Source organism: Magnolia sinica, chromosome 19 (genome assembly GCF_029962835.1).
Source record: "Magnolia sinica isolate HGM2019 chromosome 19, MsV1, whole genome shotgun sequence".
Classification (NCBI taxonomy): Eukaryota; Viridiplantae; Streptophyta; class Magnoliopsida; order Magnoliales; family Magnoliaceae; genus Magnolia; species Magnolia sinica.
The window spans coordinates 49,940,044-50,012,132 of NC_080591.1; the positions used below are offsets into that span (position 1 = coordinate 49,940,044).

Consider the following 72,089-nt stretch of genomic DNA (forward strand, 5'->3'; position numbering starts at 1 on the left):
CTCTTGTGAGATATCACAACTGAAGATGGGAGATCTTAGACAAATAGAAGATGGATTGTATCGAAGAAGTAGCTCCTATTAGATCATGAATTCATTGAGTTCATAGGCTTATACATTTATTTCTAAACAAGAGGAGAAGGGAAAAAGTGGGGGGCCAGAACAGTGGCTACAACCCTTTCTGATCAAAATTATAAGATAGGGGTCTATAGCTTATCCATATTCCAATAAGGTGTCATGTGGAGTCTTTTACAAACGACACCTTATTTGGGTGTTGCAAGGTAGCCGGAGTCTTTTACAAATCTACATGGACAGACTGATGGGGGATGGTTTGGTTTGAATATGGGAATGACTTGACAATTTTGCTTCACACATGGTGTTTATAGCGGTCATGGTGCCCTGCTATATCATGTGGGCCCTGCTATAAATGGTAAGTAAGCCTTGCATCTATGGTCCCATGAGACACCAAACCAACTCCATAAACAAGTGAATTACTAATATAAATGAATAAATTGCTATTTTGATCATTTAATTAATCTAGGATCCTGACAATCTCTCAGTCTATGCATGAAGAATCTGTGACATTTTCAGCTGGAATTTTCAATGCCAATAAAACTCTTATAATTATACCTCTGCTCACAGCTCTACAGGTGGGTCTATGAACTCCCACATTGGAAGTCTTTTGCTACTCTAGCAGATTATGCTCATCCATTACATGTATGATGCTTCTTTAGACCATGTATATGCGAAATTTAAATCATACCATCAAAATAGTGGGGCACCCTCAGATGATCAAACATTGTCTGCTTTTTTTATTTTCATCTTGGGTTTCATGGTTCCAAGAAAAAGCCAAAGATTCTCTTCTCTTGAATTTCCACCTGTTTTTCTTTATTTTGTAATCTTGGTTTCCAATTTCTGAGTCCAGATTGCTAGTATTTCAATCTCATTTGGAGAAAAATCATTTCAGAAAATCTGTCTTTAGATTCTTGTTGAGTTGGGTTTCTTCAATAACCTCTACTACTGAAAGAATGATTGGAGATTTCCCTGCAGGAAGCAGCTTTTAGCTGCTTTGAGATTATTATTTCTATTTTTTTTTTTTTACGTTATTTTAGTGTGTCAGACCAGAACATTTTAAAATGGGTTGGCTTTAATATTGTATAGAAAGAAAAAAAAAAGGCCTTTATATTGAGTTGAGTTTCTTCATCAGGATCTAGTCTTGGCAGATGGTGGGGGAGATTTCATCAAAAGAAGCAGCTGCCAGGTGTATTGAGATGTTCTTTGGGGCGGTCGATGAGGATTTTGAAATGAGTTCTTCTTAGATATTTCTCACTTGTTGAGTTTTTCGGTTGTTGTTTGATTTCCAAGAGAGAGGAGACATGGAATGAAAATACATGAAGCAAGAATATGTGTTTCATTGATTTGTAGCTTATTTTCTCAGCGTTAATGGTGGAAAGCGGCCAGCATATAGCTGATCCCACATGATATAGCAGGGCCCACATGCAAAACAATCAGAATGTGACTGTTTGCTTATTTGGTTTTCCATATTTGATCTATATGTATTTAATTTACCTATTTTTTGACCAAATGACAGGTAATTATTGGAATTTGTTACAGTGCAGATTATATTTTGTGAACATCAGGTAGCATCCTTTTACCGTCTTCTCCTACAAATTGTATCACTCTTGATATGTTGACTTTGATAAGCATATGTTGGTTCATCACTTCTTACAGAGGTGTGGCCTTCTTAAGATTTGTACATGATTGAATTTTTTAATAAGGTCATCAAATGAGCTGAGAGAAAAGATGGTCGGCATGGATATATAATATATTTAGCAAGATGGGACCCACACGGTAAGGTAACACTTATCCGCTCCTTACGTGCTGGCCACTTGCATTGAGTGATTGTTTTTTGACAGATCCACTCCTTCCATCCGATTTGAGAGCTCATTTTATAACATGCTACAAAAAATAAGGCAAAAAATAATAATAATAATAAATCAGATAGGCCACATGGCAAGGAAATTTTGGGAAAATAAATGGCTTCCGTTAGAAACTTCCTTGGGTTCTTTATGTGCCTCGAAAGGTAGTCGTCGAACAAAATTTCTCCAGATCAGAGTGAGCTCTGTCCACCACCTCACACCGGCAAAGTTTAGGACAAAATTTCAGAAGTGCCCAATTTAGGACAAAATTTCTTAGACATGGCTATCATGTTCTGATATAGCTGATCCTACATGCGGCCTTCTCCATGTGCACCATTCCATGCAAATGATTGTGCCAACCTTGGAAGTGTGTGTGGGACATCTGAACAGTGCATACAATCACTCTCACCCGGTCACTCATGTTAACTCCTGTATGTTGAATGTGTTAGTATTTTTAAACTGTCCATTCTTTTGGTATGGGGTTGGCTCCCTGATGGATAGACCACTCTTATATTTTTTCCAAATGGTCAAAGTCACCTCATGCACTGCTCGGATGCCCTGTGCACTTGCCTGACCATTGTGTGAAGGTTTGCATGGGGCTATCAAATATCTGAGAAGAATACAGTGTTGCTTTTCATTAATTCCATATTTGCCATAACTGGTCGGATAGTTAGAATAACAAGTTTCTTGAAAAGAAAGAGAGAGTAAGAGAAGGTGGGTAGATGTAGCATTGTTGACCTTTGACCTATGTCAGTGTGATGTTATACCAAACAAATAGTTATACCATTGCGTGTGCATGTGTGTGTTTGTGTGCGCACGCGTATCCTCAGATTTTTGCGTTTTATGTTTATGAGAAATTCGCACATGAGAGTGTAGGTTTTTAGCTGGCGATGGATTCATCAGATGACGAAGAGATAAAGAGGATACTTGTCTTTCAAACGGTTGCAGCTTGTGTACAGGCTGTGGGGGAATATTGTCAGTCGTACCTGTTCAAACAGCCAGCGTGTCATGGGGATGATGGGCGAGCGAGATTCATCTATTCTATCATTCGGGCTAGCGATAGAGATTGTGTAGACCAGCTTAGGATGGATTGACATACATTCTTTGAACTATGTATGCTGCTACACGAGAAGACGCGGCTCCGTGATACTCGTAATGTTTGTCTTGAAGAACTAGTAATTATTTTTCTTCATACGTTGGGGCACAATGTTCGCAACCGGGTCATAGGTCACAAATTTATCCAATCAGGTGAGACCGTCAGCCGGCACTTTCATCGTGTGCTAAAGGCAATTGTATCACTCTACCCTGATTTAGTTATACCAGCGAGAACAGAGACGCCATCAGAGATTTAAAACAATAAAAATTGGTCTGCCTACTTTCAGGTAATTTTTCCCATGGGTTTTTTTCCAAACTGTAATTTTCACATCCCCGATATATACGGTCCTCTTATGATAATTGGTTCTTCTAATTTAGGATTGCGTTGGCGCAATCGACGGTACACACATTCCAGCGCATGTTGTGGCGGTTGATCAGGCAAGCTTTCGTAACCGCAAAGGGGTCCTCTCCTAGAATGTACTGGCAGCTTGTTTATTTGATATGAAATTTACATATGTACTAGCCGATTGGGAGGGTTCTGCTTCGGATGCGAGGGTATTACACAACGTATTGGCCCAATCAGATGATCCCTTGCTTGTCCCAAACAGTAGGAAATCTGTTAAAACATTATCGATCCAAATCCTTACTCGAAGCAACCATTCATTTTCTCACAATTATAGAACAATGATTGGAATGTGTAGGAAAATATTATGTTGTTGATGCTGAATATGCTTATTCTCCTAGTTTTATGGCTCCATACTGGGGTATTCGATATCATTTACAAGAATACCGAACCGGGAGAGCGCCTGCTAACTCAAAGGAGCTGTTTAATTACCAACATGCACAATTGCGTAATGCAATCGAGCGTTGTTTTCGAATTTTGAAAGGTAGATTTCCCATCTTAAAGAGTGCTACGCAGTACAAATTTCATACACAAATCTAGATCATGATAGCCTGTTGTGTCCTACACAACTACATACGTACCGTGAACGTGTCTACACAGGACATCGATTTCTGTGATATATTTGCTTCCGATTTGGAAGGTATCCCAACGCTGAACAAGGTTTCAACTACTGATGACCAACAATGGTTGCTTCCGGTAACTCGGGGGAGAAAAAGATGTTTGGAATCGACTACGAGATGACATAGCGGCCAGAATGTGGGCAGATGCGCTGCAGAATAGTAGGAGTAAATAGTCGATATTTGCTTGTTAATATTCCTTTCATTATTTGGTGATACTATATTTCAAGTTTACTTGTATTCGATGCGACGGATTTATAATCACCTAGTTACACACTGGCAGCTATGGTGGTAACCTATAATGCCCGATTGCTTTCAGATTGTGTTATCTATGTTAATATGTATTTCATTTTCACGATTATGGTTGACATTGGTAAACAATCATTCACAATTCATATTCAGGTGAAATGATAAACTCTGTCTTTAATGACACATCGACTGTAACGCCCTGAAATTCGGGGGTCAAGCATAACTCAGCTCCCGAGTTCCAAAACATCACTTATGCAACATATTTAATGATGGATGTATGTTGTCTGTATTAGTGTATAAAACATGGAATAGATTAAGCCAAATAGCAAATATAATTCAGGGATAAGTGGAGAAAGCAAGCGGAAGACTTATAGAATTATATGTGTACAAGCGCAAATCCCTAAAGTACATATACATACCAGGTCGTAATGAAAGTGTTACTATCAAAATTACAAGTATCAAAATTACATCATTTAATTCCCAAAAGAAATCCCAACATCCCGCGCAACAGAACGAGGCTCACTAGAACTCGTCTGAAAACTGCATAAAAGAGAAAGCAACCTCATCATCATCCATCTCCCGCTCTGCCTCAGAGGTCGCCTCAACATCTGCAACATCAGCAGCTAAGACAGAGTCTGGTGGGTATTTAACACCGCCCCAGAACGTGGGAGTGAGTGATCAACTCAGTGGAACAATAAAGCACAGGTTAACATGTTATCAGTTCAATCAAGCAGTAATGATAAAGCAGAACAATTAAACATGTCCTAAGTACTCTTGTTAATGCAAGGATGTATGCAGAATGATGCGTGCCCTCACGCGTACACCCTCAGCGTCTTCATCTTACGTTACGCATGACATTGCCTCAAAGTGCGCCACGTCTACAAAGCACATGTAAATGCGGTGCATGAATATGATTACCAAGTTATTATTAGTCTTATTCATACAACAGGATTGGAAAGCTAAGGTACCTTCCTCATATCACCATCCAAACGGTGATCCATTCTAGGGTCGTCAGTCCTAGGCAATCTCATACGATCATATGTTTTGAGGTCGTTGCAAAGGGCTCGTCACCAATCAATGCACGCCTATCATACCATCGTTACTACACTAAGGCTCGTCACCTCAATGCGGTATCCAGCTATGCTCAAGGTCACTACAAAGGGCTTGTCACCAATCAATGTAGGCCGACAGCACGAATATAGTGTCCTATACCACCATAATCGGCTCACGAGTTTAGTTGCTCACTGGTCACTACGGGGAGGCTCGTCACCCCAGCGTAGGCCGACAGCTCGACCACGATGTCCCATACCACCATGTCCGGCTCATGAGTCTTAGCGGATCAAGGTACCATGGTTAATAGGATTTCATCGGTAAGTTGGGTACCCTAGATTCAAACAGTAGCGTCCATACATGATGAACATACATCGGACAATCGGGTTACTTGACGAACTCGACTAGCACGAGTGCACGTTGGGTTGAACGACATAGAGTGCGCAAACACTCCGTGTGGCCAAACCACTGCTGACAACTCTAATACGACTCGGGTTCGTCTAATCACGTCCTACGTGGTGAAAGCAACCTCAGCCACGAACTTAAAGCCGATTACCGATTTCCTGAACTAATGCATAGTCCCACACACTTTACACTACAACAGATATTCGTATTGAATGTAGAACAGTAATGGAGCAACAACTCAAATCATGCGGTATATAAGCATTTGAAGAATATCAACTTAACATAAATGTAAGCATAAGTAATGCTTGAAATTAAACAACAAGGAATGTAACTAGCATGAAGGAAATCATACACATCAATAGGAGTGTTGAGAATCACTTCTCAACGACCGCAAATAGTATAATATATTATACTTTAGATCATTCAGGCATTTCTACAAACACTTAGAATACATAGTTCAACATACATGACGTATGTTGAAATACACACATTTGGACAATTCCTTTTACCAAGGAGTTGTCACACATACATCTAGTATACATACATGACAAATAATCATGGTAAACACATGTGCATATTTTATATGCATACGGTACTTCATACATACACATAGAATACACAAATCTCAATATAACACATGTATATCAGGAACGCAAAGTAAACATAACATTTGGCATGTGAAATCTCATCCATAACAAGAATAAATCATTCACTGGCATTGAAAGCCTTGAAAACCATAACCTATACACTTAAAGTCCGGACCTTAAGCCAGAAAAGAACACCGAACTGATTTCAGACGATAAGTCTTCGTCAACGGCGACAGGATAACCTAAAACAAGAATAGAAATGAGCTACAACAACACAAAGACTATTCTAAGCTCTAACACATATTAGGGTTAAGTTAACTTACCCAAAGATGAACTCAGAATCGCCGGAATAACGATTCTAAAGTGAAGGTTAAAGGATGAAGAAGAACAGGAAAGAATCTAAGATGATTCACCAACTTCTCTCTTACTTTCTCTCTTTTCCTTTCTCTTTCTAAGCTAGGGTTAGGAAATTCGTATGGAAAAGAGAGCTAGGGTTTTAAGGTCTATAAATAGGCCTAATATTGATGAAAATAACCCCAGGGCCAAGGTATACTTAGGGTATAACCAAAACTGGCCTCTCACGATCCAACGAAGCACTTCCGGTGGGCCTATTACCACGAAAGGTCGGACTTAAGCTCACTGACCATGGATCTAAGTCAAGCTGAGTTTTCGTACCGACCAGATCTTCAGATCAGCTGTGGCGGACCACACTCAATTCAACGGTCACTGAATCTCAATCAGGTCCACAAGCACAAGGACATGCCTGGGCCACCTTCCCTGATCAGAGGGTGAAATTGGGTCAGAATCCAATGGTCAAATTGCTTAAAATCGTCGCGCAAGTGACACGACTCAGATTTCACAAAATCCTATTAAATTTTCAACCGTTCTTACACTCTTCACTCCAGACTCAAACAAATCAACCCAGAACATCACATGGACTTGATTTTCGAGGTGATGGTCAAGCCCAACATGGTGACCGCAACAGCCTAAGATCATCGCTATCGGGCTTTCGACGCGCGGTCCAGGTCCGATTCAGAACTTAAAAAAAATTCCAAGAGCAACTGGCTTTAGCGATGAATCCCAGATTTCAGAGTAACATAGCGCTAACTATTCTACAGGTTTTGAGTCATGCAGATACAATTTAAAGTGATTGATGCAAATTTCACAAGCAATCAAGTATAGTGCTAATTACCCCAAAAAGCTACTAAGGAAAGATTAGCACAAAATTTTCAAGGTCATTACATCGACACAGACTCAATCACCGGTAAAAACACCACCGGTGCCCACTCGATGTTCTCCATGTGCCAAAAAGGTACAATCTCTAGCGGAACCTTCATGCGGAGCAACGAAGATCAAATGGACACTTGTTATGGATCAGGTCCTATTCGACACATTCATCGAATAGGTCAAACTAGGGCGTAGAGTTGATAATGATTTCAAGCGGGAGGATACTAGATTGTTGTAGAAGAAGTTACGAAGCATACTGATGTGGCCGTCGGATGGCAAAACGTGTCAAATCGGTTGAGATATTACAAGAGAGAGTACAATGCTGTGAAGGACATGCTGGCGGCTAGTGGGTTTGGTTGGGACAATGAGAGAATGGTGGTCATTGCTCCCGATGAAGTCTGGGATCAATATCTGAGGGTAAGTTTTACTGCTTTTCAGTTAGCAAATCCTGCTATATGTATGTATTTTTATCCCTTAAATACCACGGTGTTATTCCTCTGGCAATCTCACCCACGTGCTGAGAGGTTGCGCGGGAAACACATCGAAAGAATGGATGACCTTGCGATCATATGTGGAACTGACCAAGCCACGGGTCACTACGTGCAAGGTAGTTGGAGTATGGCCGCATCAGCATCATCTTCTCGTCTTCAGCGAGATCTTAATAAAGCATGGAGAGAGGTTGAGGATGACGTGGATGATACGATTGACTTATCAGAGGATTATGTAACTGACTCCACAGGGACCATTCCCTTACCATCAGACAGTGTGGCTTGCTGGGACAATTATTTCGGAAAGGCTAGGGAACCGTCCAGACCTGTTATAGATTTTCCTATTCGTCAGGTTACTGCTGTATTTGTTGAAGTGGACATCCATCACGCGACCACCTCCTCTATCCGACAGACGACACAACCAAGCACGGTTGTGGTGAGGAGCGTAACGTCGACTGACGATCTTGGGCTATCGAACAGCGAGAAACTCATGGCCCTTTTGGTTGGCGTGTTGGTTGTTTTCTTTTCGTTGCTTATAATTCTTAAATTTTAGAAATTGTTGGCGTTGTACTATTGGGGATCGCACATTATGTTTTTTTTCACTTTTGCCTTTTTTTTAAAACATTGTTGGCTTACTCAGTACGCTACCGTACTGAGTTAACTCTATTTAGACTCATCACCAGATTTTTTGCATGTTAATTTTTGGATGGAAAACATCAAATAGGCGAACCGATGGGATAATGATCTGCATCGTTGGAATTTTGATCATGTGGACCATAACTTAGTCAACAACACGGAATAATGATCGCCATCGCTGAAACCATTAATCAAGACTATTCTGATAATTATTTTTCTGCCAAATGGTCATAGGATAAAATTACCATGTATAAAGGAAAAAAAAAAATTCATATCCTACTTCGTATTTTACTTCCACGGACCACCTGAAATTTTCAATGGTATCCGTTCATTTCCATTTTAACCTCCTAAAATAAAGTAGATAAAAATTTCGGCTCGACCACACCGTAGGAAACAGTGGTCACTGACCATTAAAAACTCTGTGGCCAACGACACACAGAAGAAAAATGGATCAGGCTAATACATCCACGTCTGTATGAACTTAGCAACAAGTTGGATGACAAATAAACATTATACCAATTTCCACTTGGTTGGTGTTCAATGACTATTTCCTGTGGTGTGGTGCACCAGAGATTTGGAGTTGCTTCACATTTGGACCCATGCTATAAAATGATCTGGCAAAACCGATGGACGTTGGTGATATACAATCCGTACATGGAGGTTGGCCCCATGTTAATGGTTTTTCAGCAAATTATTTGTCACAAAACCTGAAATGAACTGCTACAAAGGATGGACGGAGTGGATACAATGCATGCATCTTGGTGGACCCCACGTAGGGATGTCGTACAGAATCCCCCGCAGGGATAAAAAGTGACAAGGGTCATCAAACATCTGGATGCTCTTTGCCAATTCCAAACACCTATTACGGTGTATTATCCTGGAATGAATGGGATTGAAGCCTAATCCCATGCCCATCCAAACAGGATGGGTTGTTGTCATCCCTGGATTACCCTGACCGTCCAAACATGCACAGGTAATGGGCATGGGATTAAGCAAGTCAATGGGATTAAGGACAATCCACTGACAATTCTTAAAGAGCCTTGGGATGTTTGCAATCCATCTAAAGCCATGGCAATCCCTTTCAATCCACCCGTCCAAACGTGCCCTTATAGAATTGTAAAATACTTATCTGGATATTCTCCTTTGATGCAGCCCGGTAGAACCAATTCGAAGTAGAAGTTCAATGTAGATGTTCAATGTTCACACTCACTTATGAAATGGTTCTAAGTTCTAAATGAGTTTTTAGATTAAATCACTTTGGGCTAGCTTGATTTGATTTTGATTCCCAGAAATGGGAAAACTTCAAACCTTTCTTCAAATAAGATTGGAATGTAGAATACAACATCAAATGCAAAAAAAGCTAATTAAAGGGAATATTAAATGAACACTAAATAACTTAAGAATATCACTAACTTATTTCTCAGAGCGGTGTCTTGATTTTGCTTGAATTGAATATGAAACTCTGAAAATCGTGTTATATTTATAAGTGCAGAAACTACTCATTTGACTGGCCCAGAGATTCGCTCGACTGGTCGAAGGACCAACAAATTTTTGAAAATTTGGGCGCGATAAGATAAGGTCATTCCACGACTGGTCGAAGGGCCTGTATGACCGGTCGAGTGGCCTCCATGACCGGTCGAGACCTGCTCACGACTGGTCGTGTGGGACCCAATTTAGTTGTGGACTTTTAGTCGAGCCTTCTCGACTGGTCAAGCACTGTTCACTCGATTGATCAAGTAGTCTCCAGGACTGGTCGAAGCAATAATAGAAAATTCTGAAAATTAGTAACAAACCTAGAACTGGTCGAGGATTTTCTTGGACTGGTCGAGCCAGTACTAGGACTAGTCGAACATATTTTAAGACTAGTCAAGAAACAGTCTATATACTTATGAAGTGACCCAATTAAAGTATGCAATCAACAATGACCTAACCTGTGGTCAATCTAGGGTCATTCATACCTTATAAGCGATGTTTGAACATTGAAATATCTTTTACTTTGGTTGATAGTTGATCTTTGATATTCACGAAGCTTGATAACTTGACGTACTTTGAATCTTGAACGTGAAATACTTTTAAAGCTTGAACTTGTGACACTTTGAAGCTTGAATTTGTAGCTTGAACTTAAAGTACTTGAGTTGTATTTCACTTTGAGCTTTAAGTACCAAAGTAAAGTATATTGTCTTGACTTAGATGAAGCTTTGAAAGCTTGAACTATCAGTTGATGTTGTACTTGAACTCTTATACTTGTGATGTTTGAATCTTGAAATGAATCATCTTGAACTTGTACTTGAATATTAAAATGGAACTTCTTGAACTTGAAGACGAACTAAATAAGATACAGATTCCAAGAGGTTTTGGCACTATAAAATTTGACAATCATAGGAGGTAGAAAACATAGCACTTAAAATTTCAGGGACACTCACATCACTGTAGAACCCACCCCAAGCCTACTCACTCCCACTACATTAGATTGGTGCGCATAAAGGTCCATTACCACACACACACACACACACACACACACACACACACACACACACGAGCGCGCACGCGCGCGCACATGCACACCTTTGAACACATGTCATTTGTGTCTAATCTGAACGGTCTATGTGATGTGAAATCCCATGAAATCCCAAGGGACAAATTTTCACCCTGATCTAAAATTCTAGTGGCCCATAGTAAAGAGAAATACAAATCAATGGAGAAAATTGTTTTCATTCTTCATGACCCACCAAAGTTTTGGATCAAAGTACAAATTAGGCCCAAGAGGTTTCATGAGGTGTTGTTTCTCATGGACCGTTCAGATTTTGGAGTCACATAACATACGATGAATTCTCAAAAAAGTTTACACGAGTTCCATAAGAACCGGTGCGCGCATTCAACTATATATATATATATATATATATATATGAAAAGGTTCTATGCGGTCGAGCTCATGGGAACTTTCCATGAGGTCGAACTGTGTGGGCCCCATCGTGATGTGTGTCGAACATCTACATTATGCATTTGATGGGTCCCCTTTAAATTATGGGATATCCCAAGAATCAATCGTATACGGAACTCGGGTGGGCCATACCATCCAAAATCATGTGAAGATATTCCTAAAACATATAAAAGCACTTGGTGGGGCCCACCCGAAATTTGGATGCATCTGAAACTTGGTCTGACCCCTCATCCAAGTGGGACACATAATGGATGAGCTGGACTTGTGAACCACATCTTAATGGGCCCAAGAAATGATTATGAATGTTTTAATGGAGGGTAACCCCTCTCAACTTTTGTATGTGGTGTGGCCCACACAAGTCAAGGATTGACTTGATTTTTAAATCCTAGGCCCACCATGGAATGGTGCATCTGACTGATGGTATAGATGTTCGACACGCATCACGATGGGGCCCACACAACTCAACCTCATGGGAAGTTCGATCGCATGGAGCCTTTTCCATTATGTGTGTGTGTGTGTGTGTGTGTGTGTGTGTGTGTGTGAATTGATACTAAAAGGTCAAACTCATGGGAACTTCCCATGAGGTCCAGCTGTGTGGGCCCACTGTGATATGTGTCCAACATCAACACTGTGCATTTGATGGGTCCCCTTGAGGTTATGGGATATTCTAAAAATCAGCCGTATATGGAATTCAAGTGGGCCATACCATCTAAAACCATATAAAGACATACCTAAAACATATAAAAGTACTTGATGGAGCCCACCTGAATTTAGGATGCGGCACCCCTCATCCAAGTGGGACACACAAAATGGATGGGTTGGATTTGTGAACCACATCTTGGTGGGCCAAATAAATGATTACGAATGTTTAATGGGAGGGTAACTCCTCTCAACTGTTGTATGTGGTGTGGCCCACCCAAGTTATGGATTGACTTGATTTTCAAGTCCTTCGCCCACCATAGAATGGTGCACTTGGTTGATGGGGTAGATGTTCGACATACATCAAAGTGGGGCTCACATAGCTCGACCTTTTATATATATATATATATATATATGGGAAATGGTATTATAAGGCCGACCTCGTGTGAACTTTCTATGAGGTCAAGCTGTGTGGACCCCACAGTAACGTGTGTCAGACATCAACACCATGCATTTGATAGGTCCCCTTTAGGATATGGGATATCCCAAAAATCAGCCCAAACTTAGGTGGGCCATTCCATCTAAACCCATGTGAATACATGCATAAAACATATAAAAGCACTTGATGGGCCCACTTGAGTTTTGGATGCAGCTGAAACTAGGTTTGGCTCTTCATCCAAGTGGTACACACAATAGATGGGCTAGATTTGTGAACCACATATCAGTGGGCCCAATAAAGTTCATAAAGGTTTTAACGGACGAGTAACCCCTCTCAACTATTGTATGTGGTGTGGCCCACCTAAGTCATGGACTGACCTAACTTTTAAGCCCATCGCCCACCATGGAATGATGCATCTGACTGATAGAGTAGATGTTCGACACATATCATGGTGGGGCCCACACAACCTGACCTCATGGGAAATTCCCATGAGGTCGACCTCATAGTACTTGGTGGGGCCCACTTGAGTTTCGATGATATGAAACCAAAATCTGAGCTGATCACCTGATGCAGGGGATATCATCCCGAAATCTGAACCGTTCACCTGATGCAGCGCCCAAAATTTACCCTGATGGGCCATGGCAAAAGGAGATAGTTTCCTCCCTTGATTTGCCTCTCTTTCGTCATGGCCCAACAAAATTTTGAACCAGGGTAAAAGCTAAGCCCTATGGGTTTCATGGGGTGCTGCATCAGGTGGACAGTTCAGATTTTGAGCTCATATCATCAGAAATGAGTTCTCACAAGAACTCGTGCGCAGCCGAGCATCTCTCTCTCTCTCTCTCTCTCTCTCTCTCTCTCTATATATATATATATATATAATGAAGAATCACTGATGTTTGTTTTATAACCAGTTCATGGAAAACACAAAATATCAGCCTTATCCACCAGAAAAGTTTCAATAGTAAGCATTCAATCCAACTGTTCCTTGTGGCCCACTTGAGCTTTAAATCTCCCTTACATTTGGAATCATGTATACAAAGAGCTGTGGCAAAATAGGCGGAGAGAGTGAATATAACACAAACCTCACATTGGGCCCTTGGAGCTTGGGGTCATAGGCAAGCTGCGTCTTCATACTCCAAGATGTCTATTCACATTCTAAAAAAGGTGACTTTAAACCTTTCCCAAAGATATTCTTTTTTAGTATTAAAGCTCTTGGAATTCCATGTTTCTATTGAATTTCTAATTACTTTAAGGAAACCAAGTATATAATTAATAAGTTTCTTTGATGATTTGAAATTAAATTATTTATATATCATATGGCTCTTGGTCTCTCTCTCCAATGTAACATGGTGGAATACACCCATGTCCATTCACTCACAGCGAGTTAAGAAGAAAGATGATTAAACTCAGTTGATCTCAATTGTTGATCAAACAAGAGATGCTGCATAGTAAAGATCTAGACAGTTGAAATCATTCAAGCAATAGTCATCACCATCAAGCTTCATTATTTGGCTCGCCCTTTAATTTATACAAGATTTAGTTTTGTTGAATGCATCAACTCAAAATCCTATTGGTTTATATTAATTGCTAACATATGATATCAAAGTAAGGTTTTTGACTGATGCATTTGACAAACTATTTATGTAAGATAAACCAACCATGAAAAGATTTGATAATCGAACTAATATATGAGTATAAACATATCAACTTCACTGTTGGGTTCAAGTACATATGCTTATAAAGCTTGATAAAAGCTATATACTATTTTGAAGTTCCACATAATGTTGTTTTTTGTAAACCAAATATATGAGCGTGTATTGGTTGAATGTTTAACCATAACGGTTTGGATGTCATACATGCATCACATGGTCCCCAAACTGGAGTCCACCCGTGTATGTAAATTTCCAATCTGAGAGAGAATATATAGCTTTCATCAAATCACCCAAGTATTGTCTGAATCTGGTAGGTACCACCTAATCTGAACCGGTTCAGTCCATAAAAGTTACAGCCGTACCAGCCCCCCGCATCAGCCCAAAATGGCCCCATGCAGGGCAATACTACCCGTTTCGGTGGTGACCGATATAGTACACAGGAGCCAATTTTCAATCCATCCAAACATACACAAGCATAGTTAGGCAGTCATACATACAAAGTAATGGAAAGGAAGATCCAAACTGTGAACCTGTTGAAAGAGGCTGTTACAGTTTTCGAGAGCCTTCAACTTTAGCTCCGGATGTGAACGTGACCGTATTCAAGGGATGGTCCTTAACTGTCAGGCTCAGAATGTCCGGCCTCGAGTAGTGTCCAACCACATCAAATCCAAACTTCGCCCGTGCAATCTCTCCAAGATCTGCACATTATTTGGAATATCAATGCAATGTTTGGAATCAGAACAAGAAAAGGTACCAAGCTTGTATTTTGAGTACGGGTGCAACTTGGGCAGGTTGGGTGGGGTTTAGGGTCAACTTGAGACCGACCCAACCTAAAGGTGACCTGACCCACAAACCAACCCAACCTGAGGTGTCCAACCCGGTTCCAACCCAAATTCCTCTAGACTCAACCCAACCCAACCCAACCCACATACATGTGATTGTTCCCAACCCGACCTAACCCAGCCTGAATTTCCTCAACCTGAACCCAACCTGATTGCAAATTGGGTGGCATTTTCCAACCTGAACCTGACCCGAGGATCTTGACAACCTGAGCCAAAATCAGGTTGGATCAATCAGGCAAAAGTTGCAGCCCTAATTGAATCATTGGCTCCTAAGCATTCAGCTGTCAATAGTGTATTCTACGCTCAATTCTGTAGTGGTGGGGCCCATGATTTGGTGATCCAAAAGTTGATCTGATGGGGGCCCACCGATTGATGGGGTTGCCCAAAATTGTATAACCTTCAACCAGTGTCCAAGAAATCAACAGTTGAGAAAAATTACAGAGATGCTCCGAAAAGGGAGATTATAAGTTCCAGATCTTCAAGTCTGGAATATATATGAATATATATATATATATATATATATATATATATATATATATATATATATATATATATATATATATATATATATATATGGGGGTACATCCCCCATCCCACCATAGGTATTATCATCATATGATCATGGATGATCGGCACATCAGCATCACCCACATATATGAATTGAGCAGATTGGGAAAATATTTCCTCGTGTTTCATGGAAATCCATACAACCCCACATCCGCATGCCGTAGCATGTGCTCAGGTGCATGCATGGGTATCTCTCAGCATAGTGTCTATAAGGTTTGCTCAATCTAGGTGGGCCACACTTGTACACTGAATGTGGATCAGGTGGGCACCAAAAAGAATCAGGTGGGCCACACTTGTACACTGAATGTGGATCACTGCTCAATTCTTCTTAGCCATCCATTTCTTTTTCTCCTCCTTTTTCTTACACTGGCCTGCCCGATAAGCTGACCAGCCTCTTTCTTGGGCCAGAGTACGAAATTGGGCTCACATGATGGACAGCTTGGAACCCTCAGATGCATGCCACATTGGTACATGGGTGGTTACTTATGTAGAACAGCTGGGTCACATGCCCGTCAGATCAGAAAACCTCATGGATGTACTCAATAGTTAAAAGACTCGGGGGGGACTAGGACTGACTCATCCAGTCCTGAATCAAGCTGGGACTTGCCTGGGTTTGGGTGAATTGGTCTGACTCGGCTGAGTTGAGGGTGACTCGTGGTGTTGAACCTTATTGGGCCCAATTGAGTCTGAGTTGACTCGGATGAATCACACGGTACTTGTCCAAGCCTTTGTAACCATGGATCTAGTTCCCTCATTTCTGAATGAAACATGGGCATACCCACTCATGCACACTAGTTTTTGGTATTTACCATATAAGAATAATTTGAACAGAATTGATTGCAAAGGAGGTAGTCATACCGAGATCAGCAGAGATGAGGGCCTCTCCTTCATAACTGGGTCCCGCCAAAACAGCTCCTGACGGAGAAATAATCACACTGCCTCCGGAGCATACAACTGAGTCCGGCGAAAGTTCATCATCTGTACCACCAAATACGTATTCTGGTGGAGGCGGATAGTCTTTCCTTCGGCAGAACTGGTTCGCTGACAAAACAAAACATCCGCCCTCAAGGGCAATGTGGGTCATTGACGCTTGCCATACGTCCCGGGAATCAGCTGTTGGAGTGCAATAGATCTCAATGCCTACGGAAACATAGCAGTTTCATGAGAGATGCAGGGGCTAGTAGTTAAGGGTGTGCTTGGATGTACACAAAGATTTTCAGTGGAAGCATTTTCAATCCACCAGCAGTTGAAGGAGAGAATGCAAGTGCAGCAAAAGGTTAATGGCAATAATTCCTCGAAGGTGCCAAAATCACATTAACATTTGCAGTAGGATGAACTGTAAGGCCATTGGCTTTAGGATTCGTATGTCACCCATAGGATCTGTTTTGTTACGTGTGCGTCCGTAGCTAAAACTGAGATGGGTTCCGATAGGATCCCCCCTTCCTTAAAGATCAAACATGAAAGTTTCCTCTCCTCTGGTACTAGTAGTTGTTGTGCAGCACGCCAACAACGCTAGTGAACCGAGATCCAATCTCCAGTCTCAACCACAAACGATAAATAGAAAGAAATATAATCTAGAAGTAGAATCAAAGCATTCCAAACAAACCACAAGACAAGATATACGTGGAAAAAACCCCAACAAGGGTAAAAAACTACTGTGCAAAACTTCCACTATGAAGAAAACGAGATTACAAGCAATATACTAACCTTTTCTCTTTAGATGTATAAAGAAAACCATTTGCCCACACTTTTGAATAACTCCCATAACCTTAGAATAGCCCTAGGGACCCCTTTTTATAATTTAGGCAACTTCCATTTCGCACCCTTGCAAAACCGCCTCAAATTTCCGCAGTCCGTATTCCGCAAAACGAATCTGAGTAACCTCGACTAGTCCATCACCACGGACCTAGAAAATCATAGTTCGCTGGACTTTGAGTCGAGTACGGATGTGGCTCCACATCTCAACAATCTCCCACTTGGAGACACATCACCATAAACATTCGTCTTCTACATCCGGAGTGCACCACCTCCCTGTCTTCAAGCCTAAAGACCAATCAAAGCTGAACAGAGCTTCAGCTTCTCCTGTGTGACCGCCTTGGTCAGCATATCCGCAAGATTCTTACTTGTATGAATCTTTTCCAGAGCAATCGATTCATCTTCCAGTAACGAGCATATGAAGTGATATCTGATGTCAATATGCTTGGTCCTTCAATGAAAGGCTGAATTCTTAGTCAAGTGTATTGCACTCTGACTGTCATTATTCAGCTTGCAATCTGCTTGCTTCTTACCTAAGTCTTCCATGAAACTTTTCATCCATACCATCTCCTTGCATGCTTCTGTAGCTGCAACATATTCTGCTTCCGTTGTACTGATAGATACTATCTTCTGTAACTGAGAGACCCAACTGACTGCAGCACGACCCAGAGTAAAGACATAACTTGTAGTGCTTCTTCTGCTGTGGATATTTCCTGCCAAATCTGAATTTACGTAGCCTTGTAGCTTGATTTTCGATCCTCAATAACACAGCCCTACATCCACAGTACCTACCAGGTATCTGAGGATCCACTTCACAGCTTCTCAATGTTCCTTCCCGGGATTGTTCATGAACCTGCTAACAACTCCCACTGCTTAAGCAATGTCTGGCCTCGTGCTCACCATAGCATACATGAGACTCCCAATAGCTGACATGTATGGGACTTTAGCCATGCAGTCTCGTTCCTCCTGCGTCTTCGCACCTTGCTCCTTAGAAAGCTTGAAGTGATTGACTAATGGAGTGCTAACCGGCTTAGCACCTCCCATATTGAATCGATCAAGTACTTTGGCTATGTACTCTGCCTGTGACAAAACTAGTTTCTTGTTTTCCCTGTCACGCTTTATCCTCATGCCTAGGATTTATTTTGCAGCTCCTAAATCCTTCATGGTAAATTCTCTAGACAGTTGTCTTTTGAGATCTGAGATGTCCTTCATGTTTGATCCGGCCAGAAGCACATCATTAACGTACAGAAGAAGGATGATGTATGACGTATTAAACTTCTTCGAATAGCAACAGTGGTCTGCATGACATATCTTATAACCGTTTCCCGACATGAAACTGTCGAACTTCTTGTACCACTGCCTCAAGGCCTGCTTCAGGCCATGTAGACTCTTCTTCAGTTTACACACCTTGTTCTCCTTTCCTGGTGCCACGTATCCTGTCGGTTGATGTATATATATCTCTTCTTCAAGGTCCTCATGAAGAAAGGCTATCTTAACATCTAGCTGCTCTAGATGTAAGTCCCCTGTAGCCACTATACTCAAAACCATGCGAATCGTAGACATTTTCACTACCGGTGAAAATATTTCAGTGAAATCGATACCTGCCTTTTGTTGAAACCCTTTCACAACCAATCTAGCCTTGTATCGTTTCGAACCATCGTGCTCCTTCAGTCTGTAAACTCACTTGTTATGAAGAGCTTTCTTACCCTTAGGTAGAGTAACTAGCTCCCATGTACGATTAGACTCAAGAGAGTCTATCTCATCATCCATGGCCTGCTCCCACTTAATCCGTGTATCTGACTGTAATGTCTCTTCAAAACACTTTGGTTCATCATTATCTGTCAGCAATAGATAATGTAAGAAGGGTGAGTATCGAACCGTGGGTCTCCTCTCCTGAGTAGACCTCCTCACAACCGGTGTCTGTGGCTCTGCCTCATAATGCTCCTGTGCATGATTATCCTGTGGCACTGTAACACCCATGTCCGGTAACTCTTCTAACTCTACGAATTCTTTCTCACCGGCCTTATTTTGCTGCATATTGTCCTTATGCATCACCTTTTCATTGAAGACTACATCTTTGTTTCTGATGATTTTCTTGTTTTCTGTATCCCAAAAACGGTAGCCAAAATCATGTTGCCCGTAACTTATAAACGTGCACCTCCTGGACCTTGCATCCAGCTTGTTTCTGTGCTCTACATCAATGTGAACATATGAAGTGCAACTGAACACTTTGAAATGTGAAAGGTTTACTTCTTTCTCAGTCCACGTTTCTTCTGGTACCCCACCATCCAATGGTGCTGAGGGACTTCTATTGATGAGATATGTGGCAATATTCACAGCATCTGCCTAAAACGTCTTAGGCAATCCTGCATGTAGCCTCATACTCCTGGCGCGCTCAAGAATGGTCCTGTTAATGTGCTCGGCCACACCGTTCTGTTGCGGTGTCCCTGGAATTGTTTTCTGATGTTTGATTCCATTTGCTGCACAATACTCCTCAAACCTCTTATCACAATACTCTCTCCCATTATCTAATTTGAGACATTTTACTGTTTTATTTGTCTCATTTTCTATCATAACTTTCCACTTCTTAAATATATCAAATACATCAGATTTATGCTTTAAGAAATAGACCCACAGTTTTCTACTATCATCATCAATAAAAGAAACAAAATAACATAAGCCACCAAGAGATGATACATATGCGGTCCCACACATCAGTGTTACAAGCTCCAACAGATGCGTCTTTGGAGCGCGTCCTGTTTTCTTGAAAATTACCCTCTTCTGCTTGCCATACATGCAGTCCTCGCAGAATTCCAAGTCAATAGACTTCAGCCCTGGTAACTTCTCTTTTGACAATAGCACTTTCATCCCCTTCTCACTCATATGTCCCAACCTCTAATGTCATAACTGCCCATTCACTCCAGTTGATGTAACTGCAAGTGAACTATACGATCCTGAAGTCACGTACAAAGTACCTTCCTTCTTGCCTTGAGATATCACCAAGGCATCTTTTGTGATCTTCCAGGAATCACTGGTGAAGGTTGTCACATCCGATATCGGCCAACTGTCTCACTGAGATCAAGTTCTGTTTCAAACTCGATACATGTCTGACATCCCTCAATTTCAAAACCGTTCCATCTTTCTGATTTATATGAACGTCTCCCTTTCCAACAATACTGCACGGCTCATCATCACCCAGGTAGACTCTCCCGAAGTCACCTGATATATAATCACGCAGAACTTCCTTACATGAAGTGACATGAAACGAAGCACCCGAGTCTATGACCCAAGACTTATTCCTCGCATCAAGAGACAAGATCAACGCCTCTGTATCACTCCTCAGATAAATTCACTGAATCCTTCCCGCCTGAGAGCTTCCTTCTTGTTTCTTAAGCGCTCTGTAATCACGTTTCATATGCCTTTTTTTTCCACAATGCCAACACCCGTCTTTGTCTTTCGGTCCCTTGGACTTCTTCCTCGACTTAAAACATCCGTGTTTATTGCCTCCTTTGTTCAGCAATCTTCCTCTTCCTTCAACGTTTAGAGCATTCCCGTAGTCCCCTGAAACTCCCGATGTCTTTCTTCTAGATTCTTCGCTGAGAATTAGACCACCCACATCATCGAATTTCAGTTTTGTCGACCCTGAAGAATTGCTCACAGCAATCACCAAACCATCCTAACTGTCTGACAAACTGGACAAGATCAATAACGCCCTAACCTCGTCCTCAAAAATAATGCCAACGGATTCCAACTGGCTCATGACTGTATTGAACTCATTTAGATGTTTAGCCACGCTCCCACCATCTGACATCTTCATGTTGAATAGCCGTTTCATGAGATGAACCTTGTTGGACGCTGAGGGTTTTTCATACATCGTAGCTAGGGCATGCATTAATTCTTTTGTGTTTTTCACCTTATATATATTGAAGGCGATGCTCTTAAGACAAAGAGAGTCAGATCGTTCCTAAAGCCTTCCGATCCAATAAAAACCATTCATCATCTGTGATCTTCTCTAGTTTCTTCTCTTTTCCTCTTAAAGGAATATAGAGGTCCTGATACAGATAATCCTCCATCTACATCTTCCAGAATGCAAAGTTTGAACCATCAAACTTCTCAATTCTAGTCTTCCCTTCTTCCGTCATCGCTCCTAATTGAACTAAACCAATAGCTCTGATACCAGTTGTTGCGTAGCACGCCAACGACGCTAGTGAACCGAGATCCAATCTCCGATCTCACCCACAAACGATAAACAAAAAGAAATACAATATAGAAGTAGAATCAAAGCATTTCAAGCAAACCACAAGACAAGATATACGTGGAAAAACCCCAACAATAAAAAAAACCACGGTGCAAAACTTCCACTATGAAGAAAACGAGATTACAAGCAATATACTAACATTTTCTCTTTAGATGTATAGAGAAAACCCTTTGCCCACACTTTTGAATAACTCCCATAACCCTAGAATAGCCTTAGGGACCCCTATTTATAGTTTAGGCAACTTCCCTTTCGCACCCTTGCGAAACCGCCTCAAATTTCCGTAGTCCGTATCAAATCCGCAAAACGAATCTACATAACCTCGACTGGTCGAGTGGACCCTCAACTGGTTGAGCAAGGGCCTCGACCGGTCGAGCACCACGGACCCAAAAAATCATAGCTCGCTGGACTTTGAGTCGAGCCAGCCCTCGACTAGTCGAGTGGGCCACTCGACTAGTCGAGCGGCCCTGTCCAGATGTGGCTCCACATCTCAACAGTAGTTACATTGAAGAAAGAAAGGGGCTCTCGCTTTCAAATTTTCTTCTAGAAAACCCAACCCCATAGCCATTTATTAAAAATAAAAAAACACGCCATAGAAATCTACTCCTTACTTGAACTGCCATTAAGGACCAACGAATATTTCATTATTGATTCATTCTTCCTTCCAACTTCTACTTTCTAAATTACTTATTCGATTTCAACATAAATTAAATGTAAAATTATTGAGTAGCCTACTTCCCTTCGAATGATGAATCCCATTGAAGGAATGCTACAAAACTCATAAGGGATCTACTTGTCTGTGTATCCTTCCATTCGATCTTTTAGACCAAGTAACGCCATGATGTCCCCTAAAGTATATATGTGTTGGATAGACGTCTATAACCATGCCATTGTTGTTCATTTGGATAGAAATCTCTTTCTAAAAGAAAAGGAATGGCTAATCTCCATATATGTATCCTTCTATAGATCTGTTTAGGAGCCCCCAAGAAATCACAAAAAGGGTAGATGATCCTAGCTGTCAATTGAAGAGTTGTGCGTATTGAATGTCAGTGGCCTTCTAGAGTCTGATGCAAGACAATTAACCACTTGCTCTAAAAGCTTGAACCGATAGAGCATGGCGAATTAATCCTTTTATTTCATAGTCCAGGCCCCAAATCCATGAGTTAGGATCTCGGTCGAACCCTCTTCGTGGGCCCCAAATCCATGGGTTCCAGCCCATCATGGGCCCCAAATCCATGGGCTCCACCTCACACGGGCCCCAAATACATGGGTTCTACGGGCCACCCACCCCGAGTGTCCACCTGCATCCCACAGGCCACCCCACTCAAGCTTAGTGTGAAAATGTCCCCACATTAATCACCCCCGGCGAGGAGTCTGGAACACGAGACCTCCCGCTCTGATACCAATTTGATGCATGACAATTAACCACTTGCTCTAAAAGCTCGAACTGACAGAGCATAGCAAATTAATCCCTTTATCTCATGGCCCAGGCCCCAAATCCATGTGTTAGGTCCTCGGCCGAACCCTTTTCGTGGGCCCCAAATCCATGAGCTCCACCTCACACGAGCCACCCGCCTCACACGGGACCCAAATCCATGGGGTTCTACGGGCCACCCACCCCGAGTGTGCACTTGCATCCCACGGGCCACCCCACTCGAGCCTGGTGTGAAAATGTGGTCCCCTAGAATTCTTTCTTCTTCTTCTTTTTTTCTTAACACCAGTAAACTTGTAGCAAGTACTCCAATCAGCGGCTAGGAGCATCCAAATGGTGTGATTAGTGGTATAGCTCAATAGTGGTAGGTTGCAACAGATGAATTATCCAGATCTCACGCACCTCCACATGTACGGAACTAAATGATATTGAGGGCTTGATAACTGACTTAGATGTGAACTATAGCTGCACAAAGCATGAAGCAAAGCAGCAACAGATTTGGGTGCAAGAGTGGGGAAGCATCTATTTCAAAATGTTTTCAAGTAGGAAGTGGGAGCGGCTTGTGAACCCAAAAGAACAATTTGAGACAGGAGCGACACCTGCATAGAAGGATCGTGCAACTAAGATATAAACAATAAAGTCAAGATCCACTTTCAAATAATAATAAATAAATAAAACTACAGCAAAAGCCTAGTGACAAAAGGTTTACCTTTCCCATATAACGCTGTTCTTAAAAGGGGCATCTTATTCTCCCAGCAAATGAGAGCACCCATCTTTCCAATTGGAGTATCAAAGACAGGAAGAGTCGATCCATCTCCAAAACCCCATATCAGACGTTCCAATGCTGTCGGCATGAGTTTGCGATGCTTCCCCATGTACTGGCCTTGAGAATCAAAGAAGAGAACTGTACAATAAAGCGTATATCCTGCCCTCTCTATCACACCCATTACTAAATAAACCTTATATTTTCCAGCAAGTTCTGCCAACTTATCAACTTCAGGACCTGAATGCATACGTTGTGATAACATTGATTAAAGGGTTAGAATGCAAAGGATGACATTTGCCTTCCTATTAAATAAACCAGAAGCTCTTTTAAAATAAAATAAAATAAATAAAATAAAAATAAAAATTAATGAGGACTTTGCCCAACTAATCCAGAAGCTCGAAACAGTAAACCCATTCAATAAACACGAGTAAATGAAAACCTGTTCAAGACTCCACTTTTTACGAGAAAGGAAAGAAAAAGTAGAACATCCAGTGGTTTTTGTGAAACATGATCAGAATTGCTAGATTGGAAGTTATGATTGAGCAAGCATAGGGCCTGTTTGGATATGGGCAAAGTAGTGTCATGAGTAGCAATCTATGGCATGATGTCAAGGTTAGCTGGTCATGGATATGCTGTTGCTGGCTAGTTGTTCCCTCCCTTGTTTCAATCACCCTGTATCATGGATAAGATAGATTGTGGCACACGTAGGGAAATTGAAGATTGGAGGCACACTTACACAAGTGCATGTGTACATTTGACAAATGTGCCACATTTTTTAGTGCTTGAAGATTGATGGTGACACATATGCACATGTGGGATGCTTAAACTTGGACGGTAGCACATGTGGCACATTGAGACAGGTCACACACGTGCATGGATAAATATGATTCTCATGTGCACTGAAACTACAAAGTGTCATTGACATGTAGTTCTACCTGTCCACCGGAGACACCCAATCAATGGTCCAATGGTCACATATCCATAAATACCTGTCCAAAAGTTCATTGGTTCCCATACACAAGGGGGTCAGTGACATGTAGTTCCACCTGTCTACTAGAGATGCCCCAATCAATGGTCTAATGGTCACATATCCATGACTACCTGTCCAAAAGTTCATTAGTTTCCATACACAAGGGGGTTGGCAAACCATAGACATACATGGTTGGCCATGACTACTAGTTGGGACACACCTTTGCCCAAATCCAAACATCCCCAAAGATTACCACTACATCAGTAACCCATTTAGGGAAGATGGCAACATAAAATGAAGGGGATGACCCAAATGAATGCCAATAGGCTCCTAACTTTTCCGAGAGAATACAACAACGCGCTTCAGAGACTAAAGTTTCATGACACTCAGCACTCTTAAAAGCATTTAATCAGGCCCAAAAATTTGCCACTTCATCCGCAAGTGGAACCTCAAATAAGGGTTTAAGGGGGAATCTTGGTCATCATTACCGTTATCTTAACCTTTCTCCCAACAATTTGGAATCAGCCTTTAAATGGTAGATTGGCAAAAGTTTATGATGAGAATAAATCGCAAGACTCTCTTCCGAGATCTAGTGTAAACTGTCTCTCTTTATATAGGTAATTCTTTCCCGCTTTAATACAGTTTTTTAAAAATAAATTTGTTATCCTTCAAAAAAATAAGTGAAATTCTACGATTGGCTGGCAATCGGACATCAACCTTCCTGTTTTACTCGGGCAATAGAACTGACCATAGCGGTGGCTCGAACTGACAACACTAGCATGCCAACACAGTCCCACCCAGTACTAATATGGTATTAAAAAACAATAAGGCTACAGCCATATTGGCCGTTACGTGAAGGAAATGATCACCCTCATTACTCGATACAGAGGTGAATTGGTCTATTATAAAATAAAATTAAAAATTTTTTTTTTAAAAAAAAGAAGGGGACATCTGTTTGTATTGGCACTGTAACAGGGTCGATACAGCTTTACTACAGGCCGGTTCGGCCATAAAGAACCCATTATGAAAGTTCTTATATTCAATTTTTCTCTTGCTTTTCTTCTTTATTCGTTGCTACCATGAAGGAAGCTAAGAAAATAATTTTAAACTACATCAAGGCCTATTTTATGGATCAAAGCACAAGAATTGAGTGAGATTTGACAAACCAAAGCGGAGTGGACCATTTTGGAAAACATCCAAAGAAGGGGAAAACCGTCACCTTTTTTTTTAAATCTTTCTTTGTTGCATTTATGTAATTGGCCCTATTCTGTCAAATTATGCTTGATTTGTGTTCAATTGGGCCTCTTTGGTCACCCATATCAGGTCTAAATCAGCCCAACTTGCTCGATCAGGGGTGACTTGGGGCATCAAACTGGATTAGGTCCCACCAAGTCGAAGCTGACTCGCCCGAGTTTTAAAACCATGCAAAGGGCACAACATCATGGAAGTAATATTTCAAAGAAACAACAACAATCTAATCTCTAAACCTCATGGAGATCCAAAACTTTCCCTTTCCTGATTTCCACTTGATTCATCTTGACTTTATCCACAGTTTTCACTTTAATTGAAAATCTTTTGGAAGGACGTGGCCCACTATCTGATCTTGTACACCATCATGTCAAACAACGTGAAGCCACTCGCCACACAGGCTGGGCAAAACCAAAATTTTGATGAGGCACAGATATTTCAAAATTCAGGTTTTTAACAGCCCCAGCATAGGCTGTTGATAACACTTCATGGTGGAATACGGCAATCATTGAAAATACAGTCAGGCATATGTGGTTTTCAGGTATGAATAATGTTACTTACATATTCACTAAGTGGATCGGCAGGAATGCAGGTCAGTATGTAACTAGCTGGTTTTAATTTCCACAAATATCTACCTTCTATTTGTGTTGCAACTTATCTTAGCATGGTTTCACAGACTAGCGGAATGAAATGCTTGAAAACCAGTCATTTATTAGCCAACAGGTCTATCTGTCTTCGAAAACCAAAACCGGCCATCAATAAAATGGAAGAGGAATTACATAGGGTCATGTTAATCAGGAAAAGTACAGTTCGTTATGTGTAGTAATGTGTACATGTGGAAGCACAGTTTAGTGATCTAAACTGTTGCTCTGACACAACCGGCTGAGGATGGGGGATGACTTGAAAATCTTCTGGGTTGAAAGATCTAAGCCCATTGATCAATGGCCCACAAATAAACAGTTGAGGTGCAACATAGCAGTGTCCACGTTCGACAAAAAGTAGTCCCCCAACATGAGAAATTCTCGGGCCATCCATCATCCATATTGGTGCAAAGTAAATGGTTTGGATTGTCAAACCATTGAACCAAAAGGACGAAATCCTGTACACTAGCAAACTGTAAGTTCACGGATGAGCAGGAACCTCATAATTCCTCCAAACGGAAAGAGAATTTTACCAGGCACATCAATAGCTGAAGCATGATACTTCCGGAAATCCTCTTTTGCCTTGGCTGATCGGCTAGCAATTGTAATACCGAAGCCGAAGGTTGAACCACGGGGATAACCACCGATAAATGCTTCTGGAAACACAACCAACTGTGAGCCACTTGCAGCAGCATCGGCAATCAGTCTCTCTGCCTTATCTGTTCACACGAATATCAACCACACATAAATTACAGGTGTTATACAATAGAAAAATCTTAACCTTCATATGTCTTTTGTGGTCTTTTTGGGCAGGGGATCCTGCATAATCAGGATCAACTCTAATTCTTTTTTTGTTGGGCTCCATGCGCTCCACATATGATTCAGAGCACTCAACCACACGTTCATTCACATACACAATTAGTGGTGTTTTTAGTTTTTCCTAAAACTTCATTAATTGCATTTTTGTGAAGAAAATCACTGCTTTATTGTGGCAAATCCTAAGTGGAGGGCATGGGACCAGACAAAATCAGGATTAGACTTAATCCCGATTACATTGGTTCCCCTACCCAAACAGCCCCTTAACGTCTCCTGAAGTTTTACCGAAGAGTTCCACAATTTCCCTAAAGTTTCCCAAACATTTCCCTCAGACTGCAAAATTTTTACACAAATCTGCTATATTTCCCAATATTTCCGTTCTCTACATGTGATATCAAGTGTAATGATGATATTGAAAATACTTAGAGAGCTTATAGACCCCTTAGTCAAGGAATCGGCAACATCACTAGATTCCCAATTAATATGATTAAACAAATTTCCCTAAAGCGATAAAGCAATCGTAAGTCATTGAGAATGAAAGCAAGCTTCCATAGAGGACAAGCAATTACATTCTGCATTCCTTAAGTTACAGTTGCATTCCTTTCAAATCCAACTTGAAAGCAATGCAATTCGAAACTCAGAAATTCTTGTATTGGCTCGGCATCTCCATGCCTTCTGATGTAAGACAACTAGCCACTTCCTTTAAAAGCTCGAACTGATAGAACATAGCGAATTAATCCATTTATCTCATAGCCTAGGCCCCACATCCCATGGGTTATGACCTCAGTTGAACGCTCCTCGTGGGCTCCACTTTACATGGGTTCCGCTTCACACGAGCTACCTGCCTCACACGGGCCACCAACCGCGAGTGCCACTGCATCCCATAGGCAACCTCGCTCGAGCCTGGTGTGAAAATGCCCCTACATTAATCACCCTCAGTGAGGAGTCTCAAACATGAGACCTCCCGCTCTAATACCAATTTGATGTAGGACAACAACCCATTTGCTCTAAAAGCTCGAACTGCTAGAGCATGACGAATTAATCCCTTTATTTCATAGCTCAGGCCCCACATCCCATGGGTTAGGACCTCAGCCGAACCCTCCTCGTGGGCCCCACTTCACATGGGTTCTGCTTCACATGGGCCACCCAACCCAAGTGTGCCCCTGCATCCCCCAGGCAACCCCACTCGAGCCCAATGTGAAAATGCCCCTACATTACCTTCTTTTTTATCTACTCCATGGTTCTTTATTTTGAATATGTTAGAGGGACGCGTGGAAGCAACCCTAATTTAGAATCAAATAATAAGAGATCAAACAACCAATCACACAAAGAACATAAGGTTTTACGTGGAAAAACCATCGCAAGAAAAAACTATAACACAAAGCGACAGCAAATCCACTATAATAATCAATGTTTACAAGAGATAGAAGAGCTTACCGATCCGAGAATACACCCCAAACACCACAAAAACCCCTAGCTTTGTACTCCTCTTTGTGCACCAAAAGCCCTAAGCATGTTTCTATGCCCTAATCACAAATTACAAACCCTTCAAAAAGGATTAAAACTGAAATAGGAAATAAAACTCGCACATCCGCAAAACTGTGCAAGTTGGTTGACGGGAGTTTTGATCATATCAAGTGCTATCAACCTCCCATCGATGGGATCGAAGCCACCTTCGATCAGATCGATTTAGACCAAAAAACCGTCTAGCGAGCAAAGGCCAAAAAACGGAATTTTCTCGATGCGATTGAGTGGGTTATCAATGGGTTCGAGTGGTCTGTCGAAGCCATCGACTAACCCAATTACAGACAAATTTAAGACATCTGATAACAATCTCCACCATGTCTTCAATTCATCACGAACTATAGCTACAAGCTCCATCTCTAATTGCCTCCATCATAGCTCTACTATTGTCGTTGCTTCTCGTGCACACTCCGCCTACGTCAAGCCTTTGCCAAGCCCAAAGAAGTCGCACATAACTTGAACTTTGTTGAGTGTGAAATATTGCATATTTCTCCCTATTTATACCTTAGTTTTATAAACATGATAGTGCTTAATCAATCTAATTATGCATGTTTTCATGTGCGAGGTGATTTCAAGAGCTTAAGGTGAAATTGATGCCAAAAGAAAGATTTATACCCAAAAGATTACTAAATGAAGATTTTGAGATTTGGAAGTCATTAATGAAGAATTCACATACCAAAGATCCAATAAAACCAAGTGAGGAATAAAGAGAATCGAAGATTTGAAGTGAAGAAAAAGAAAATGAATCCTGAAAATTATCCTAAAAAACATATTCCTGAAAATTGTCCTGAAAAAACATATTCTGAAACTCCAAGTCTAAAAAATTAAAGTTTTGGAAGTCTATTTTGGGAAACTGCGCAGAGTGCGTAAATTTGAGGCGGTTTCTAGATTTTTCCAACTCGATGCGAAAGTTAGAGTTCCACAACTATAAATAGGACTCCCTAGGATACTCCAAAGCATCTTTTAAGGTTTGGAAAGGTCTCAAGGAGCATAGCATAAGGGTGAAGCAGCCGCCAAAGAATTTTTATTCTTCCCTAATTTATTTTTCATGCTTTGTTTAAGAGATTTGGAAAAGTTCAGATTTGATTTAAATTGCTTTATCTTCCAATTGGATAGGATAGGACTCTAATTCCAATTGTGTTCCTTACAAGTGGATCCTTAGCACCCTAGTTCCCACCTTTAAATTCATAAGTTTTAATCAACATTATTCACCATTACTCTCAATTATTCAGATTTCAATTTAGATCTTTTTCTAGTTCTAGTTCTAGTCCCTGTGGATTCGACCTTGGTCTTACCGAGTTATTACCAGTGTTCGCAATATCGATACTATTGGCCGATATTATTATTATCGTTGGCCAGCGACTCAATATCCGCCGAAAACCCCTCGGGGAAAAAAAAAAAAGATTTTTATGTATCGTGCGATATATCGCACAATATTGCACCATTTTTGCAATATCACAGAGATTATTTGCAGATATATCCATTTTTGGCTTGCATAAATACAAAAAATCGAAATGGAAAATTAGAGAAAAGCTTTGAATTCAACAATCTCAATTTCCTTACCCTTTTTTCTTCGAATAGACGTAAGATTCAAATTACGCACGAGATTTCGGCGAGAAATCTGCCATAAAACCCTATAGATTTGGGTTTGATTGAAGGAATTTGAAATTTTTGGAGAGATTTTAAGGTTTCGGTCCTTTCGGAACCCTTTCCTCTTTCAAAAATGGGATCGGATTAGCTACCGATGGGTTTGAGTAGCAAGATTCGCTGCTGAAGTGACGTCACTAAGTTTGTGGGCCCCACCAAGATGTATGCGTTGTATCCACACCGCCCATCATTTTGGAGAGATCATTTTAGGGCATGAGACAGAATGAGGCAGATCCAAATCTCGAGTGGACCCCACCATAGAAAACAGTGGAGACAGTGATGCCCACCGTTGAAACCTTCCTAGGGCCCATCACGAGGTTTATTTGAGATCCAACCTGTTAATAAGTTAACACATAAGTTAACACAGACATGAACGATGGGAAAACAAATAACAGCTTGATCGGAAACTTCAGTGGCCCCAAGAAGTTTTTAATGGTGGGTATTTAATCGCCAATGTTTTCTATGGTGGGGTCCACTTGAGCTTTGGATCTGCCTCTTTCCTTGGCTCATGCCCTAAAATGATCTTTCCAAAATGATGGACGGTGTGGATACAACACAGATTATCGTGGGGCCCACAATTGTTAGGGACGGATTTCCTGCTAAAGCCTTTCGCGGGATGCTGGGACGCGGTTTGGCTAGTGACGCTGCCATCAACCTGGTGGCTAGTGGTAGGTGTTATGTGGACCCCACCGTGATGTATGTGTTTTATCCACGCCATCCATCCTTTTTGAAAGATAAGTTTAGAGCTTGATCCCAAAAATTAGGTAGATCTAAATCTCAGGTGGACCACACCATAGGAAAACAGCAGTGATTGAATGCCCACCATTAAAAACCTCCTAGAGCCCACTGTAATGGTTATTTGACATCTAAACTGTTGATCAAGTCATACAGACTTGGATGAAGAGAAAATATTTATATCAGCTTGATCCAAAACTTTTGTGGCCCCTAAGAAGTTTTTAATGGTGGGCGTTCAATCAACACTGTGCAGTCCACTTGAGATTTGGATCAACCTCATTTTTGGGCTCATACCATAAAATGATCTGGACAAATGGGTAGACGGAATGGATGAAACACATATATCATGGTGAGGCCCACATATCACTGACCGCTAGCCATTGGCCACTGGCGGGGTGAGTAGCCGATTCGTTTCCGATGCGGGTTGGGTACTTGTCGTGCCAATAGCGCCGACGATTCTAGAGCTCTGAGTTGTATGAATGGTACAAAGGAGATCAAAATGTCCCCCAAAATAATGTATTTATTACATCCACACCCTTCATCCATTTTCCAAGATCATTTTAGAGCAACAACCCAAAAATGAGTCGTATCCAAAGATCAAGTAAACTGCACCACAAATAGAAGTGGAGACAATGATTCTTAGCATTAAAACATTTGTAGGGCCCACCATACTGTCTATTTTCCATCCAATCTGTTCATAAGGTCACACAGACCTGGATGAAGAGGAAAAACAAATATCATATTGATTCAAACCTTCAGTGAACCCCCAAAAGGGTTTCAATGGTAGACGTTCAATCCCGCATTGCTTTTTACAGTGTGGTCCACTTGATCTTTGGATTTGTCTTATTTTTCAGCTCAAGCCTTACAACGAGATTTGGTCATTCATCATTGTTTCTAGTGGTATGGTCCACTGAGATTTGGATCTTGTTAGAGTTTGCGATCATGCCCTAAAATGAGATGGGAAAACAAATAGATGGCATGTATATACAAAAAGTACATCAAGGTGGGCCCCACACGTTAGAGTAACACTCATTAAGGTGTTATCTGAGGGGTGTGATTGAACGGCCACCATTAAAAACTTATGTGGGCCCACTTTAAGCAGATCGATAATGTTTATTTTCCATCCAATCCATTGATAAGGTCAAACATACCTAAATGCAGGTAATGTACAAAGATCAGCTTGATAGAAAAAATTTGTGGGGCTCGCCATAATTTCTATTATATATTATTATTTTAAACGCATTGGTTGTGTTTTCATATATGTCTTGATACGTTTATAAATGTTATGCATCATATTTGAATATAGTTATTTTAGTTCCAATAACGTATAGCTTAGGACCCTATACAAAGGAAACCATTTATGTGCACTTGTTTTTTGAGATTTTATTATTTAAAAGTGTGTATTAAGGTCTTTTTTAATAATCCCTGAAGTTTCAGTAAAAAGTTCAACAATTTTCCCAATGTTTCCCAAAAAGTGCGATAAATTACGCGATACAAACGATATATCCCGTGCGATAACCGATACGTATCTGTATCCCTAGGGTGCGATACATTGCGCGATACCAATATTTCAAACACTGGTTATTACTACATCACGACCCTACACCTGGGGTTGCGAACAAACTTCTCTATAAGAACCACCTTCGTAAGCACATCCGTTGGATTCATGCTTATGTGGATCTTCTCAAGAGTCATTTCACCTTCCTCAAGCACATGTCAGATAAAATAATGACGAACATCAATATGTTTAGTATGAGAATAGTAAACCGAGTTCTTCACCAAATTGATCATGCTTTCATTATCACAATTTACTGGCACGGCTTCCTGCTAAAGCCCAAGCTCATTTATCATCCCTCTCAACCAAACACTTTTTTTAAAATGCTTCCATCACCGTTGTATACTCTGCTTCGTTTGTGAAAAGAGTCACCACAGACTGAAGCTTCGACATCTAACTAATCGCTCCACCCTCTAGCACAGACAAGTGGCCGAAAGTCGATCTCTTGTTATCCACATTACTTGCGTAATTGGCATCCATATAGCCTACCAACTTGTCCTCTGACTTTTCAAACGTCAAGACGTAGTCTACTGTACCTCGAATATACCGAATTAACCATTTCACTGCCTCCAATTGTTGCTTATCGGGGTTAGCCATGTATCTGCTCATAACACCCACTGCATGTGAAATATCGTCTCTTATAGACCATGGCATACATCAAACTGCCAACAATACTCAAATATGACACACGAGACACCACTTGCTTTTCTTTAATTGTAGTAGGACATTGTTTAGAAGAAAGCCTAAAGTGAGTAGCATAGGGTGTGCTAACCAGTTTCATCTTGTCCATACCGAACTTCATCAATATATTCTCAAGGTATTCTACCTGTGATAACCGTGGCCTGCTCCCATGTTTCTCTCTGTGAATATCTATGCCGAGCATCTTCTTTGCAACCCACAGATCTTTCATTTCGAATGTCTTTGACAATTGAGTCGTTAACGTATCGATCTCAGACATTTTATGGTTGGCAATAAGCATGTCATCTACGTACAAAACCAGCACGATGAATTATCTATCATTCAGTGTCTTGTAATAGACACAATGATCGTATTCACTTCTGGTAAATCGTTGACCCATCATAAAAGTATCAAACCTTTTCTATCATTACCTAGGCAACTATTTCAGGCTGTATAACGACCTCCTTAACCTGCAAACTTTATTTTCTAGCCCTTTCACCTCGAACCCTTCTAACTGCTTCATGTAAATCTACTCCTCCAACTCCCCATGAAGGAAAGAAATCTTCACATCCATCTATTCCAATTCCAAGTTGTATCGAGCAACCAACACCAATACAAATCTGATAAACACCTGCTTGACTACAGGCACGAAAATCTCCCTCAAGTCGACACCATCCTTCTGTGCATACCCTTTCACGACCAATCTTGTCTTGTATATATCATGTTTCTTCTTGTAAATCCATTTACAACCGATCGCTTTACACCCCACTGGAAGCTCCACTAGCTCCCATGTCTCATTCTTATGCAGAAAATCCATCACATCATGCATGGTCGTTATCCACTTCTCAGCATCAAAACCATCTAATGCTTCTTAAAAGGTAAACGGATCCCCCTCATCTATAATAAGAGCAAATGCAACATTCGAGTCATTCATGTATCTAACTGGCAATTTGCAATCTCTTGGTGGATTTCTTCTAAGAGATGGTTGTACCACCTGCTCCTGTACCTCTGCCTGCGGCTCAGACTCTGCATGTATCTTCTTTTTCAATCTCGACATCAGTGATCGTTGATTTCTCCGGTTCCTTGCGTTCGTCCTTGCGGAACAATGAATCTTCATCAAACCTAACATCTTGGCTAATTATGAACTTCCGTGTGACTTGGTCATACAACCTGTACCCCTTCACACCATCACCATAGCCCACAAAAATACACTTTTTAGCCCTTTGGTCTAGCTTATCTCTCTCAACTGACGGTATATGAGAGTAAGCATCACAACCGAATACCCTCAACTGTAAGTAGTCTACCTCATGACCACCCCACACTTCTTCGGGAATCTTGTAGTCTATTGACGTAGATGGGGACCGATTTACCGGGTAACAAGTCATGTTAACGGCCTCCGTACATAACTCCTTGTCCAATCCGGCATTACTCAACATGCTTCGGGCTCTCTATAAGAGAGTTCGATTCATCCGTTCTGTCACTCCATTTTGCTTAAGAGTGTGCTTCACTATATTGTGCGTCACAATCCCCTCATCCTTGCAAAACTGGTTGAATTCCTTTGAAGTGAATTCATCTCCATTATCAGTCCTTAATACCTTCGGTTTCTTCCCTGTCTGCCTTTTCAACCATCGCCTTCCACACTTTAAACGTGGTGAAAACATCAGATTTATTTTTGAGAAAATAAACCCACGCTTTCTTGGAGTAGTCATTGATGAATGAGACAAAATACGATGACCCCCCAGCAAAAACAACAGGCGAAGGGCCCCATACGTCTGAATGCATATACTCAAGCATACATTTACAAACATGCTTTCCAGTTTTAAAAGTTAGCCTTGACTGTTTACCACATATACAATGCTCGCATATACCAAGTTTAATACTTTTAAAAACAGGAATTAAGCGGCGATGCCGCGGTCGCTCATGTGGCTTAGGCGCGTATACCACAATCGTGCCAATGTGGATTCTGCGACATTGCAACTCCAACCATTTCAATGTTTCCAATCAACTTGTATAGATTACTGCTCCGACGTGCTTTCATCACAATAAGTGCCCCTTTCAAAACTTTAAGGACCTTGCATAACCAATAAACTTACAACCAACTGTCTCAAGAGCCCCTAGAGATATCAAATTCTTCATGAGATCCGGAATGTGTCGGACATCCATAACAATATGCTCCACCCCATCGAACATTTTGATACGCATTGAACCGATTCCAACAACTTTACAGGCAATGTCATTGCCCATAAAAACATGTCCACCTTTGTACTCGTATGTGGTAAACCAATCCCTTTGAGAAGTCATGTAGTATGAGGCCCCCGAATCCAAAATCTGGTCGTTACTAAGGTAAGTAGATTTGGATGCAGTCAAGACATCACCACCGTCCACCTCCTCGCAAGATTGCCCTGTGTTGGCCTCTTTTGGCATATTCTCTAATTTATCTCCCTTTTAAAGCTTAAGGTTTCTGCAGTCCTTCATATGCCATGTCATCCCACAATTCCAGCACATCATCTTGCCATTCTCTTTCCATTTGGATTGAGATCGAGAATTGCCTTTCTCCCTTTCAATCTTCCTTCCATTGGCAACCAACGCATCCGTAGAGGTACCTCCGTTAGTGTCTTTCTTTCTCAACTGCTTCACATGAAGGGTCGAGATGACAATCTTCATATGGGTGGTATCCCTAATATGGATCGATGTGCCTACTAGATTCTTGAAATATGGTGGAAGCTAATTCAAGAGAATCAAGACTTGATCTTCCTCTTCGATCTTAACCTCTGCATTCGTCAGTTTATATAGCAACTCGTTGAAACTGCACGTATTCATTAATGTCAAACCCCTCTGGCATCTTAAGATTATAGAATTTCTTCTTAAGATACAAACGGCTACCTGAGGATTTCTTCATGTACAAACCATCCAGTTTCACCTATACTCCTACGGCGGTCTTTTGATCCAGGACATTATATAGGACATTGTCCTATAGACACAATTGTACCGAGATTGTTGTCCTCTTGTACAGTTCATCCCACTCCTCATCAATCATAGATGCGGGACGCTTCACCTTGCCAAGGAGAGTGTGTTGCTATCTTTGTTAAACCAGGAGGCCTCTCATCTAAACTTTTCATAGTTCAAAGTTATTTCTTCGAGTGAACTTCTCCGTTTCATACTTAACATTAGATCCCTTAGAAGCAGGGTATTCGGTATCGGTTACGTATCGGTCGAAAGATGACGATAACAGCCAACACTGTTACGCATTACGGGGTCGTAACGGCTAACCCCTTGTTTTTATAACCGTAACGGCCGTTATGACCCCGTAATGGCCGTTACTGCCCAGTAACAGTCATGGCAAACGGTAAAAAAACAACTAGTTTTTTTTTTTCTTTTTAAGCTCCGATTTTTCACTTTTTTTAATACTTTTTTCTTCCAAATTCTTCCTAAATCATTCTATTGCAAACTCTGACCACCCTTAGCTTGAAATTAAGGACCAAAACAAGTTATAATAAGGATTTTCTTGATTCGAAGCTCTGTGGGTCATTTTTCAAAAATTCTTCAAAAATAGGTATTTATACTTTTTGTTTAATGTATTGTTCTTTTCATGGTAGAATATGACGTGTTAATCATAATAGAACATAGTAATGTCCATTTAACAAATTATTGTTGTGATTTTATATTTTTTTTTTGTATTTACGCACTATTTTCGGTCAATTTTTAAAACATTTGAAAAATCATTTTTTATTCAATGCGTTGCTGCTTTAATGGTAGAATATGATGTGTTAATCAGAGTAGAACATATTAATGTCCATTTAACAAATTATTGTTGTGATTTTCTATTTTTTTCTATTTCACACTATTTTCAGCCATTTTTTTTAATTCGAAAAATCATTTTTTATTCAATGTATTGTTGTTTTAATGGTAGAATATGATATGTTAATCATAGTAAAACATATTAATGTCCATTTAACAGATTATTGTTGTGATTTTATATTTTTTTATATTTTTTCTATTTATGACTATTTTTGGCCATTTTAAAAAAAAATCGAAAAATGAGTTCTTATTCAATGTGTTGTTGTTTTAATGGTAGAATATGATGTGTTAACCATAGTAGAACATATTAATGTCCATTTAATAGATTATTGCTGTGATTTTATATATTTTTATATTTTTTCAATTTATGCACTATTTTTTGCCTTTTTTTAAATTCAAAAAATCATTTTTTTATTCAATGTATTGTTGTTTTAATGGTAGAATATGATGTGTTAATCATAGTAGAACATATTAATGTCCATTTAACAGATTATGGTTGTGATTTTATATTTTTCTTATATTTTTTCTATTCACACTATTTTTGGCCTTTTTTTTTTTAAATTCGAAAAATGATTTCTTATTCAATGTGTTGTTGTTTTAATAGTAGAATATGATGTGTTAATCATAGTAGAACATATTAATGTCCATTTAACAGATTACGGTTGTAATTTTATATTTTTTCTATTTACGCACTATTTTCGGCCATTTTTTTTAATTCAAAAAAATCATTTTTTATTCAATGTATTGTTGTTTTGATGGTAGAATATGATGTGTTAATCATAGCAGAGCATATTAATGTCCATTTAACAGATTATGGTTGTGATTTTATATTTTTTTCTATATACGCACTATTTTCGGCTATTTTTTTTAAAATTCGAAAAATCATTTTTTATTCGATGAATTGATGTTTTAATGGTAGAATATGATGTGTTAATTATAGTAGAACGTATTAATGTCCATTTAACAGATTATGGTTGTGATTTTAAATTTTTTTTTCATTTACACACTATTTTCGGCCATTTAAAAAAAATAAATCGAAAAATCATTTTTTATTCAACATATTGCTGTTTTAATGGTAGAATATGATGTTAATCATAGTAGAACATATTAATGTCCATTTAACATATTATTGTTGTGATTTTATATTTTTTTCTATTTACACAAAGGTGTTTTGTAACGGTAACAGTGGCCGTAACGGCCACTACCATTACCGTTACGATACGGGGCATAATAGCTGTTATGGCCCCGTAACGGCCGTTACAGTCTCCCTTTTTAATTTTTTATTTATTAAAAAAAAAACCCCCCCAAGAAACCTGTATATGCCCCGTAATGTTGATTAACAAGCATGAAAAACTGATGTCTCGCAATAGACCATTACGGGGCTATTATGGCCTTTATAGGGGATGTAACATGCCGTTAACGGCAATTATAGGTCATTTTTGCCGTCACGACCCCGTAACGTATAACGGTTGCCACCATTACCTTTACGTAACGGCCTTTACGGCACACCATGATTTACGCACTATTTTCGGCAATTTTTTTTAATTCGAAAAATCATTTTTTATTCATTGTATTGTTGTTTTAATGGTTGAATGTGTTGTGTTAATCATAGTTGAACATATTAATGTCCATTTAACAGATTATTGTTGTGATTTTTTTCCTATTTTCGGCCATTTTTTAAAAAATTCGAAAAATGATTTCTTATTCAATGTGTTGTTGTTTTAATGGTAGAATATGATGTGTTAATCATAGTAGAACATATTGATGTCCATTTAACAGATTATGGTTGTGATTTTATATTTTTTTCTATTTTTTTCTATTTACACACTATTTTCGGCCCTTTTTTTTTAATTCGAAAAATTATTTTTTATTCAATGTATTATTGTTTTAATGGTAGAATATGATGTGTTAATCATAGTAGAACATATTAATGTCCATTTAACAGATTATGGTTGTGATTTTATATTTTTTTCTATTTTTGCACTATTTTCAGCCCCGTTTTTTAAAATTCGAGAAATGATTTCTTATTCAATGTGTTGTTGTTTTAATGGTAAAATATGATGTGTTAATTATATTATAACATATTAATGTCCATTTAACAGATTATGGTTGTGATTTTATATTTTTTAATATTTGTTTCTATTTACACACTATTTTCGGCTATTTTTAAAAAAATTCGAAAAATCATTTTTTATTCAATGTATTGTTATTTTAATAGTAAAATATGATGTGTTAATCATAGTAGAACATATTAATGTCCATATAACAGATTATGGTTGTGATTTTATATTTTTTTCTATTTACGCACTATTTTCGACCATTTTTTAAAAATTTTGAAAAATCATTTTTTATTCAATGTATTGTTGTTTTAATGGTAGAATATGATGTGTTAATCATAGTAGAACATATTAATGTCCATTTAACAGATTATTGTTGTGATTTTATATTTTTTTATATTTTTTTTCTATTTACGCATTATTTTTGGCCATTTTTTTTTAATTCAAAAATTCATTTTTGATTCAATGTATTGTTGTTTTAATGGTAGAATATGATGTGTTAATCATAGTAGAACATATTAATGTTCATTTAACAGATTATTGTTATGATTTTATTTTATTTTTTTATATATTTTTTCTATTTTCGAATCAATGACTTTATGTTTATATTTTCTTATTTTGGACAAGTTTTGGAGCTTCTTAGGGTTTAAAACATAAAATCATCTTTAATGATTAGATTCAGAAGTTCAAACTATTTGTTATTAATCTATTTACATTAGGTTTTCGAAATTTAAATTAATTAATTCATTCTCCTACATTAAACTCACAATCTCACATAGACATAGGTCATATCTAATCTACCTAAGAAAATGTCTGGGTCTGGCTAACAAGTGAAGATATTGGATAGCAACATTGTCAGAAGGTTGGTAGTACTGGGCACCAAATGAAGTGCAACTATTGTGAGAGACCAGTAACTGGTGAAATTACACGTCTCAAACAACATTAAGCACATCGAAAGGGTCGATTTGCGGGATGTACTAGAGTACCAAAAGAAATAATGATTTTAATGAAAGCCAGTCTGGATGAGTCGAAGAGTAAACGTGTTGCTGGACAAAAGAAAAAAGATGAGATTTTGGATGCGGCCCGACATGAGGTGTTTGGTCCTGAATATATGTGCGTTTGTGATGAAAATATTATTGATTTAACGAAGATTCAGATCGGGAATAAATTATATCTAAAAGAGAGAGCTTACGTCTTGCTCGTGAAGAAGAAGAACGTCGCCGCATGTTTGGCGCGAGTAGGTTAATATGTGGGAGTGTAGCTGGGAATGCGACTGCTTCTGCAGGTGGGGGCGGGGGGGTAGGTTTGGTGGATTACGACATATGTTTGGAGGCTGGAAGCCGACGAAAGGCATCTTCACGTGATGCCCCTATACATTTGGATGAAGAAGTAAATGAGCCTAGGAGACCCTCTATTGATCTAATCCTGTTTAGGAAAGAATCAACTAAACAAAAGAAGATAAAACAAATGTGAAGTAGAACTTCCGTTGAGAAGCTAGGTACGGCAGCAGCAAAGTTATTTATACATGCTAATATACCTCCTAACGTGACCAATTCTCCATATTGGCAGGTGGTAATTGATGCAGCAACAAAAGCAGGTGAAGGAATTAAAGTTCCTACGGCTACGGATATTAGGGGAAAATGGACAGATGCAAAGTATGCGGATGTAAAAGCATACGTGGCTACCTTTAAACCTGTATGGCAGGCCAGAGGATGCACGATCATATGCGATGGTTGGATTGGCCCAACCAGACGCAGCATGATCAACTTCATGGTGTACTGCCACCTGAGAACTATATACCACAAGTCAATTGATGCCTCAGCTGCAACAAAAAATTCTGATTATATTTTTGGACTAATGGATAAAGTTGGGGATGAGATTGGAGATGAGAATGTGGTGCAGATTGTGACAGATAATAAAGCATCATATAAGCTTGCAGGACATAAGTTGATGAAAAAGAGACCACATATTTTTTTGGTCACCATGTGCTGCCCATTGTATTGATCTTATATTGGAAGATATTGGGAAGAAGAATGTTAAGGAAATGGTCGAAAGGGCAGGAGAAGTGACGATGTTTATTTACAACCATAATCAAGTAGTCGCAATAATGAGAAAATTCACGAAAAGACGAGAGTTGTTGAGGCCTACGGCAACTAGATTCGCAACAAACTTTATAGCATTAGAGAGTTTACACCAGCATAAGAGAGAGTTAAGTGAGATGTTCCTTCCCGAGATTGGCTCAACACAAAACATGAGCAGAAGACATCAGGGACATCGGTTGAAATTGTGAACACCATACGGGACAACAAATATTGGAAGAGAGTCAAGTCAATCATAAAGGTGATGGAGCCACTAATGAGGGTACACCGTCTTGTTGAAACCGACGAAGCATCTACCATGGGCTTCCTATACGATGTCATGGATAAGGCGAAGTTGGCAATTCAACGTGATTGTAGAAGTTGGGAGTCTTATTAGAAGATAATCAACAAGAGATGGACAAGACAACTCCATCACAATCTTCATGCAGCAGGTTACTACCTAAATCCTAGGTACAGATATGCCCAATCATTTGTTGCGGATAATGAAGTGATAAAGATATTAGAGCCCGACTTAGATATGCAAATAGAGGCGTTGAATGAATTATATACATTTGGAAATCGCCTGGATAGCTTTGGAGATGCTCTTGCACAACATGCAGTATCTAGGTTGCAACCGGCCGAATGGTGGATGAATTTCGGAGAGAGTATGAAGGCTCTCCAAAAAATTACAATAAAAGTTTTGAGCTAGACAACATCTTCTGACTGCGAAAGGAATTGGAGTCGTTTTGCACTTATTCATTCAAAGAATAGGAATAGATTGCAGACTAAGACGTTAGATAGACTTGTCTCCATACACTACAATATGAAGCTAAGAATGCGACGACATCATAGGATCATTACAGGCACCGATGACACAAACTATTGTCCAATAAACTTGAACAATATTTATGATGAGAACGACCCACTTCTAACTTGGTTGAAAATAAGGGAAAAGCAAATTGAAGCGAATAGTGAAGAATTGGAAATTGATGACCCACTAATACGCAGAGCGCAATAAGAGAGTCATGCAGCTGTGTTGGACCCAGAAAGAGGGGCAGCTTTTATGCCAAGTACGGATCAAGATCAACGGAAGAGTACGAGCAATGGTAGCGTGACCATGTCGGATGATGGTGATGATGACGCCCTACCCCTAGTGCTGGCACTTCTGGTGTTGCTCAGCACACTATATAGTTGTCTACAGATTGCGGAGTTGTCCTCCCGATCCATATCCATATGATTATAGATATCCAGATCCAAATCCAAGTTACTCATCACAGACACACTCTCAATCTCAAAATTCTCAACAGCCTGAGTACGGGCACCAGTATGGCTATTCGACGGGCACTGGTGGATATTCTTACTCGAGGTTGGAGTCGTTGCCTAGTCAGGATCAGTCATCCTCTGGTTTCGTTGACCTAGTATTTCCTTCTGACACTAGATATTATGGATATACAGCACCTCCACCTATTGGACAGCCTCAGCCTGATAATGACGATGACGATGACGATGACGATGATGTGAAGGTCGAGCAACCACAAAAAAACAGATTTTCATTTTGGTGGTGACTTGTGAATTTTATTATGGTAATTGTAAGTATATATTTATATTAAGGTAAGTATTTGACTATTTGCAGTAGTACTATTGCAAGCACACACTTGACACTGCCAAACTTGTATATAAAATAACTCCCCTGACAACCAATCAAGTTGTAGGGGAGTATATCAGACACCACTAATTTTTTTTATTTATTCTTGACTTGAGGATGACAGGACGGGAATCACAGTCACAGGAACCGCATAGGAGGAGAAGTCTCTAACATGTTGAAGAACGAAGACTTTAAAATAGAATGAACATTATAATTTATGCAAGTCTGGACTCTAGTCTAGACTCTAGAGTAGCGGCCTCACTCCTCCGTAAGTATGTTAAGAACTTAATATAGAAATAGAATAAATTATAAAAAAATAATTGCAAAAACCTACACATGTAAGATATTTTGATGTTACATTCATTCTAATATATCTATCATTAATAGTAGATATTTAGAAAATTAAATATATGAGTTTTGCAATCAAATCTAAGTTGTCTGGTTCATAAATTCTTCAAACTGTCCGATACAGCTTCTCACCAAAGAGTGGACCGTTACACTACCATAAACATGTTCCAAATTATAAATGAATGCATATTTGGAATATTTAAAATATTCCGGAATATGTTCCAAATTACGCCCCTGTATCGGCCGATACGGGGCATATCTGTATCGGTAACGGTGGGCACCGTTACACCCACCAATACCGATACTGAACACCTTGCTTAGAAGACATATTTTCATATTCAAAAAACACAAAACCCAATCAAGAGTCCTTACTCTTGCTCCGGTGGTAGACTCTCAGGAGTTTCAACACCCGGTCAAGGGTTAGAGTACCCATAAGTAGTGAAATTCCACTAAGGCATGATTTTTGTGCGCGTGTTTTTTTTATAAAAAAAAAAAAAAAAAAAACCAACATTAGCTCTGATACCACTTGTTGGGGGGACGTGCGAAAGCAACCCCTAGTTAGAATCAAACAATAAGAGATCAAACAACCAAGCATATAGAGAATACAATGTTTTACATGGAAAAACCCTTGCAGGAAAAAATCATGACACAAAGCGATACCAAATCCACTATGATTATCAATGTTTACAATAGATAGAAGAGCTTACCAATCCAAGAATACACGTCGAACACCACAAAAAACCCTAGCTTTGTACTCCCCTTTGCTCACCAAAAGCCCTAAGCACGTTTATATGCCCTAATCACAAATTAAGACCGAAATAGGAAACAAAAGCCGCAATTCCGCAAAAATGCGCAAGTTAGTCAATGGGAGCTTCAATCATATTGAGTGTCATTGACCTCCCATCCACCTTCGACCAGATCGATTTAGGCCCAAAAATTGTCCAATGAGAAAAGGCCAAAAAATGATATTTTCTCTATAGGATCGACAACTGCCTAATGGGATCGAGCAGTCCGTCGATGCCATCAACAGACCCAGTTATACACAAATTTAAGACATTTGATAATAGAATAAAATATATGTTGTTTATTAAAAAAGGGTCATCTAAATAAGGAGCCAAAACCCTCAAAATGAATGGTCAGATCACATCAGCAACATAATAGCCTTGTCCAAACAATTTGGGTTTGGATGGAATGAATGGTGAGAATAGAAAAGGTAAATGCAATTTGGTCTTCCACATTATCGAATTAATCATTGTTATTTGGCATGCATCCAAACGCGGCATTCAACTAATTCTAGCATCTCATCCACAGTGCATGTGGTATGCATACACATCGATCCATGGCCACACCATCCAAATTGCAAGGACCCTTATGGATGGATCACAATACAATAACAACAGTGATCAAACGATCCTAACCATCCAATTAATTTCTATTAAATGGATCACTAAAACTAAAGTCGTCACCAATCCAAATTCAATTACTAAAATCAGAGGATTAAGATAATCCAATAAATTAGTGCAAATTCGAACTATTCCCCGTACACAATTTGATGGCAATTTCGATGGTTTGGATCACACTTTAAAAGGTGCAATGGACCATCACCATGGTCTAACACGGAGGCAGATTTCCTGCAAAATGGTGGGGCCCACCGTGGTGTTTGTGAGAAAACCACCCCGTCCATCCGTTTTGCGAGCTCATTTTAGGACATGTGACCGAAAATGAGGTGGATCCAAAAATCAAGTGGGCCGCACGAGAGGAAACAGTGGGGATTCAGTGACCACCGTTGAAACATTTTTATGGCCACAAAAGTTTTGTATGAGACTACTTTTTACATGTTTTCACTTCATCCCAGTGAGAATGACCTTATAAACTGTTTGGATGGCATATAAACATCAAGGTGGAGCCCAGAAAGGTTTCAACAATGGGAAACTCTTTCCCCAATTTCCCCTCTCGTATGGCCCACTTGGGTTTTGGATCCATCTCATTTTTCGTCGCATGTCCTAAAATGATCTCGCAAAGCAGATGGACAGGGTGATTTCTCACAAACATCACGGTGGGCCCCACCTAGCATCCCAGCACAGGAACTTCTTGTGAAAGGCTTTTGCAGGAAATCCGTGTCCGTCTAACACAATGTGCCAGCAGACTACGATGATCATACACATGCATGCCCATCATACACGTACCATCAAGATCTCAGATCTCTCAAACTAAACGGTCGAAATCAACAGCACCACTTCAGATAGGCCAACATCAGAACGCAACCCAGAAAGGATGATCCTAACCTTCCAATCACTGAACATCTTATATTACTAAAACAGAAAACAGCCAAAGGCCCCAATCTTTTAAAGAAAAATCAGAGGCCCAATTCATCCAAGAATCCAATGCTTGTACTAGGCCCCTTCCAAATCAACAAGCAAATGCCCATTAATCAGACATCAGAACCATCCATTCAATCCAAATTTCATTACTATGCCCCATCCGCATCACACCGCACTATCTTAACGGTCCAGATGCAAGAATCGAACAACTCCTCAAGAAGCAGATGATGAAGTAATGAATACCTAGAGTGGCCGGGGTATCGTAGAAAACGGTCGACGCCTGTACGACAGTGGCTCGAACCGTTAGAGCGGATGAGTCCGAGCCCATATCCACCTCGGCGAAAAGCGGGCTGCCGATCGGAGCCGAAGAAGGAACAGGAGCAGAAGAAGGAACCAGGGCCATTGATTTTCTTGAAGTGAGAGAGATGAACGGCGGATTCACTTGCCGTACTTCTTCCGGAAATGCTCCTTGACGAAATCGTTGCGGGCTTTGGTGCGAGCTTGCTGAGGGGCGACGTTAACGTACGACAGGTGCGCACCGATAGCGAAGAGCGTGGCGCCGGTTAAGAAGGTGGCGACAGTCGCGGTCAGCTTCTTTGGCGTCGAGGGATAGCATAGGAAGACCATCCGTGTATTAAAAGGTGGAGCCGCCCGACTATCTAAATCCAATGAATCTGGATGGTTGGACGATTGGCAGCGGATTAGCTGTTACCCGAGTATGTAAATCCACTAAGGTGTTGCCCTTACCGTGTGGGGCCCACCTTCATTAATTTGTTTCATATCCACGCAGACCATCCGTTTTTTCTACTCATTTAAGGGAGTTATCCAAAACATTGAGCAGATCCAAATTTCTGGTGAACCACACCACTAGAAAAGGTATTGAATAACCATTAAGACCTTTTTGTAGGCTATAAAAGTTTTGAATCAATCTAATCCTTTTATTTTCCCTTCATCCAGTTCTTATTGTCCTTACCAACAGGTTAGATGGAAAATAAACATTAAGGGTCTGCTTACGATGGGGCCTTGCGAGGTTTTTAATGGTGAGCAAACAATCATCAATGTTTCTCGTTGTGTGGTACACATGAGATTTGGATATGCTTAATTTTTTATATAGAGTCATAAAATTGGCTGGAAAAACGGATGGAAGGAATAGATATTCAACATATCATCAATGTGGGCCCCACAATTAAGGTAACACCCACTAAGCTGTTACCCGGATAACAGCGATTCTTGATGAGTATTCTAGGAGAAATTTACGACTGTGGACCCCACCTTTTATCCAACAGTTTTTATGAAGCAATACAAACTTAACTTCTTAACTTGGACCTGCTCGTGCGGACAGCAAATATGAGGATAAAACTACCCCTCCTTTTTAAGTAAGCCGGATTATGGGTACTTATTGTAGTCTCTATGGCTACGGATTATAAACGTAGCCATAGGTACCATGGTCCAAGGACCCAATAAACCGGGTCAGCTAGTTGGGGTCGATCGAGTCAGTTGTCTTGCCCACTTATTTTTTAGATTTGTCTCATTTTTATCTTATATCATAATAAGAGTAGTCAATTCATTTTTTAAGATTTTTCTCATTTTTTGTCTTATATCATAATGAGAGTAGTCAAAATGAATTGACGTGAGGCTCACTTAGTTTTCAATAGTAAGGAGTTCTTATCCTAAGTTGTTGTGGGCAATCTGCATCCCTTTGGATTATAGGGAATTCATATAACCCTAGGTTATAGGCAAGTTGTATAACTTTTAGATAATTTAGTTTGCATATGGCTCAATTGAGTTTCAAAACTCCCTATTTGAGTAACTTAGAGTCGAACAGCCTCTAAAAGAGGTTTTTGGCAAGTTGTGTTCAAGCCCCACCATGTGGTGTAATCTACTTTAGCACTAAAGCTTCTTCATTTATTTTATCATCAAAACCTTCCTAGTAATTCAGCGAGGGAACCTAAGAATTGAGAGAGGGAACTTAGGAATCGAGCGAGGCAACCTAGAAATTGAGCGAGGGAACCTTGAAATTTAACGAGGCAACTTAGAACTTACATGAGGCAACATAAAAATTGAGCTTAAGTTTGGGATTACAACAAAATATTCGTCGCCTTCTCAAACCACCATTTCAGTGTATACTTAAAGCTTGGGTTTAAGATTACAGCAAAATATTCATCACCTACAAATATGAATTGAAAAACATATCAAACATAAAATTCACAAGATAATCATAGTATACAAAATCAGAAATAATTGAAAACAATGTAGCATTTCATGAATTTGAACTAGCTTCATATGAAATCGAGATAGAAATTGAGCAAGGAAATACCGGAAATTGTGCAAGACAAATTATAAAAATAAGCGAGGCAAACTAGAAATTGAGCGGGGCAAACTGAATATTAAGCGGGGCAAACTAGATATTCAGCGGGGAAAACTAGAAATTCAGCGGGGCAAACATGAAATTGAGCAGGGCAAACATGAAATTTAGTGGGGTAAACTGAAAATTGAGCAGGGGAAACTAGAAAATCAGCGGGGCAAACTAAAAATTGAGTGGAGCAAATATGAGGGCAAACTGGAAATTGAGCGGGACAAACTAGAAATTCAACGGGGCAAACTGGAAATTGAATGGGGCAAACTTGAAATTCACCGGGGTAAACTGGAAATTCAGCAGGGTAAATTCAAAATTGAGCGGGGTAAACCGGAATTTGAGCAAGGGAAACTAGGAAATCAGCAGGGCAAACTGAAAATTGAGCTAGGCAAACATGAAATTGAGTGAGACAAACATGGAATTCAGCGGGGTAAACATGAAATTCAGCGGGGGAAACTAAAAAATCAGCGTGACAAACTGAAAATTGAGCGGGGCAAATATGAAATTGAGCAGGGTAAACTAGAAATTGAGCGGGGCAAACATGAAATTAAGCGGGGCAAACTGGAATTTGAACGGGGCAAACTTGAAATTCAGCTGGGCAAACTAGAAAAGAGTTGGATGTTTTGTCATTTTGTAGTTCTTAAAACATGACATGCTTTGAGCCATATCAAATTGATCTTAGTGAGGTTCTTACCTTTCTCAACTATTGAGCCTTGATGAATCACAGCAATCATATCAGCATTCCTCACTGTGCTCAGGCGATGGGCGACAATGACGGTGGTTCGGTTGATCATGATCCTGTCTAGTGCCTCCTACACGACTTGTTCGGACTCTGCATCGAGCGCACTCGTGGCTTCGTCCAAAAGAAGTATTCTAGGGTCTTTTAGAATTGTTGTGGCTATGGCAATTCTCTGCTTCTGTCCCTCGGATAGCTGAGTTCCATGCTCTCCAACAATTGTGTTAAGACCCTGAATATAACAGTATTTCAATAGCAGAAGAGGTAAGTAGTCATTCTCTCTCCTTAAATCAACTGCAACTTGATTATAAGAAACCATGACCAAGGTACATATTCTGTCGTTAACTTCTATGCAAAGTTGTGGCTATTCCGCAACTTACTTTAATGAACCGAGGTACACCAAACTTTTTTTTTTGTACATTGGTGTAGCTTCGATAGTTCTGGAGGTGTTTGGATGACTATTGGATTGAATTGCATGACAAATGAATGATGAATGATGAAAAATATCATTAAAATTTTCCATTTCCTCTTGATGAAGGGTGCATTGCATTGCACCAAATATCATGATATTTCATGGCGTTTGGTGCAACCAAATGTGGCTTAAATTAACTCTCATTATTTGGTTCATTTGTGTCCAAATGCGGGGTAAGTTACGGTTAAATGGAGATGAACATTCATAATATTCTTTCAGTTAGAAATTTAACTGTTTCGCTATATTATCGCAATTTTATTTTCACCAGTCCAACTTAAAATGAACCCAACTGTAATTTGGGACTGGCTTCACCTCTTATTTGAAGTGCGACTAACCCAAGTTCGGGAATCTCACTTTGCCGCAGCTTGATTATAAAGATCCAATTCAATTCTACATCCAAACATAGACTTTAAGAAATGGTTTCAATCACAAGAAGAGCTGAAATACTATTAACCTGAGGCATTTTGTCTATGAACTTTGCAGCATTGGCAATCTCAGCTGCAGCTCTGATCTCTTTAATGGTTGCATCATCCTTACTGTAGGCAATGCTATCTCTAATGCTAGAAGTAAACAGCACCGGTTTCTGGCTAACAAGCCCGATTTTCCCTCTTATCCATCTGAGCTGGAACTCCTTGAGATTTATACCATCTATCAGTACTTCACCAGCTTGTGGGTCGTAAAACCTCTCTATCAGACTGATCACAGTAAACTTCCCGCTACCACTCTCTCCTACTAAAGCTGCAGTGGTGCCACAGGGTATAGAAAGAGAGAACCCGATGAATATTTACTCATCAGGTCTGGCTGGGTAGCTGAAATAAACATCCCTTAATTCAATCTCTCCTAGCACATCGTCCAGTTTCCACCCGCTGTTATTGTATGCATCTATTGCTGACTTCCACTTAATTGTTGTGAACATCTTGAATGCTGCTGCCTGTCCTACTGCAAACGCAGTCATGCATGGAGATGTCTACCCGAGAGACCTGAATCATCCAAGTATAAACCATTAGAACAACTTCTCACTCAAAATTTCAACAACCAGAAAGATAATCATAAATTACAACGTGCATACATTCATGTAGGTATATATACGCACATACATGGATGCATAAAATGTGCATATGTAGTAGGCTTTAGTCACAAAGTCCGATTATCTACCAAAAAAAAGATAACGGTCTGATTTGAAGTTAACCATATTTTTTATTTGGTGGCTGAAATGCTACTCTTCTTGGATGGTCTTTGAAAATTGCACCTGCCCCAAAGATGTCGCCATGTGGGTATTTATCCAGTTCACCATTGATATCAAATCCAATGGATATTTGGGTCACAGCCAAACAACTACTAAATGAGTTTCATTACTCTGGGGATTCAAAAGGAATGTCTAGAAGAATACATGTCTGATCACGTTGGAATTGGACAGCTGAACATGATTGTTTGGAGTAACCAAAATTTGATTAAGGACTTAACAGAGCCTTTTTCTTTAAAAAGAAGAAGTCAAAAAAGTGGAGTTCTAAACTGACATGGAGCCTGTCAAGACTGAAAACATTATGTTCATCACGTGGCCACCCGTATATCCTTTTTCCAATATCATCTTCGAACCAAACCACACGGCCAAACCATCGCTGCAAAATACAATAAATAGAGCCAAACCAACACCTAAACCAGAAGCTAACCCCTCTTGAATGCCAAAACTATAAGCCATCTTCAGCAACTCATCGTATTTATCTATAGCTTGCTTCTCCCCAGTGAATGATGCGACCTGAGGAACCATGTCGATCATGCTTTCACAAAACAAAAGACAGTGACTTCAGCCAACTTCGGATGCACGATTGAATTGAATTGCGATATTTCAATTGAAGAAAGTGGAAATGAAGTTGGGGCTCACCCCACCTCACTAATTATGACAGACTAGCCCTAAAATTGCAATTAAGATCAATTCAAATGCATGGAACTGAAAGTTCAGGTTTGTTCATCATTACAGATAAAAATGGTGCTAACTCCACTTTGGTCATCTCTTCTATGTTGAATTAGATTATCACAATTCAGTTAAATTGAGAATCCAAACTCACTATAAGATGCTTTTGTTTAAGAATTTTGGAGACTTGTCTGTCATGCTGTGAAAATTACCTACCGTTCTAATTGATTCGATTGTTTGTTCTACAACTACTCCAGCTTCTGAGTACGCCGTTTGCCCATGGGAAGCCATCTTTGTTATAATGGTAGAAAAAAGTGCACCAGAAATCACAAGAAGAGGAATAGCTGATAGCATAACAATGGTAAGAAGCCATCCTTGGACAAATGCTATCACAAAGCCTCATATGAATGTTGATATAAGCTGTAGGAACTTACCAACCTATAAAAACAAAATGAAAAAAGGATGTTGCTTAGTGATCGATCTCTTGATAAAATTGAAAATGAAGATCAACATATGAACTTAGACCTGCTCGTACGGACAGCGAATTTGAGGACGAAAATGCCCCTATTTTTTAAGTAAGCCAGTCTATGGTTACAGATTTTATCCCTCAATGGCTACGGATTATAACCGTAGCCATAGGTACTGTAGCCGATCTGGCAACCAACCCCGACAGTGGGACGTGACATTGAATCGATGTCGACCGGGTTAACCCGGTCGACCCCGATTGAATGTCCTGTCCCACGCCTATGTGGTGGCCTCCCTATAGCTATGGATTATAACCGTAGCCATAGGTACCTTGCCATCCAAACAAAACAAATAATTTTTTATTTTTTTTTGGGTTAGCTTGTTAGTACACACCCATGTCAGTGCACACACTCCAGGTTAGCCACCCCTGCTAGGGATCGATGCCAATACCTCAAGTGTTGAAACGAGGTATCTTTACTTAGTCTACAAGTTGAGCTATGGATCTGGGTGTAACAAAAAAAAAAAAAAAAAAAAAACAAATAGTCACATCAAAGGAAATCTATTTTCTTTTTCTGTTGTTTAGCACTGAATCCATGGTTTCCAAACATGGCCTAATGGAAAGAAAGTAAAAATAATAATAAATAAAATAAAAAGATATAGTTCTTTAAGATGAGATAGTGTTGTTGGCTTTACAAAATAGCCGAATAACCTTCATTTTCATGGCTCGCTAGATATTAAGGCACTAACTTTCATTTGAAGATGACTTTTATTGCCTCATTTTCTACAAAAAAGAATTTAACTCATGAGAACCTCTTGTATTTGAGAAAATGGCTGATGTGTTATCATTTGGATTAGTATCAAAACAAGAATGTATGGTTATCTTGCCAATATTCTAAATCCTTTTTTCTGCCAGCTCAGCTATGTCTATTAGAAAGATTTGGCTATATGATGAAAACCTGTCTTAGTAAATAGTGATTATTACTTCAATTTTGGAATGCCTTTTAGAATTGAGCGAGGCAACCTAGGACTTGAGCAAGACAATGTAGAAATTGAGCGAGGGAACCTTGAATTGAGCGAGGCAACCTACGAATTGAGGGAGGCAACGTAGAAATTTAGCGAGGCAAACTGGGAAATGAGCAAGGTAATGTAGGAATTAAGCGAGGCAAACTACAAATTAAGCGAGGGAACCTAAAAATTCAGCGAGGGAACCTAAAAATTTAGTGAGGCAACCTGGGAATTGAGCGAAGCAACGTAGAAATTCAGCGAGGCAAACTACAAATTGAGCGAGACAACCTAGGAATTGAGCGAGGGAACCTAGGAATTCAGCGAGGCAACCTAGGAATTTAGCGAGGCAACCTAGGAATCGTGCTAGGCAAACTACAAATTAAGCGAGACAATCTACAAATTCAGCGATGCAACCTAGGAATTGAGCAAGGCAACCTAGGAATTGAGCGAGCCAACATAGGAATTGAGTGAGACAAACTACAAATTGAGTGAGGCAACCTATAAATTGAGCGAGTCAAACTACATATTGAGCGAGGGAACGTAGAATTCAGCGAGGCAAACATGAATTTCAGCAGGGCAAACATGAATTTCAGCCGGGCAAACATGAAATTTAATGGGGCAAATTAGAAAATCAGCGGAACAAACATGAAATTGAGCGAGGCAAGAATGAAATTCAGCGGGGGAAATATGAAATTCAGCAGGGCAAACATGAAATTCAGTGGGGCAAACTAGGAATTGAGCGGGCCAAACATGGAATTGAGCGGGGCAAGAATGAAATTTAGTGGGGGAAACATGAAATTCAGCGGGGCAAACTAGGAATTGAGCGAGGCAAGAATGAAATTCAATGGGAGAAACATGAAATTCAGCAGGGCAAACATGAAATTGAGCGGAAAAAACTAGAAATTGAGCGGGGCAAACTAGGAATTGAGCAAAGCAAATATGAAATTGAGCGGGGCGGGAATGAAATTGAGCGAGGCAAACATGAAATTGAGCGAGGCAAACGTGAAAATCAACAGGGTAAACATAAAATTGAGCGGGGCAAACATGAAATTGGGCAGGGCAAACTAGGAATTGAGTGGGGCAAACATGAAAATGAGCGGGGCAAGAATGAAATTGAGCGGGGCAAACATGAAATTAAGCGGGGCAAACATGAAATTCAGCAGGGCAAACATGAAATTCAGCGGGGTAAACATGAAATTGAGCGAGGGAAAAGATGCCTACATTCAGTTTGAAATCCAAGTAGACAATAGTACTGGTAAGTAAACTGGTAAGTGATTATATGTAAAGCTAACCTACACGGGACTATATATATAACCTTCAAACTTGACAAGCTTGATGTGTGGTGTGTGTGTGGTGTGTACATGAGCTTTATTGCACAAGTGTGCGGACTTAGCAAGGCTCATGTTCAATGCAAGTACAAATATTAAGTTGGCATACGCATTTCAGTAAATTAAGATTTAACTGTTGATTCAAGTTTCGATTTTTGTTTATTAAGATATACTCATTATACATGCATAAGGTGAAATGAACAGTTATGAATGGCTATGATTGAAGCTAAGGCATCTCTTGATAGAGATGATTGGACCACTTAGAAGTGTGCATGTCAGTTACACCTATCATGAGATTTTCATGTTTTACACTAATGTTTTCAGCATTTATGTTGTTAGAAATGCTGACATTGTGATCACGCCTAGTCCCACTTTGATAAATGAGGTGATGATTGCCGTGGTCTAGTGTCAATAGTTCCAGTCGACCAAAAAATTTAGGATACTTTATAGGATCCATTAAAATATCTAGTAGAATCTCGATTGTTAATGAATGACCATATAATACATTATATATTGAAGAATATCATGATTATCCCAAGTTAGAGAATGTTGGAATTATTGGCTATGTATGGCATGTTTTCATCTGGTAATGCAATGATTGGTTTAAATTAATCACATTGGGTATATACGGTTTTATAGGCATGAAGTACTATAGACAACTCAAGATAGAATTGTATTGAAGAATGACTTCTCTCCTTGTACGTGAGAGATTGAGAAGATGAAGGTAAGTGAAAGAATTCTATAATGAGTGGACTCTCTCCCATAGCCACTCCCCTATATCAAATGCATTTGGTCCATAACACAGACCTCATGTTTGCCCCACTAAATTTCTAGTTTGCCCCGCTGAATTTCATGTTTGCCCTGCTCAATTTCTAGTTTACCCCGCTCAATTTCATGTTTGCACCGCTGAATTTCATGTTTGCCCTGTTGAATTTCTAGTTTGCCCGGCTCAATTTCATGTTTACCCTGCTAAATTTCATATTTGCCCCGCTGAATTTCTAGTTTGCCCCGCTCAATTTTATGTTTGCCCTATTGAATTTCATGTTTGCCTCGCTGAATTTCTAGTTTGCCCCGCTCAATTTCATGTTTGCCCCACTCAATTTCTAGTTTGCCCCGCTCAATTTCATGATTGCCCCACTCAATTTCATGTTTGCCCCGCTCAATTTCTAGTTTGCCCCACTCAATTTCATGCTTGCCCGCTGAATTTCATGTTTGCCCCACTGAATTTCTAGTTTGCCTCACTCAATTTCATGTTTGCCCATGAAGAGAAGGGAATTGATCATAAAATGAATTGAATTGATCGTGAAGTGAAGGGAATTGACCGTGCAATGCATGAAATGAATTGGATATATCACATATATTCGATTAACAAATTCCACTTAATTTTTCATATTGCAAAACCTACTAAATTCCAGTGTTTAAATTCTACTACGTACATCAAATGAGCCCTTGTGTTATTTTCAAGTTGGATTTGCAAAATTGCAATTTGAGGGCCACTTCTTGTCATTCCCTCTTGGTTAAAATGATTGTTCTCGATTGAATTCACCTGCAACTCCAAACACAATTCAATCATTTGCCGGAGAACTTGTTGCTAAACCCATGGTCATGATCATCATAAAAAGTGAATTACTGATAGCTAATCAAAATGCTTATCTGCTCTTAAGTTCTAAATTATTTTTATTTTTATTTTTGCAAAAAATAGAATCAGTGGACACTTGTTGTTTGAGTAGTGTGGTGGGATCCATGACATTAAGGTGGGTGAGACCTAACTGTGGGGCCCACTGTGATGTATGTGATTATATTCACGCCTTCCATCCATAAAACAGCCTGACTTGGTCGACCCGACTCGCTGTCCTACTACCCACTTATTTTTGTTGATGGCTACGGTTATAGCCATAGGGAACCCCCCTGCTTTCACATTTTGCTTTTTTGAAAAGTAGGGGCATTTTCGCTTTTTTTTTTTTTTTTTTGCACTGCGTTGCTTTTGTGGGTCCCATCAAAGGTTTGTGTTATATCTAAACCATCCATTTATTTGGCGAGCTCATATTAAGGCTTAAGATGAAAAATAAGACAAACTAACTATCAAGTGGACCACACTGTAAAAGGCATTGGGGAATTGAATGTTTACCATTGAAACCCTTTTAGGGGTTACAGAAGTTTTGGATCATTATGAAATTTGTTTTTCCTCTTCATCCAGGTCTTTGTGACCCTATGAATGAACTTAGATGGGGAAGATTTCTCACAAACATTACAGTGGGCCTCACTTGAGTTCCCAGCACAGGACGTCCGTCGGCGGCTTGTCTCTGCACGTAAGCCAATCCGCAAGGTGGGGGTATTTTCGTCCTGGAATTCGATGTCCGTACGAGGAGGTCTAAGTTCGGAAGTTAAGTTTGTATTGCTTCAAGAATATCCCATGGATAAAAGGTGGGGCTTACATTCGTAAATTTCTCGTAATCTAGTAGATGGATTTTGCTTCGTCTTCCTTTCCGAATAATCGCAAATGAGTCGTGGCTAGGTATGTTTCGGAGTTAATTTCGTAAATAGAGAGAAATTTGTGTAAGATCCACTCCGTCCATCAGGTATGGTTCTTCATTTTAACCGTTGAATTCAAAACTAATGTTCATCTAAAATTAAGGTAGGGCGCAGAAGAGGAAGCAGTTGGTATGGAACGTCCGCCATCAGCTTTGTGTAGGACCCAAATTGGTATTTATATCCCATCCAATCCATTCATGATCTGATGTACTCTTCAGGATGGAAGAACTACCTAAACTACCTAAAAATAAAGGTATTATAAAACTAAGGGAGGACATATCATGCGAATTTAAAGCTTTTAGTTTTATTTCTTGGGTGGCCATGTCAAGGGCCAAAAATGAGTCGGGTATGTAATGGACAGTGTGGATTTCATCCACGTTAAGTAACCTCTTTTTTTAGGTTAGCTTGTTAGTACACTCCCTATCAGTTCACACTTCACTGTTAGCCACCCTCACCGGGGAAGTGTTAAAACGAGGTATCTTTCACTCGGTCTACCACTTAGCTATGGATCCACGTTAAGTACCGTCTGTGGCAGGTACCTACGCGAACTACCCAAGACTTTTGCAGTGCAAAAGAAGAGTTTATTTGATACTCTGACTGCGTATTACTCTTGTTACACAGGCACTTAGACATGATACAAGTGGCATATAGTTAACCAAATTAAACTGATTAAATTAAAATCAGATTAGTAGAATAATTCTAACCTCTCATCTGTGGCTTGTTTTTTCTTTTTTTCAAACAAGACTATAGATTTTTATTTTTATTTTTCATTTTTAACCGTTCAATAAATGTCCAGCAATCTAATATTTCGTTAAATGAGTTAGATTAATTTTTAGTTTATGATAGATCTACAATAGTTTTGGTAAGTACGACAGTTTATTTTGAATTTCGTATATTTCAAGTAAGCAATTTTAAAACAACTCACGGCTGCCTGCATATCATTTACCACACTCTTCCATAGTATCAAAACTATCTCTCATTGACTTTTTGAATTATTAGTCCCAAGTCCAAATGGAGGACGTGGCATGATGTGGCTGTGGTAGGAACCCAATGTTTTTAGCTTGAAGTCATTTAATTAAAAATTTTTTTTATAAGGAAAAAATGCCCCTATGCCACGTTTGCTCCTCAAATGGGGACTCTCATCTCATCAGGAGAGATTTTTTTTTGAAAATGGGATTGGGCCTCTACCAAAAGCATGGATTCATCTCAATCCTTGGTTGATCTCATCTGCTCATTTTAATCGGATAGTCCTAAACCTATAAAAAGATTTTTCCAGTTTTCTATTTGATAAGTTTTTCCCCCAGGCATGGACCAATGACATGAAATTAAAGTCCATTACATGTAAACGGGTTGGATTTTCTTCACGACAACCAATTAGGGCCCACATAAGATGTGGATGGTTTTAAAATATAGAGCCCTTCAGCGAGAGGATCATTTGGCTATTTCATTCTCCTTTTTTTTTTTTTTTTTTTTTTTTTTTTTTCTTTAAATTGAGTATGAATAGTGGGTATTTGTGAAAGGAAAGAAAGTATAGAAGAATATTATAATGAGTGAATTTTATAATGGAAGATGTTGATGTAGTTTTCCGATAGACCCTTCTTAAACCCTTGAGTGCCTGCACTTAAAACAAACAAGGAAGACCCTGGCTACTGCAGGAGATAGATTTTGTCAAAGTCAAAAATCTGGGTCTTTGTATAAATGATCTTGAAGGAAAAGAGTCATCAGTTTATTGGGTTGTATTTGAGTGTGTACCTTTTACCGTTTAGAGGCTTCCCTATTTATAATAAAGGGAAGATCACACAGTTGAAAATCTTTTCTATTAGAGGAAAGATCACACCGTTGGAGATCTTGTTTGTTAGAGGGAAGATCACTATGTTAAAGATTCTTTCTGTTTAAGACTCCTCATATCTCGAAGATCTTCCCGAGATCTTTGACGTCCGAGATCTCTAGGATTCTGAGCATATCCCCCGAGATTCCAAGAGATATCCTTGGGTCGTTTTCTTTGGATAGGATCGAACGTCAGTCGAAAGCTGATTCTGACCCATAGATAAGGTCGGATGGTAGAGGTAGACAACGCCTTGGAGACAAACAATACCGAGCTATCAGTAGGTCGGTATCGTTCCGATGATAATACCGACCAAGCAAGTTTGGGATGTCCTTGACCTTCCTTTGCTGAGCCTGACAACCCCATTAGGTCGCTCTTCTGGGAAGTTCGTCAAAGGTTGTGCCGACATGTCTTATGGTTGGCCCTTCTCTAACAGTAGTTATCTTTCGAGTAGCTTGGCCCATTTGGTTCGTATTGGCTGTTGGCTCGACCTCCTTTCATGGGTTACTCCATTTTCCTCATAACAGTAAGCCCCCTACTTTCGAGTCAATTGCACGGACTCAGAAAGTAGGTCGAAAGCACTTAGATCGGACTATTTCACAATAAATGCTAAGTATGGCGGCCAACATGGGAGTCGAGGCATGTCAGTATTCATGTACGGCTTAGTCGAGGTAGCGCGTCGTGGCTCGAGACCACGTGACCTATCAGGCTATCTTTTCGATATCTAACTAATGAGAGAGCAACGCGTGGCCATTTTTTGGTAATAGGGTTAAGCGACGAGCGAGGTTGCGCCACGTATCGAGTTCGGGTAGTCGAGGGGGCTTCGTACGGGATTCGCAGTAATGAGGGCCTTTAAAGGTTGCCACGTGGCTTCCCTATATAAGCAAAAACCCTAAACCTTGGTGGAGCCTGTTTGCATTTCCTCTCAGCTTCTTCCCCTTTTGCACTCGAATCCTTAGTTTTGTGAAGTTACTGACGACAAGGTGATATCCTCCTTCCGATGAGCCCTGTTCTTCAACTTCACACCCTCCCTTTCTTCTTTTCTTCTTCGTTACCGACTTACGACATTTGTTGAACTAGCTGCCATGTCAGATTCACTAAGCTCATGGGAGGGGGCCTCCGACGGTGACAGTGGGGCAAGTAATTTTTTCATGATGTCGAACCCATTGTCACCATTGGTGATGATGAGCGACGCTGATTTCCAGGTGTCACACTCATCGTAAGTACTAGAGACATCCCCAGCGGAACGACCTGTTGAAGGGGCAGATTAAATTGGGGTACCACATACCCGAGTCAGTGATCCTCCGAGTTCCTTCACCGGACGAGCTCCATACTCATCTTTCAGAGGGAGCAATTGCCATCTTTCAGGTCACCCTTCAGTGTGGCCTAAGGCTCCCTCTGCAAAACATAGTAAGACAGGTGCTAGCTCGTTTGGAGTTGGCACCGGGGCAGCTGATCCCCAATGCTTGGAGGGCGTTGATCGGTTGCTCCTTCTTTGGTCTGACCTCAACAACCCGACCTTACAATCGACGAATTCCTCCACATGTACCAAGTGAAGCCCAACCGTTTTCATAAGGGCTTGTACTATATTTCTGCTTGGAGGGGGATTGGAGGGGGTATGGTCACAGATGTCCTAACATCCAATAAAAATTGGAAAGACAAGTAGTTTTGGGCTTCTGGCAGTTGGGAAGTACCGGGCCTGACTTTGCGTCGTGGCTTGGTTCCCACCACGTTTACTACTCCAAGTCGGCTTTCCTTGGACTTAGCTCTTTTTTTGTCATTTATCAATTGGTTGATCTTTGGTGTTCTTAATAGTTCGCATACGTCTTCTTTGATGCAAATATTCCCAAATATCCTCCCCTCCTAGAAGATGGCTCTCTTGCTCAGATCTGGGAAGCAAGGTCACTAGGAGAGAAAACCGATCTTGGAGAAGATTTCTTCAACCGGAGCTCCTGCTCGAGTCGAGTCTTGATACCGAGCTTACAGGTAAGAGCTTTGGCCGACTTTTAGGACTTAGAAAATTTATGAATTCATAACTAAATCCCTTTCCGCTCTGACTGATGTAGAAATGCTTGAAGTTCGTCCTTTGCTGAAGCCCATCTCGAAGCGCAAGGCACCTCTCCCCGAGGAGACTGTGCCGGTGAAGAAGGCGAAGAAGCCGAGGACGACCTCCAAAAGTCAAGGGAGTGTCGGTCCCTCATCTCCCACTATCATGGAGGTTGAGGATGAAGCCGCGATCACTGAGCCTGCCTCTGCTGCTGAGGTGATGGTCGAAGCGACCGCCTGCAAGGAGGCTCGTCCTGCCTAGGTTCGGGGAGCTGCTGAGCCTTCTACCGAGGCTCAGCCCGTAGAGGCTGGTGAGGCTAGCAGGCCTCCTGCTGGGCCCTCTAAGACTCGAGATTTGTATCTTCGAAACCCATTGTAAGGGGCGGCAGACGAGGAATTGTCCATAGATGATCGAACCATCATATGTCCTGAGAATGATATGGGGTGTTCGGAAATGGTTGAAGTAGTTGAATAGGAGGATCACTATGACTATAGCCCTTGGTAGATTTACCAAAGAAGAAAATGATTTATTTGATATTATGGATGACTGGAGACAGCATCCTTCTATGACGATGCGTGGGGTCATAGAGGAGCTCATGCCTTGGGCAGAATGACATATCCCCACTGCTGAATTCCTCGGCATGTTGGACTCTTCACCAAACGCGATCCTTGCATCTGTGATGAAGAGTTTCCTTGGGGTAAGTCGATCCTCTTAAGTACTTTTTCCCTTTCTCCTTTCGAGTTCTGACACCTTCTCTCATTCTTTTAGTAGTTCGCCCCTTGCTTCTTGAAGGTACATCGCGTATTGTGCGCTTGCAGAAGGAAGTGTGGGAGAGCGAGAATAAACTCTTGCAAAAGGGAGTTGAGACCAAACAATTTCACATTGCTGCCGAGGAGTCTCAAGTTGTGGCCGTTACGGATGACTAAGCCCACTCTGCTGCGGAGGCTTGAGCTTCAGATCTGGCTGCCAAGCTGGAGGTAACAAAGAAGCTTCTCGCCAAGGCTTCTAATAGGTCGACTCAATAGGAGGCCTACAATGTAGAGCTGAAGGCAAAGCTTGAGAAGGTTGAGGTAGAGGCTCAAGCGGCTATCTCCTTAGCTCGAGTGGATGCTGTCAAGGAATTCAAGTCTTTCAGAGAATATTTGGAAGACAGGGATGCCTTGTACCAGATGGTATTCATGAAGTGCATCGAAGAGGTTAAGGAGGTCTATCCTGAATTAGACCTCTCTAGTTTCAAAGATGCTAGCTCTAAATTTGAGGCCTCTGCTGAAGACGTGCCTTCTGAGCAGCCCCCTGAGGCTTAAAGACAAGCCCCTTTTGTACCTTCAATTTTTGTGGACTTTAATGTAATTCGCTCTTTGAAGCTTTATCAATACAACTCACCTTTTAACATAGTGCTTGTATGCGAATTTCCCTAAGTAGATAGATTGGATTAAGTAGATATATCGGATCAAGTAGGTAGATCGGAATCTGGGAAGAGGGTCGATCCGTCAAAAACCCTAGTTGTGGTAGCCATCGAAAGTTTGCTCCTTATTTCGAGATCCGATCAGTCGACTAGGTTTTTTCCCTTTTTTACTAGGGAGAACCCTTAGTAGTGTTCCACTTATTGTGTAAGTGTTAGTAATGTAGAACCCGACCTTCACTTGGGGGGTCAGCTCATTGATAAGGGCTATTCTTCCCAGTTATCTTGGGAGGCCCTTTGTAGATTTGTTTCGACGAACAATCATTTTCAGTCATGAAAGTAAGAAACGAACTGTGGGATTTCATTGCACTAACTTGGATGCGACCAGTACACAGTAACCTATGTAATTGATATAAATCGGTTCCTTAGGGATGATAGATCTTGAGGTGTTCAACATTCCATGGGTGAGGTAAGACTTCCAGGTCTTCGAGGCGGTATGATCCAAGTCGGCTAGTGCTTGTCACCACATAAGGTCCTTCCCAGTTAGGGCCCAAGGTTCCCGAGCCAAGTTCCTTAGTATTTTGGAAGGTTCTTCGAAGGACTAATTTCCCAGCTCGGAACCTCCTAACTTTTACCTTGGCATTGTAGAAACGAGCTACTTGTTGTTGTCGAATTGCAGTCCAGATCCAAGCTTGTTCTCTTCTTTTCTCGAGAAGATCGAGATTCAGAGCCATTAGCTTGGAGTTCTTGTAACGCCCTGAAATTCGGGGGTCGAGCATAACTCAGCTCCCGAGTTTCAAAATATCACTTATGCAACATATTGAATGATGGATGTATGTTGTCTGTATGAGTACATAAAACATGGAATAGATTAAGCCAAACTGCAAATATAATTCAGGGATAATTGAAGAACGTAAGCGGAAGACTTTTAAGAAATATATGTGTACATGTGCAAATTCCTGAAATACATATACATACCAGGTCGTACTTACAAGTGTTACTATCAAAATTACAAGTATCAAATTACATCATTTAATCTCAAAAGAAATCCCAGAGTCCCACGCATCAGAACAAGGCTCACTAGAACCCGCCTGAAAACTGCATGAAAGAAAATGCAGCCTCATCATCCTCGATCTCCTGCTCTGCCTCAGAGGTCTCATCAACATCTGCAACTAAGATAGAGTCTGGTGGGTGTTTAACACCGCCCCAGAACGTGAGAGTGAGTGATCAACTCAGTGGAACAATAAAGCAAAGGTTAACATGTTATCAATTCAATCAAGTAGTAATGATAAAGCAGAACAATCAAACATGTCCTAAGTACTCTTATTAATGCAAGGATGTATGCAGAATGATGCGTGCCCTCGCACGTACACCCTCAGCGTCTTCATCTTACATTACACATGACATCGCCTCAAAGTGCGCCACCTCTTCCAGGCACATGCAAATGCGGTGCATGAACATGATTACCAAGTTGTTATTAGTCCTTTTCATACAGCAAGATTGGGAAGCTAAGGTACCTTCCTCATATCAACGTCCAAACAGTGATCCATTCTAGGGTCGTCAGTCCTAGATCATCTCATACGATCATATGGTTTTAGGTCGTTGCAAAGGGCTCGTCACCAATCAATGCACGCCTATCATACCTTCATTACTACAATAAGGCTTGTCACCTCAATGCAGTATCCATGCATGCTCGAGGTCACTACAAAGGGCTCGTCACCAATTAATGTAGGTCGACAGCATGAATATAGTGTCCCATACCACCGTAATCGGCTCACGAGTTTGGTTGCTCAATGGTCACTATGGGGAGGCTCGTCACCCCAGCGTAGGCCGACAGCTCTACCACGGTGTCCCATACCACCATGTCCGGCTCATGAGTCTTAGCGGATCAAGGTATAATGGTTAATAGGATTTCATCGGTAAGTTTGGTACCCTAGATTCAAGCAATAGTGTCCATGCATGGTGAACATACATCGGACAATCGGATTACTTGACGAACTCGACTAGCACGAGCGCACGTTGGGTTGAACGACATAGAGTGCGCAAATACTCCGTGTGGCCAAACCACTGCCGACAACTTTAATAGGACTCGAGTTCGTCAAATCACATCCTATGTGGTGAAAGCAGCCTCGACCACAATCTCAAGGTCGATTACCGATTTCCTGGACTATTCATAGTCCCAAACACATTCCACTACAACAGATATTCATATTGAATTTAGAATAGTAATGGAATAACAATTCAAATCATGTGGTATGTAAGCATTTGAAGAACATCAACTCAACATGGATTTTCACATAAGTAATACTGGAACTTAAACAACAAGGAATATGACTTGCATGTAGGAAATCATACACATCAATAGGAGTGTTGAGAATCGCTTCTCAACGCCTGCAAATAGGTTGATATATCACACTTTAAATCATACAGACATTTCTACAAACACTTAGAATGCATAGTTCAACATACACGACGTATGTTGAAATACACGCATTTGGACAATTCCTTTTACCAAGGAGTTGTCGCACATATAATTAGCATAAGTACACGACAAATAATCATGGCAAACAACACATGTGCATATTGAATACGTATACGGTACTTTATACATATACATAGAATACCCAAATCTCAATATAGCACATGCATATCAGAAACGCATAATAAACATAGCATTTGACATGTGAAATTTCATCCATAACAAGAATAAACCATTAGCTAACATTGAAAGCCTTGAAAACCATAACCTATACAATTAAAGTCCGCACCTTAAACCGAAAATAGAACACCGAACTAATTCAGATGATATGTCTTCGTCAACGGCGACAAGATAACCTAAGGCAAGAATAGAAATGAGCTACAACAACACAAAGGCTATTCTAAGCTCTAAAACATATTAGGGTTAGGTTAACTTGCCTAAGGATGAACTTAGAATTGCCGGAAGAACAATTCAAAAGTGATGATTTAAGGATGAAGAAGAACAGGAAAGAATCTAAGATGATTCACCAACTTCTCTCTCACTTTCTCTCTCTTTTCCTCTCTCTTTCTTAACTAGGGTTAGGAAATTCGTATGGAAAAGAGAGTTAGGGTTTTAAGGTCTTTATATAGGCCTAACATTGATGAAAATAACCCCAGGGCCAAGGTATACTTAGGTTATAACCAAAACAGGCTTCTCTCGATCCAACGGAGCACTTCCGGTGGGCCTTTTTCCACGAGAGGTCGGACTTAAGCTCACCGACCATGGATCTTGGTCAGGCTGAGTTTTCGTACCGATCGGATCTTCAGATCAGCCGTGGCGGACCACACTCAATTCAACGGTCACCGAAACTCGAACAGGACCACAAGCACTATGACCTGCCTGGGCCACCTTCCCTGACCAGAGGGTGAAATTGGATCAGAATCCAATGGTCAGATTGCTTAAAATCATCGCGCAAGCGACACGACTCAGATTTCATAAAATCTTATTTAATTTCTCACCGTTCTCACACTCTTCACTCCGGACTCAATCAAATCGACCCAGAATATCTTCTGGACTTAATTTTTGAGGTGATGACCAAGTCCAACATGGTGACCAATATAGCCTAAGATCATCGCTATCAGACTTTTGACGCGCGGTCCAGGTCCGATCCAGAACTTCCAAAAATTTTCAAGAACAACTGGATTTAGCGATGAATTTCAGATTTCAGAGTAACCTAGCACTAATGATTCTACAGGTTTTGAGTCATGCAGATCAAATTTAAAGTGATTGATGCAAATTTCACAAGCAATCGAGTTTAGCACTAATTACCCCAAATAGCTACTAAGGAAAATTGAGGTAGTACTCGGGTCTTGGCACAAAATTTTTCGGGTCATTACAGTTCTGTTGTTCGTCAAAGGACTCAGTCCAAGCAGTTGGCAGCCCGATTTCTACCGGAGTAACGACTTCGGCTCTGAAGGCCAAAGAAAAGGGAGTTTCCGCAGTGGTTGTCCAGGCTGTAGTTCGGTATGCCCAAAGAATATTGGGGAGCTCTTCTGCCCATGCTCCTTTAGCTTTTTTGAGCTTGGTTCGGAGATGGTGTTTGATGATCTTATCGACTGCTTTGACCTTCCCATTAGCTTGCGGATGTCATGGTCAGGAATAAACATTTTGGATCCCGAGGTTTTCATACCTTCCTCGGAATTGCTTGTTATTGAACTACTTCCCATTATCAGAAATGATCATGTGGGGAATTCCAAACTACACATGATGTTTTTTCAAATGAAGTCTGTTATCTTCTGCTCGGTAATCTTTGCCAGAGGCTCAGCTTTGGCCCACTTTATAAAGTAGTCAACTGCAACTACGACAAAGTTGGTCTAGCCTTTGCCACTTGAGAGAGGACCGATGATGTCGATGCCCCATTGGGCGAATGATCATGGCCCAGCTATAGGGTTAGTTCTTCCGGTGGTTGCAGAGGTATGTTTGCGAAGTACTGGCATTTATCACATTTTCGAGTATACTACCAAGCATCAGCCTGGATGGTTGGCTAATAATACCCCTGTCGAATGACCTTATGTGATAACGCTCAGCCACTAGAGTGGTTTCCGCAAATACCTTCATGGCTTTCCCTTAGGACAAACTCCGCTTCGTCCGGTCGGAGGCATTTGAGATAAGGGAGATATAATCTTTTCTTGTATAAGATGTCATTGACCATGGTGGAGTGTGCTGCCCTAGTCCGCAGCTTGTGCGCTTTTGTTTGATCTTTAGGTAGCTTATCTTCCTTGAGGAAATCAATAATTGGATCCTTCCAAGTTGGTTCTGAGCTTACAGGAAGAGTTATGGTAAGGTCGGATTCGTTAATGCTTAGTTTGGTGAGGAATTCGATTAGGATTGACTTTGGGATATCATCTTCATCTGCGTGGCCAATTTCGCTAACATATCAGCCTTGGAGTTCTCTGCTTGAGGGATCAGGCCGACGTTGCAGTTCTGGAATCTGCCTATTACTTCTTTAGTTTTCTGTAGACATGCTTTCATGCGTTCCTTCTTAGCTTGGTATTCCTCAGCTATTTGATTAACGACTAGGTGTGAATCACTGAAAACTTCAAGGTGTTGGGCTCCCATGTCGGCTGCCAACCTAAGTTCAGTGAGTGGAGCTTCATATTCTGCTAGATTGTTGGAGGCTTGGAATCTAAATCTCAAGGCATATTACATGCACACACGATCTGGAGTCTCTAGGACTATCCCGGCCCCACTGGCTTTAGAGTTGGATGATACGTCAACATATAATGTCCACCCATGTAGGTTGGGATTAGCCTGATAAACAAATGTTGTTTCGGTGAGATGCTCGGAACAAGTTCTAGCTCGGTTTGACCGTTCAGATTGGTCTGAAAGATTAAACCCAAACTTGGTTCGAACTGACGGTTTGCGTCGGATCCTTGTTCGAATGTTAGGGTAAGCTTGACGATAAAGTCTACCACTGCTTGACCCTTAATAGTTGTTTGAGGTCGATACTTGATGTCAAACTCACTTAGTTTGATCACCCACTTGGTCAGCCTTTCCGAAGCTTCAGACTTTTGCAGCACTTGGCAAAGAGGTTGATCGGTCAGGACAATGATGGTGTGGGCCTGGAAGTATGGTCGCAATCGTTGAGAGGAAATGACCAGTGCCAATGCCAATTTTTCTAGGCTTAGGTATTGTGTTTTGGCTGAGACCAAGGCCTTGCTCGCGTAGTATACTGGGAGTTACTATCCTTCGTACTCCCTGATCAAGGCCGAGCTAATTGCTGCATTTGAAACGGTCAAATACAACATCAACGCTTCTCCTTGTTCGGGTTTGGAGAGCAATGGTGATCCCAAGTATCACTTGAGTTCTTGAAATGCTGTTTCACATTCCTCTGTCCAGTTTACGACCTGCTTCCCTTTCAACTGTTTGAAGAAGGGGAGGCATTTTTTCGTAGCCCGGGATACAAAGCGATTGGGAGCGACGATTCTTCTTGTAAGGCGCTGGACATCTTTCATCGTTTTTAGCAAATTCATGTCGAGTAGAGCTTTAATCTTTTAAGGGTTCGCTTCGATTCCTCATTGGCTGACCAAGAAATTGAGAATTTTTTCGGAGCTAACCCCGAAAGCGCATTTATTTGGATTTAGCTTCATCCAATATTCTTAAAGAACCAGGAACATTTCCTCGAGATCAAAGACATGATCCGTAGCTTTAATGCTCTTGAAAAGTATATTGTCCATGTAGACTTCCATTATTTGTCCCATCTGACGGACGAACATTTTGTTAACGAGCCGCTGGTAAGTAGCTCCGACATTTTTTAATCTAAAAGGTATAACTCGGTAACAATAAAGGTGTAACATCCTAAATTTTTACTATTTTGGATTATCAAAAATCGTTAATTTTTTTTTTTATATAACTAGCCCACGTCGTTACTTATTGACCCTTGATGCTCGAAGTGAGCCTAAACACGGCTGATACTGATAAAGAACCGTACAAATAAGATTGATTGACCATAGAAAACCAACGAATCTCACCGATCACTTAAACATCGAGTTTAGTCCCATGATTTGTTCACATAGGGCCCAAATCTAGCTAACTTATCACTGACCAATCAATATAACCATTACCAAATAAAGACATACCCAAAGCCGAGCCAGCTATGGCCTAGATCTTAACTAACGGACCAACTCAACCTATTTACTTATTTAGCCTAAGAACCAACTGTTAGGGTAATTATGACCAAATCAGTACCATTTTCGCTAATTTTGAATAGGCCACACTGTGAACTTAGTTAATCCAGACCCGAACAACTACACCCAAGAAATCTCCCTACTTAATTTATTTTAGAAATGCCCCGATTACCCGAACAAGCTCTAGACCACTCATTAATGGGTCACTAGTTCTGAAATTATAGAATAATGTCCATCTCACTAGGCTTGATGTCCATCACGGATGATGGGCTCAAACGATGCCCCGAACTGCACAACTTGGATCGTGAAGATAGAGCTTGAAAGACGCAACTCTACGGGACTTGAAACCTGAAACTTAAGTGAGTTGCCCCTGCCACTAAAACAGCGAAGTTGCAACTTTCCAACCATTGAATTGCAATCAAACTTGGGCCATGAGTCAGGGATATTTCTTATTCACAACCCCAAGTATAGGGTCGCGATGTAGTAATATTCTCGGTAAGACCAAGGTCGAATCCACAGGGACTGAACCTTGTACGTATTCTGAAAGTAACCAGAACTAGAACTAGAAGAAGATGTAATCTAAATCAGGAGAATGTAAAAGAATAATGGTGAACTATTAAACTAAAACTTGTAAAATTCAAAGGTGGGAAACTAAGGTTTCCAAGGATCCACTTGTAGAAATCAGAGAGATCTATGCTTGATTCAAGAACAAAACTGGAATCAGAGTCCTATCTTGATTTAGTTGGAAGGTAATTCATTAAAATTAAATTCTGAACTTCCTTTGATCCAGTTCTCAAGAGATGAGAGGTATGAGAACTAGAATTGATTCAATCATAAAACCATGCCCATGAGACAAAGTAAACAACAGAATTTAACTAATCCACAACCAATCTAAGAGAATTATGAACGTTAGGAAGGATACCGTGAACAATAAGGTTCTCAAGTTCACAATCCCTATAATGAAGAGAACATACTCACAGCTATAGCAGAGCTATTGTAATGTAAGTCATAAGAAACCATTAAAAACTAAAAGTATTTCTCATAATCAAACTAGAATCAAAGTGAGTTCAACTTAACATGAATCAAAGCCATTAAAAAAAAACACCCCGTCATGCTACAAACTTCACCTCTTAGCCCTAGCTAAGAGGTTTAGCCAACCATAGGCATGATTAACTAAATTCTCTTAAAAGAAACATAAGAAAACAATGAAAGGAAAAGAAGAGGAAACTCCTTTTATTGGCCGTCCCACGGTCTCTCTCTCTCTCTCTTCTCTTGCTCGTTCACGACTCCACGACCACTTGATGATCCCCTCACATCCCTTTCTCTCTCTCTCTCTTTTATAGGCTAGAGTAGGTCGGTTGACTTGGAGACGGTCGGTGAAGAGCTTACGCACTTTCGCACCTTGCGCAGCAAAACCGTAAGAATGAGTTACAATTGGATTGGTTTTTGGGGCAGGGATCATCCACGTCGTCCATTCTGACTCCATGGGAAGGGTCAGTACCACCTTTTGTAGCTTGTGGATGGTCCGGATCATGGATCTGAACCTGACCGTGATCGCACAACGGCCCACATTGGCCGGCAGCATCCGGACGCACGTCCTTGCACATGTACCTGTGTTGATATGCTCGGTGGGCCCGCGATCAACATCAAAAGAGAAATCCACTCCGTCCATTAGATTCATGGTAGAATTTCAGTCGGAGATCGGTGGTTTTGGATTGTTTTTGATGCGACCCACTGAATCTTTGCTTCTATTGTCCATCCTGCGTTTGAACGTACTCCTCTTGTGTGTGTGTGCATGGATGCATGTGGACTCCATAGGTTTGGTTGGCCCCACTGTCCGGACACATTGGACGATTCGGATCAGTCATCCGAGTGAAGCAGGTGGGCCACCATGCATCACAGCAGGACCCCGTCTGCCCGTTGCATGCATAATGAAGAAGGGAGTTGGGTCAGCGCACACTGACCGACTCCCATGATTCGGTGCACTGCGAGTGCACTTGTATGTTGCGTGCGCACACCACTCAAGGTGGGGTCCACAGTGATGTTTTGAGGAATCTACTCCGTCCATCCGTTCTTCTATCCAATTTAAGGGGTTGAGCCCAAGTTTGAAGCATATCCAGAGATCAAGTGGGCCCCAAATTGGTGATTTTATGGTTGATCTTTCCGTTGGGCCACTTCCACAAAGATCCAATGGCTGAAATTTTATGTGTACAGTACTTTATGATCCTCAGGCCGGATAAAAAGTTTCATGCCAAACGGATGGTGGAAACCCTATGATCTTGCATTCAGGATGATTCTTAGGTTTCTTTATCTTTAATCACTTGATTTTCTCGGATCTTTAGTGTGTGAATTCTTCGATCTCAGTCTCCTAAGTCCGTCCCTTGCCTTGGTGATTTTTGAGCATTAGATCTATGCTTTTAGTACCCTTTTCAGTCCAAGCTCCTAAATTCACCTTGCGACACAAACATGATTAAAATAGAGCGTTAAACATTATCATGTTCATAAAACCAAGTAATAATTGGGGTCTAATATACAATATTTGACTCTTAATACAATCCCCAACCAGCATTTTGCTAGTCCCAAGCAAAGTATTTGAAAAATATTTTAAGAATTACAGGACAATTTCTATAAACTCAAGTGGTTTTTGAAAAACAATCCAGATACTAGAATTCTAAGATGCATTAATGTTGAGTATTACCTTCTCTTAAACTCAAGTGCACGGTAAACTTCATGGTCAATTTCAAAGTATTAGTCCATCAATTAGAACAATTCTAAACATTGAGTTCCATGGGTGCATGGTGCAACCTCGACTTATCACAATTCAAGAACCAATCGTCAATTTTCATGATAACATTGATAACCAAAAAGAGCATTCCGGTAACCTAACCTAAACCGAAACTTGTCGTACAGTTCAGCCTTTTTATTCTTCCAGCTTTCAATTTTTCATCGATGGCTTCACGCTATGTCAACCTTTTTAAATCTCTTTAATAGGTAGCCATTTTCGATGACATTGTTTTTTTTTTTTTTTTTACTCATGAACATGATGGACAAATCCCCAAGTTGGTTCCTTCCATGCTTAATGATCACCAAGTTAATAATTCAATATCGAACTGAAGCTTAATGTGCAAGCTAGATGTAACATGTGAAATCATGACTCAATCAATGTTTAAAACTTCTAATCATGGATTAATAATTCGAACTTAACTGTGAAATCTAACAGGTAACTAAATCCAAGAATCATAAATCACCAACATTAAGTATCTTATACTTCTAAATCAAGGATGACCTTCAAAATCACTTGAATTCACAAAATTTTCAGAAAAATTTTAAAAAAATTTCCAT

At 40.3% G+C, this 72,089-nt stretch overlaps 1 protein-coding gene, 1 long non-coding RNA gene and 1 pseudogene across 2 annotated transcripts; 1 reads left to right on the top strand and 2 right to left on the bottom strand.

Annotated features, from left to right (window-relative positions):
- The first annotated feature begins 2,811 nt into the window (after positions 1–2,811).
- LOC131234882 (uncharacterized) lies at positions 2,812–4,464 on the top strand. The gene is made up of 3 exons (XR_009165825.1): positions 2,812–3,298; positions 3,390–3,618; positions 3,713–4,464. It is a non-coding gene; the product is annotated as an uncharacterized LOC131234882 (long non-coding RNA).
- A 10,125-nt stretch (positions 4,465–14,589) lies between these two features.
- On the bottom strand, positions 14,590–46,567 carry LOC131234726 (bifunctional nitrilase/nitrile hydratase NIT4B-like). The gene is made up of 5 exons (XM_058231664.1): positions 46,266–46,567; positions 27,354–27,539; positions 23,905–24,198; positions 16,612–16,893; positions 14,590–15,042 (listed from the first exon to the last, which is right to left on the bottom strand). The coding sequence occupies exons 1-5, from the start codon at positions 46,423–46,425 to the stop codon at positions 14,891–14,893; spliced, it is 1,074 nt and encodes a 357-aa protein (XP_058087647.1). The 5' UTR covers positions 46,426–46,567; the 3' UTR covers positions 14,590–14,890.
- Positions 46,568–48,100: 1,533 nt separating this feature from the next.
- LOC131234610 (ABC transporter B family member 4-like) lies at positions 48,101–55,869 on the bottom strand (annotated as a pseudogene).
- Positions 55,870–72,089: the final 16,220 nt, after the last annotated feature.

Bases quoted from the DNA above. Each gene is read 5' to 3' on its own strand.
- LOC131234726 (XM_058231664.1), bottom strand. From the start codon at position 46,425: ATGGCCCTGGTTCCTTCTTCTGCTCCTGTTCCTTCTTCGGCTCCGATC. The intron at 27,540-46,265 runs GTATTCATTACT...TCGTGTGAACAG, and splicing joins CGATACCCCGGCCACTCTAG to ATAAGGCAGAGAGACTGATT. The intron at 16,894-23,904 runs GTAAACCTTTTG...ATGTTTCCGTAG, and splicing joins AACAGCGTTATATGGGAAAG to GCATTGAGATCTATTGCACT.